Consider the following 72,089-nt stretch of genomic DNA (forward strand, 5'->3'; position numbering starts at 1 on the left):
ATCACTTGTTTTGTATATTCTTTTATCATTACTATTATCATCATTATTATTCTTTTTTTTTCCCCCGTCCTATTAAACTGTTTTTATCTCTACCCATGAGTTCTACCCTTTTCCTTTTCCAGTTCTCTCCCCCATCCTGCTCCAGCTGGGGTGGGGAGGTGAGTGAGCGACTGTGTGGTTGTTTTAGCTACCTGCCAGGTTAAACCAAAACAGAGCTCCACGTTGGAGCAGATCTCCACCTGCAGCCCATGGAGGACCACATACCGGAGCAGGTGGGTGCCCGAAGGAGGTTGTGACCCTGTGGAAAGCCCACACTGGAACAGGCTCCTGGCAGCAGCTGTGGCCCCATGAAGAGAGAAGTCCAGGCTGGAACAGGTTTGCTGGCAGGACTTGTGACCCCATGGGGGACCCACGCTGGAGCAGTCTGTTCCTGAAGGACTGAACCACATGGAATAGACCCAGGCTGGAGCAGTTCATGAAGAACTGCAGCCTGTGGGAAGGACTCATGTTGGAGAAGTTCACGGAGGACTGTCTCCCATGGGAGGGACCACATGCTGGAGCAGGAGAAGAGTGCGAGGAGTCCTCCCCCTGAGGAGGAAGGAGTGGCAGAGATAAGATGTGATGAACTGACCACAACCCCCATTCCCCATCCCCCTGCATCGCTGAGAAGGAGGAGGTAGAGAAAATCAGGAGCGAAGTTGAGCCCGGGAAGAAGGGAGGGGTGGGTGGAAGGTGTTTGAAGGTTAGTTTTTATTTTCTCATTATCCTACTCTGATTTGATTGGCAATAAATTAAATTAATTTCCCCAAGTTGAGTCTGTTTTGCCCATGACAGTACTTGGTGAATGGTCTCTCCCTGTCCTTATCTTGACCCATAAGCTTTTTAATATATTTTCTCTCCCCCGCCTGGCTGAGGAGGGGAGCGATAGAGAAGCTTTCGTGGGCACCTGGTGTCCAGCCAGGGTCAACCCACCACATGCAGAAAGCTTAAAAGTACACAGGATCAACAGGAGCCAAACCAGCAGTGTGACATTGTGGAGTAATCGCTGAGGGGCAATTTGGAAATTTACACTCTAAGAACAGCATTGAAATAGGGTGGAACGTAGCTAGTGTACAATGAGTCTGTACCATGGCAACTCCCTAGGCAACCCTAGATGTTGGCAATCTCAGGGGAACTTTGTGTGCTGACTCTGGAAGAAATTGCATGGAGGGTGGAGCGGAGTGGAGACATCGCGGCCACGCTCTGTGAACAAGGGAATTTGAAGGTGCACAGTGTGTACATTAATAAGCTGCACATGTGACGCCCTGCGTCAGTGACCTCAACTTTGATGAAATGCTGTACTTGGAGTGGACTTTGCTTATTATATCATTATAATACTAAAACACACACCCCTTTCAAAATTACCCACCTCCCAAGGTGCGACCACCCCTCAATGAGCATGTGCACTGCATTTTTCCTAGTCTGTACCTTTAAACGCGAAGCGAGACAATTTTGAACCAATCCTGATAAAGGTACGTATGACTAGAGTCACTCACTCCACCTGCAAAGTAAAACACTATAAAATAGTATGAAAAGAGCTGGATGTCAGGGAAGACACCATCACTCCTGACTTTTAGGATCCGCCGACGAGCTGACCCTCTCTTCCCCCACATTGGGACGCCTTTGGGTAAGATCCGAACACTCGGCTATCCCGAGTGGATCTGCGGAAATTTTAGGAATCTCTAGAGTTGTTTCATCACCCCACGTTTGTGTAACCCGACTGTAATCAATTTAGTGCACTTGCTTGCAGACAGTGAATTTATCACCGGCAATCCAAAGAACTTGTGCATCTGTTGCTTCAATAAATCGCACTATTGATTGACTCAGCCATGTGTGTGTTGTCCCTGAACACAACCGTACCTCTGAGTGCAGCCGTGTGAGTTCAGGAGTTGTCTGGCTGAGCAGGTCGTGTGATGTTAGTAGTGCATCCAGACCCGTGCGAGTCCAATGAAAAGGGTTGGGTGCGACCGGACTACTAAAACGCTGATTTTGGGCATCTGCCTCTTAACGCAACAGACATGTACCCAGTCTCTTTAAAAAGCTTCGTTCAAAGTTCACATTTTCACATCCTTCAGGATTCGCAGAATTTAGCTGGGACTTCAAGCTAGAATGCCTCAGTCAAATGCAACCCAGATAATGAGACCAAGAAGCAGCAATTAATGAATTCTCAAAGGAAAAAACATTTGCTTTCAATGTTACAAACGCAGTTTTTGTACAAAGACATTTTATTTAGGTTTACCAAAAATATTTTGAGAGTTTCCAACGTTATTCTATATCAATGTTTGCCATATCCTAAGGTTCTCATTGAACTTTATTCAGTTTGAACCCAGGAATGAGGAAAGAAAATAGAATCATAGAATCTTTTAGGTTGGAAGTGACCTTTAAGATCACAAAGTCCAACCACTAACCTAGCACTGCCAAGTCTACCACTAAACCATGTCCCTAAGCACCACATCTACACATCTTTTAAATAACTCCAGGGATGGTGACTCCACCACTTCCCTGGCCAGCCTGTTCCAATGCTTGACAACCCTTTTGATGAAGAAAGTTTTCCCAATATCCAATCTAAACCTCCCCTGGTGCAACTTGAGGCAGTTTCGTCTCATCCTATCGCTTGTTACTTGGGAGAAGAGACTGACACCCACCTTGCTACAACCTCCTTTCAGGTAGTTGTAGAGTGATAAGGTCTCCCCTCAGCCTCCTTTACTCCAGACTGAACAACCCCAGTTCCCTCAGCCGCTCCTCATAAGACTTGTGCTCCAGACCTCTCACCAGCTTCATTGCCCCCTTTGGACATGCTCCAGCAACTCAATGTCCTTCTTGTAGTGAGGGGCCCAAAACTGAACACTGCATTTGAGGTGTGGCCTCACCAGTGCCAAGGACAGGGGGACAGTCACTTCCCTAGTCCTGCTGGCCACACGATTTCTGATAAGAAGCCAGGATGCTATTGGCCTTCTTGGCCACCTGGGTACACTCCTGGCCAAAATGAAATCATGCTTAGTGGGAATTTGTGTCTCCCAAACCAGCAGTATCTACATGTTGTATGTAGGCCATTCCTTTGGGGTTGCATGCAGCTAGGCTCTCCTGGACAAGTCCTTTTTTCTGATTTGGGAATTTTCAGTGGAGGAAATCTGAGGGATATATCCGTTTGTCCAGAGTTTCTGGAATGTTGTATGCAAGGAGGCTCCTGAGGTTTTGTTGCCTATGCATAACCCAACGCAACAGCACCTGCTCAGCCAACTCTAGAACTAGATAGGGCTGCTGAAAAAGTAGCATATTTGCTGTAGAACAAATCTCTTATGTCCAAGCTACCTTGCTTTCCCTTACATAAGCAAATCAGCATTACCCCCATGAGCAGTGGATCCGACCTTTCTCAACAGCAGCACCCTTGCTGTGCATTAACCATACAATGTATAAACATACTTCTGTCTGACATTTCAAAGACTCAGATTTCACCTCTCCTGCTGTCCTGGTTTCAGCCAGGGTAGAGTTAATTTTCTTCATAGAAGCTAGTGTGAGGCTGTGTTTTGGATTTGGGATGAGAAAGTGTTGATAACGTGCTGATGTTTTGAGTTATTGCTAAGCAGTCAAGGACAGTCCAGCTTCTCGTGCTGGCCTGCCAGCAAGAAGGCTGGGGGTACACAGGAGGGAGGGGACACAGCCAGGACAGCTGACCCAGGCTGGCCAAAGAGATATTCCGTACCATATAACGTCATGCTCAGTATATAAAGCTGGGACGAAGAAGAAGGAAGAGGTGGAGGGACGTTCGGAGTTATGGCGTCTGTCTTCCCAAGAAATCATTACGCGCGATTGAGCCCTGCTTCCCTGGAGATGGCTGAACACTTGCCTGCCCATGGAGAGTGGTGAATGGATTCCTTGTTTTTCTTTGCTTGCGTGCGCGGCTTTTGCTTTACTTATTAAACTGTCTTTATCTCAAACCATCAATTTCCTCACTTTTACTCTTCTGATTCTCTCCCCCATCCCACCGTGGGGGAGTGAGCGAGCGGCTGCATGGTGCTGAGTTGCCAGCTGGGGCTAAACCACGACACTTGCCCAGAAGCAGAAATCAGCTTCCCACTGATCACCATGGGTGAGAGCTGAGAATACACTGAAGGTGAGGCTGACACAACGCACCTCCCTCAGCCCTCACACAAATTTTCTTGAGGAAAGTTGTTTCCCTTCTTATACCTCTATTCCTAGGGAGATGCCACTGTGGTGGGTCCCCGGGTACTCCTCTGCAAGAACAAACTACACTGAGAGCACTAGCAAATGTTTCTATGAGAACATCAACACAGGAGAGCATTCTTACTGAAATAATGGAGGTAATCATACAGAGAAACTGGGTGCAATTCATGATTAGACAAAATAAAACAAACTGTTGATGCTCAAAATATTTAAAATTTATTAATCTACCTAATATTTTTTCATGATTACTTATTTCTACTGCAACAAACATGCTATTTATTCCCCTAAATTTCAAGTCACTTTGCCTGTTTTTTTTCTCTACGTTGGCCAAAATATTTGTGTCTAGAGCATTGCAATATCTCTGGCAAAGCCAGCAGAATGGCTTGTCAAATAATGTCTGTGGACACATACAAAAGCTAGAATGAAAAACAAAATGTTGATGCTGGCCAATAATCAGGAGTCGGGCTTTCAAGGTCAGCAAGAGGTAAGTGGTTTGTTTGTTTTCCTGGGGGTAAATATTAAGCCTCTCAGGCTTAGAAGGGAATTAAACCCGGATGTCTCATTTTCTAAGGAAGTGATATACTCAGTTAGCTATTCTATAATCAGAGGGGGCACATTCATCGTGACTTTTCACTGCCACCTAAAAGAGAGGGGCATGTTTTGAGAGAACAGCTGCAGGTAAAGATATCTCAATACTATGGTCTCTCCACGTTCTTCTCACCTACCTTGAAAAATACATAGAAGAAGTACCTAAGCCTGTATCCAGGTTTTGTCTAAGGTCAATGGAGCCATGTGCAGAGAGCTTAGCTCAGATGCTAGGTAGGAACTCTGTCTCCTGGAGCTGCAGGTCTTCACTGACTACAAGTAAGTACATGCATTTCAGCTGGAAGATTAATGTTGGTAGAATAAACACAGGTACCAGTACAAAGGTTTTTCAGGTAACTGTGGGGCACCCAACTGCCTCCCTGGGTTGAACAGAAAACCTGAGACATGGCTTTCAGCTTTGGATCCCACCTTGCAGAATAGGAATCTAAAAGTCATGCACTTATGTCCTCTACTGCATCTGTTCTTTTTTCCCTCTTCTCCTTGTTGGTCAGCTCCTGAATCAGTTTCAAGTTCCACAGATCTAATTTGATTTGGAAGCTTTTCAGCCCAGACAGAACAAGCACAGGATTTACCAGGAGACCTGGTCCCCTCCTGCGCTGCTGTGGTCACAGCCGTTCAGCTACACAACTCTTCCCTAATCTGATCAAGGCACTGAGTCTCTCCTTGGGCAAAGGAATCAAAACCTGACCCACATCTTCTGTTGTCTTTACAGTCTTCATTCCTACTATGGCTGCTTCACACATTACCTGCTGACTTCATGCATTTAAAGCACTTCTGACATCATTAATGAGTTTTCTGAATTAAAAATAACTGATGAAGAATGTGAAAAAAATCCCAATTTTTCTGTACAAGAGCACAATGTCATCTGTATTTCCTAATTACAAACTTTAAAGGCTGTTGCTGTATAATAATGCCAAAATTAACAGAGATCTATAAAATAAATCCAATTACTAAAGACCAACAGAATAAATTCAAAGACAAAATGAAAATGTATCATTATGTTTTATTGTGTGTGTTTACTGCATAAAATTACCACATAAAATTCTAAATCATCATAAGATGTTATGCCAAATGTTCCAGTGTTAAGCCTCCAGAAATGGAAATTTAAGAAATAGCTGCATGCTGTCTTTTTTTGCCTTTCAGACTCTGGAAATCTGAATGGCACAAGGTCCCTTTGTTAGCTTTCATGAAAAAGGGAGACTTTGTGTCCTCTGAAAGAGAAGAGAAGACACTGTATTTTTGCAAGCCAGAGGTGCATGAGTCAGGGCTATTTTGACAGATGTTCTACTCCTCTGGAGCCACCAGCTGAGAGCCCCAGCACCCTGTTTCAGACAGCGGGTTGCGCATTGCCATTGACAATGCTGCTATCTGCTGGCTCAGGTGGGCTCCTGCCTTTTATAATTGGCATTGCCACATTCTCCTTTAGCCATTTTTTTGCACTTTTACAGTTTTTTCCTCGATGGGATTTATCTGGTTGAACATAAACACCTGCAACAAAAGCACCTGGTGATGATTGCCTCAAACTTCCCTGAAAGTCAGTGGAAGGAACAGCACTTCTGGGGCGTGATTCTTTCCACCCCAAAGCAGGCAAAGAACACACATCAGAACAGCACCCAAAAAGCAATAGTGTGCTTTGCCTGCGGCTATAATGGGATCTGAAGAGTGACTAGCTCAGGTGTAGGGATGACTGTCACACCGTAAGTAAGCATAGAAAGACAGCAAAAGGAGTACTACCCTCTTATCCATTAGGGAAAGTCTTCAGAGGTGCTGCTGATTTTTAATTCATTAACTTGCATCCACACACAGCGAGGCCATAGGTACTACAAGGAGAGAGATATTAACTACATCTGACTTTGGATAAGAGTGTTGACATTTGGCCCAGAAGTCCGGCTCCATTTCATATTTTCTTTGGCAGTAAAATTGCCTTTAAGATGTTTCTACCTCTCCCTTCACTCTGCCTCCAGTAGCCTGTCCATTTCCCTTCTCAGAAAGCTTGAGTTAAGTAAAAGAAGTCTCACATGTAGTTTCCTGCACACAAACACACACACCCCCAGAAAAGGGTATCACTCTTTTTCTATAAATTTTATGAACTATAGATTCAGATTATACAAGAGCTAGACCTAAGTAAGATTTGTTTTAATCCAAAAATAGAATTTGCATCATGCTTGAAGATCTGCTACAAATAATATCATGTTAAATATGATTCTGTCTTAACAAAGGACAAGTAGAGTCAATAATTCCAGTGCTTGGGTCAGTCAATAATTAGTCTACAGTTCTAAAGATGACTTATTTTTGATTATGCTTAACCCAGTACAGCAACACTACAATAACATAATCTTTGCAAAAGAATGGTCTACATGCAAATTTGCACAAGTTTAACAGAATCACATATTTGGGTGTGACAGATGTGTACAAAGTAAAAAGAGGTTACTGCTTAATTTCCAACTTCCTATCATCGTCTCCCTGTGCTGGAAACTACCACCCTTTCAGATCTGATGCCTAGAATGCTCTTTTCAGCTTATATAAGCAGTAAAGTGTGTTGCAGATTTAAACTTTCTACATTTTTTTTACAAATCTCCAGTCATTGCACACCTTGCTTCTTAAAGTATAAGTTAATTAAATTAATTGCCTAATTAATGAATCTGAGCAGCTGACAAATGGTCTCTAAGATGTCTAGACTTGACAACTGCAAATGCTGTTTCTTATGAGGAAATGCCCCTACTCTAATAGCTGTTCTAGTCTAACGTTTAATTCTCTAGCCAAGAAACATCATCCTTTTTTTCAGCCTGGTTCAAGACTAGTGTTCAACCATTGGAGCAACACTGAAAACCGCGAGGAACACAACCATGGGAGAAAGCAGTTCAACAGAGTCCTGCTGCATTATGGGACACCTTTGATAAAACCGGTCAATAAGATCAAACTTCCCCTGTGATGCTTTTGTGCCCAAACCTGGGAGGGAAGATCTCACATTGGAATCAATAGGAGCCACCATTTCCTCACCAGCGTTAGCTTTAGGAATGAAATTACAGGGGTTTTCACTTCATTCTAGACCCAGTTTACATTTTTCATGTTTCATGGGTGTAGAAGAAAAGGATTTACAGATCAAGAATTAGCGTGAGACCTTCACTACTGTTGGGCTGTGTGAGGGACCATCTAAGGGGGTTGCCTTTAAAAGCTAAACTTTCTGCCAAGCTAATCTTTCTCCTCTGATAAAAGCTAGACTTTAAATACGTGAAAGATCTACACGGGCTTCCAAGGAAAACACAGGTCTTACAGCAGGAGATATTTTGTGAAGTGAAAGATTCGTAAGTGATCCAGTGACAGAGATCAGGTGAAACAAGAAGAAAGAAACTGGCCTTCAGCAGGCAGAGGGTACTGATCTCATTGTTCACAAAACGCATATAATCAGAGTTTTATTTAATGTGATATTCATGTTGGTCCCATAAGATAGATAACTTTTATGTGCTTCCACACAGATAACTATGCAATCACATATATGCACAAATAAGGTGGGTATAGGGGAATAAGTAGGAAGCAGTGAATGAAGAGAATGTACATTTCATAACAAGTAATACTTCCCAAGTAAGTCATCTCTTAAACTGAAATATTACAAAACTAAGAACAGAACAATCACATTTTCATAATCTACATACCAGCATAAGTAATGTTACTTGAAGTCTTTGCTTGAGATTGATAACCTTAATAAAACTGCCGCACATGCCATATCTTTGTGCAGTTTGCCTTGATGCCTTTCTCCCATACAAAGTACAGCAGTTCAGCAGTAATGCCTGCCTTCATTTTAATATATATGTAACATAAGAATCACTTCATCAAGTCTGGCCAGAGGTCTATCCAGCCCAGTACACTGTCTCTGAGAGGGACCAAAGTCCTCAGGAAAGAACAGGGCAAGCATACAACACCTTTTTCTTAGCACACAGGGACTTCATAAGCTGGAACTGTACCTTGACGACTAATAGATACTTCTTGTATGATTTGCCTAATATCTGGTTTTAGCATAATGTCTCTCTGAGTTAACCTAGACATTCTGCTGCCTGCAACTTTCAGCCGTCAGTGTGCCATGTGCCAAAGCAAGCACCAACATGTGAGCATAAAGCAACCCAGATTTGCCTGTGGAAATATGCAGATCAGAAGGGGCAAGAAAAGCTGGAAGAGTCTTTGAGTGCATTGGATGTTCATGAGAAAAAGCAGGCTGGCAACTGCATAATAAACCTCTTCCACCATAGGCAGAGAAGCTATGAATTTCTTAGCCACACACAGGGAAATTGCAACACACTTGTGCTGAGGCTGAACACGACGATAATCTAAGTCCGCTATAGTATCTAGACCCCTCAGCTCTACACAGATGCCTAACTACCATAGGAAACCATACAGGGACAGAGTAACTAGAGGAAAAGCATACTTAGATATTGGAGAAGCTGCTAGAGTTTTAAGAGGGGTGATTTACTGCTCTTAACATGCAGAGAATGTTCATGCTGAGAATGTTCTTATAATTAAACTCTTGCATATTTTACTGCAGGGCCATCATTGCCAGACTACCTCCTCTAGCACTCCTACCGCATTTGTGCTAAAAGTGCTGCAGCAAAGAAGTGTATACTTCTTCAAATTTGAGGTTTTAAACTGATGATAGCAAATAAAGCAATGTCCAATTTTGTCAATAACTTAATTATCTAAAGAGACCAGATATAATGGCATTATCCAAATGCTGTTGATGAAAAAATGTACATCTCGGTGTGATGACCAGCAACTGTAGTGCCTTGTAGCTTGGTGGGAAGGTGAGTCAAATACAGTATGTACATATGATTTGTTTTAGATCTAGCCATGATTAGTATCATTGATTAGACAATTCAAAGTGATAGGTATGTGAACTGGTCCACTGTTGCTGTTGCAGGAGCCATAAACAGAATCAGAATGATCTTGGGAAGGAAAAATACACCAAGTTAAAAGATACAACAGCAGAGAAATGAGACTGGTTCTCATCTTCACTTATTGTGCCTCACTGCCTGTTCTGATTTAAACACTCAAAAGATTTGGCTATTAAGTAATGGTTGTTTTGGTTTTTTGTGGGTTTTTTTTATTTATTTATTTGTCTGTATTCATCGTACAGAAACTTGGAGAAGCTCCTATGCTAGTATGTTGAGAAGTGCATTAGAAGATCTTTCTCACCTGAAGTGTTTGCAGACCAGGTGACAAAACAAAGAAATTGAGCAGCAGCAGATCTGCAGGGCTGGTGAGTATTTCCCCAAGAGTTCTGAAAGGAATGCAAAATTGAATTAACCCTGAATTATCCTTCAAGTCAAGTACCAACAAGTTGCATCAGTGCAAATTCTTAGTACAAGGCCACAAGGTAGCTAACTTGATGACATTAGTAAAATGGGTTCCTAAAAACATCTGAAGATCTTATGAACTATTAAATCTGACGCCCACACCAGGCAAATTAGTATAAATTATTTCAAAGAATAATTTCAGTAGATATATGGTAGATAAATGTAGAAATTTGCTATATGAAGGAGACTCAGTATGTGTGGTTTTTAAAGTGAAATCATGTTTCACAGTGGAGAGTTTTTTTAATTCAAGTAACAAAGGGAAATTGTCTCAATATGGTCTGCTGGAATTTTCAGCAGGCAAGCAGCTAGGGCAGTAAGCTCACAAGGAAAACTGAAAAAAAAATGGGAATAAAATGCGGGTTTCTTGCACTGGAAGTATTTATTAAAAGCCATGAAAGTAGAGAAGTAACTGCTAGGTCTGACAGTGGGAAGGGAAAAAGTAAACCCGGCTCTGCCAGCCATGCCAGGCCCAGAACGGGCTGCTCACGCAGTCCCGCGAAAACACTAACTCAGTAGTGGTACTGAGCAGAAAGTTTAGAAATTAACTAGGGAAAAAAATATATGTAATAATCGGAGGACAAAGTATCACAGCACCAGCACTGCATACCCAGGTTTTGAGTAGCGATTCAGCTTGCTGAGCGCTTGTCTCTCTCGTACGCGCTGGGGGACTGAAGGAGGTACCGAGGCGTCAGACAGGCCGGCAGCACTTTGCACCACCGTCTACTATGAAGGGCAGGCGGCTACATGGGGCCGCGCCCTCCCCGAGGCAGACGGTTGCGATGTCGGGACGCATGGCCGCCCTCGGGAAGCCGGACCCCTTGCCGCTCCACAAGATGGCGCCGCGGGACCAGGGAAGGCTCCAGGCGGAAGCGGCGGGAGGAAGCTCCGCTCACCGCGCCGCGCTCGTCCTCGCCGGAAGGGAGGGAGGAAGCGGCGGTGGCGGCTTCGCTCGGCTCCCGTTGCCCACCGGAGCCCCAGGCTGCCCGGGTGGGTGCGGGGACGGCGGTGCCCCTGCGCAGGCTGCGGCCCAGACCTCCCGCCTCGCTGGGCCGCGGCGGGACGGCTGAGGGAAGGGCGGCCGGGGCGAGCGGTGGTGTGAGCGGGAAAGCGAAGGGCTCGGGAGGGAGTTTTGCTTTCGGAGCCCGGGCGCCTGGCGGGGGGCGGAGAGGCGGTGTTTGTGGTACAGGCTCGGCGCTTTTCGTTTCCTCGGCAAAATGTCGACCCCGAGGTGGGGGTGCGGGAGCTCAGGCTCAGGAGTCTTCCGTGTGCTGGGGCTCGGGGCGAGCCTGGGCCTATGGGCTTGTTTTCCTGCCAGTCGTTAGATTTAATTGTTTGCCCAATTTGGCAGAGGCTACTCGCCGGTTTTGTGATCCTTGAAGTCACTGACCAGAGTCTGGGCACAGCATCTGTGACACCAGGCAATGAATTTTGCCTTTAAAAGCAATAGTGTAGAAGTTTCATCCTCTTCCTCGTTTATGGCTAAACTGACAAGCCATACATGAAACATAAGCTAACTGGGGCTACTAATAGTTGTACAGCTTTTAGCACTTCACCTTTGACCTCTGATTTTTGGCCCAAATAGCTTTTTGGATGTCAGAGAAGAAAGACCCTCTTTTTGGGATCAGCAGAGGATTATGCTGTCTCAGGCTCTGCTCAGGTCACAAGAGGCATAATATATATGCTAAAGTTTGATCTGCATACTTTGTTTGCAGGTCTAGCGGTTAAATGTGGATTATCCCTGCAATGAACATCATTTTGTCTTAGGTGTAATTTGTTTCACTTCCATTTGCAGGAATTATTACTGTTGGTGTAAAGACATTGGTGTGAAGACTTCGTAGTGATAGGTAGGTCTTCATAGCTCAACTGACTCTCCTGTTGGTATGACAGCCAGCCATAACTGTATGCTAAGTGTCAGACAATTCTTGTATTTACAACTATTCACAAACAAGAATGCAGTATATGGGAATTTTTACCCTTTCTTCTTAAGGGGAACACTTGTGCTGCTTTGTTACTAAAGTTAACGTCATACACCAGCAATGCACAGTATTAAAACACTTTTCAGACATTTCCCTCTTCTGGTGGTAATTCTGCACCAAGAGTAAGCATTAGAAGTATAAAATTAAATAGGTGTTTGTGGGAAGTTGCACACTATTGATGTTGTTACATGGCATGCTTTTCTTACTGAACTTACAGATAGTTTTAAAGAGTGTGTAGTAGGGTGAGTTCAAAATATATGGTGCAAACTCATGTTTAACACCTTAAATTGTGAAACTTAACCGCCGTGGGATGTCATGGAAACACTTTGTATGCATGGGTTCAGAGAAATAACACATTCTGTCTTTAAATGTCAAATACTTTTTTCAGTTCCAAACTGTATCTGAACTGCCACCTGCTGAAATCAGGAGAAATGTGCCTGGAAAAGTAATTCCTGTGTGCGTGCTCTAGTGTTACATTTTACTGAGCATCTCTTACTACCCATTGCCAGAAACTGGATACCAAGTTAGGGACATTTGTGGCCTAACTGAAGAAGGCGCTTCTCACAGGCTAAAGGAACAGGGACAAAAGCAGCAGTGGGCAAAGGATGTGGTCAGCTGTCTCTTGGGCGTTTCTGATTTAAACATAGTTTGCTTTTTCAGGCAAGCTTCATACAAATGAATGTGTTTTGTTGAAATCTGCTGAATTTATTGAAATTTCACCTTCTTTTAACAGCGTCTTATATTTGTACCTTAATATCATGCAACAGGTTAATTAATCTTGTGCTAATCGGTGTTCTGAATCTCTGTTTAAACTCTCCTTGATCCCGCCTTGGGTGTTCTTTTCTGAGCTGTACCTGTTGCCTCTGGTATGGCAGCCATGTGGCAGCACTATATCCAAGACACCACTAGAGGGCTTTGCTCCCACAGTAAGAATTCTATAACCAAGTTATAAAAAAACCCCAGTATTTCGGGGCTGTGTCTCACAATATGACAGACATTGTCTCAGCTTCTCTTGGCTCCAGTGGAAGTAAATGCTGCCATTGCTTTGATCAGATTTATTTATTTTCACTAATGCTTATTTGCCTCAAGTTGGTAAGGAGACAGGCGTGTTGTGATTAAAGGGAGTACATCCATATTTAATTATCAGTGGGGAAATATTTTTAAACTATGAAAAGGAAGTAATAACATTTATCAAAAAATAACATTTCCATCATTAATGGTCAGCATAGGCAAACAAATATCTTCCTTATTTTAAATTCTACATTTGCTGGTGAGTTTCAGATGTTCAGTTGCTTCCATATTTTATTTTAAAAGTATAAATTATAGAAGTAGAGTTATTACATTTATTTTCTGCTTCTTTTCATGTTTCATATTTTATGTGGTTTATTTTGGAAGAGTATTTCAGCTGAAAATAAAACAAACTTATTCTTTAATTCAGTGTCCCTGCTTGCAACATTGTTATTCTCGGCTTTATATTTGTAGTCTAATGTTTCATAAATAATTTATGAAAATAATTTAAAGTTTCTGTGTTTGGCAAAACAGGTTTTTCATATCTGGTAAACTAATATAGTTGGATGGTTTTGCCAAGGTTTTTTCCCTCCTTCCCCTTCACAGAGCATATGTACATGTTGCATATTAATAATAAAGTGTTAGACTTCACAACTTACTGCTTTAAAAGTGTATTTACATTGAGCTCTGAACCTGATTTCTATTTATGCTGAAGCCAGTTCAAAGAATCTTTTGTCGTGTAGGAATTGGAGTGAACATGAAAATGAATACACATACTTTTTCTGAAGTGGAAAATGGAAGAATCGGCTACCATGGACTTAAGTTTTTAAGTATGAGAAAAAGACGTTAGAGCAACCTTGACAGATGTATATGGGAAGGGAACAAAAAATACACGTGTACATCGTGAGAGTGGAGATAAGATTTTTGAAGAGGGTTAGCGTGGGAACTGAGATATTTGAAATGAACAAAGAGGGATAGCCCATGACTCTTCTTATGTATATGTGGTTTTCAAGTGTTACAAGTCACCACAGTGTTTTACAGTGACTTCAGTGCTGGGTTTTCTTCTTCCTCCAAGCAGGCAGGAGAGAATACAATGAACTCACACACTTTCGTTGCCTAATGCCTGATCCTGCAATCCTTTGCTTGCATGAGTCGTCCCATTGATTGCAATGGGACTGCTCATGTATGTAAGGTTTCTTGCAGATAGGTTGGTGTGACCAAGGTTTTATGGCCTTGAGCTTGGTGTGGGCTTTGTAAAGGACACTAATTTGCCTTTTTGGTACTACTTTGAACAGGGCCCATCCCCATTCTCCTTTCATGCAATGCAGCTTGTCTTAGGAGGCAAAAAGTTCCTGTTTAATCAGTATTGTTAAATATGAGGCCGAACAGAACTGGTGTATTTACTGTGTTCGTATGCATTTTGAAAAATCCTAGTTTTATGCTGGTATAAATCTACAACGGTTGTAAGTGCTGTCTTGGCTATATTCCAGTGTTGCTGGGAATAGCATTTGACCATATCTGAGGGGTAGCAGTGGTAGTTTAGCGTACTGAGTTTCTGTTACCTTTCACTGGCACTCGCCAAATGTAAAGTTCGAGCTGAGGGTGAAAGCATCAGGAAAAATATGTACGTGAAGCAGATAACATCTGGTAAATCACACTGAAAATGATAGTAATTATAAATCCTGCCTGGTGGTTATAGATATCTTGTTCTCCCTCTGTTCTTCCCCTTTTTCTTTTTTTTTCTTTTTTTTTGCCACTTGCTCTTCTTCCTCTAGTCGTCTTCTCACATTTAAAAAAATGTGATTGCAACCTGAATTGGCTTGTGTTTTCTTTATGGGAGGCAGGATCAGATGTCTGGAGGAAAAAAAAAAAGAGAAATAAAGTGAAAGAAGGAATTGTATGCAGTTATAAGTGCACCATAGGTTTAAACAGAAACCTTACTACCTTAATGGGAGTCAAGATGGGTTTAATCATTTTATGGTAATTGCTTCTTTTATAGATGTCCCTGTGCAGACACCACTAAAAAGTGACAACAGTATGCTTCATTTAAGTTTATGATTTTTGTTTGGCATTAATTTGGAAAATAAAGGTTGTAGAAGCATAAAGTGTGGGAGAGAATAGAAAAGGGTAACAGGAAAAAAAAGTGTTCAGGCCCAGCATTTTAGGCTGCATTGTGTAGAAGGCTCCCTTCTAACCTTCTTATTGTAGTTGGGAATTTTAAGGAATGGGATTTTTACTGGTCATAAAAACTTTAAATAAGAGAATTCAGCTAGCCACAACATAGAAGAGATATTTAATAGCTGTAGGTCATAGTACTCAAGTTTAACAAAATATATTCAGTGCTTGTGACCATCTTAATACATACATTTTTATGAATTAAAAAAACTACTGTTTTCTTTTCTAGTTCACCGTGATCAGCAGAACAAACTTCACAAGAGATGGTAAGTGGTCTTTATGGGTTTCTATGTGATAACTTAGCCATGTTTTATACACAAAATGCATATAAACACTTTTATTCAACTGTCAGTGCAGACATGTAAAAATTAGATGGGAAAGTAGCTAAATTGCTTTGAAAATAGAATTCATGTTACAACAGTGAGTGATTTGTCTACTCCTGGGAAGACTCCAGAGACATAACAGGAAAATAACAGAGGACTCTGATCATTTGCCTTAGATTTATAGCTTTTGTTTCCTTGAGGAAATCTCTTATTTCCATTTATTCTGCAGCTGAAAAAGCACAGACATAGAACTAAGTTAGACTTTAAAGTGTTCCTTTCCCTTTTCCACCCCAAGGTAAAACATTTCTGTAATTTCTTTTTTAACAGATGTATTTTTAAAATTCAAATGTAAAAGGGGTTTTCAAGGGTCAGTTTCAATGAAGAAGCCACAAAAAGTAGTTGGACAGACACCAATCCCAGTTCTGTCTACATGAACTGGCTTTTTGTCTTCCTTTTCCCTAAATTAACAACTGGAGCTAGTCAGCTAGACAAATCAGCCATCTGGATTCCAGAGCTTTCAGTAAAGTTATCAAGGCCCTTTTTAGAAACATTTTAGAAGAACTGGAGATAATTTTTGAGCTTTAAAAGAATATGTTGTCTTCTTTAGAAATACATAGAATATAGGAGATACCTGCTTTTGTCAAGTTTCATGATGTTTCAAAACTGAATTTTTAAGTAGTGGAACAAATAGACAAAATGTTCTAAAAGTAACCTGTGAATGTACCAGATTTGACAACAGGACATTCTCATCTGACTGCTGAAGGATGGGGAGTCAGCGTGACATTCTTAAGCAAAGCAAGAACAGTAAATAAAACATTGTTCATGTTAGCTTTTAGGTGGTTGGATGATTAAGAATGAAGAAATTCCATATGGAAAGCAGATGCTTTTCTTGCACCCACTCATCTTACGAATAAATCTGAAATGTATGGTCTTGTAGCAGCGCTATGTTAGACCACGAGGAGAATGAGAATGAAGTTTCACTTCCACAAATTGTTACTTTTCAGGAAAGATAATTTAAATCACAGTAGCTGAGCCCCACAGCCCTTCACAAATAGGGTGCAATTTTTGATCAGAAATTCTTAAGGAATGACAGTTCGTTGTAGTGGGCTTTCTTTATGGACTCTACTAGCAAGAGGCATTTTGTTTCTGAGAGCACTTACCAATGACCTTAAAGAGAGATCACATTTATAAATTTCTTATAGGATAATGGGCTCAATTTTGCAGAAAGAAGGGAAACGTGAGAGTCACAGTTACTCCAAACTCTCTAGCATTTGCGTTATTGCCTGAGAATCAGAAAGTGAAAACAAATGTAAGTAAATGAAATTAACCTCAGTTTATATTGTTTTTTTCTGTTTTGTTTTGGAGGTTTTTTTTTCCAGAGGCTCATTCCCTTAAGGCTACGGAATGGTGCTAGTGCAGATCAAGAAAAGACTCTTAAGAAAACAATTTCGTCTTGTATGCCCTTTTTTTTTTAAAAAAAAAAAACCTAATAAAGGACTGTAAATGTCACATTCATCTCTGAAAACCTCAGCTAATCTTGCCATAGTTTTGAGTGTTTGCCAAAACATGGTTTAATTAAAATTCTTCCAATTTAAAGTACAGGCATCCTGTTTTGGCACAGCTAGAAGATTTTCTATGGAAATTAAGATGTGGGGGAAAGAAAAAAATTGCTATTAATTTTAGTTGTTCTAGGTTCTATTTTACTTTATGGCCTTCTTTTAAGATCCTCTATTATCCCCTCTTTTTTGAGGGTAGGATGAGGAGGGAGATGAAATGGCCTATAGGAAAGGGGCTGGAGGCTAGAGGGACTGTAGAGCTTTGTAGATGCTGGTGAAATCTGAACAACATGAAACTACTTTTTCAGGAAAACTAAGATGAGGTGGAAGACAGGAGAAGGTGTGTTACAGTGTTTTGTTCTATAGCACTATTTTTCCATCTGTTTTATCAGTGGTATTTTTTTGCCCCTTTTCATACGTTGGTTGCTGATGAGTACAAAAGGGAGATTTACTGGCAGCTTGCACTTGGCTAAATACAGTCTTGTTTTTGATTGAGGCCATGATGGATATATGAACTTGGCTGAATTGCCATTTGACCTTTTTTGAGAAACTTATTTTGGCAGGCAGATGGAGGAAATACGTTACTGGATAAAATGAATGCCTTTGTTTAATATGAAGGAATTTTAATCTCTTGTGTTTTCTGTCTGCGGATTTGGAAATCAGGTGTAGGTTGTAATACATACACCTTGGAATGATTCTGTTCTTACAACTCACGTGAGCAGATAAAGAAATATGGAACCTATCCACACAGCATATCTCCTAAAAAGAACTGACTCCCACTGTAGTACCATGAAAACTTTGAAAATTCCTTCAGGACACTACAACTTCTCTATTGCTAATTCTTATTCTTCGCTGGTAGTTGTGTTGATGCAAAAACAATCTCTTGTCAGAGTAATGAAGTGTAATGCACTTGCAGTGTGTTAATACTTGTCCTCTCTTAGATCTATATGGTTTATCATAGGAAAAGGATGATTAATGATTAAAAAGCAGACTTTGCACTTGTGTTTATGCATGAAATAAGTGCACACGTTAAGTGTTCAAACCCTCAATTACCGTTTGTTCTCTTTTTTTTTTCTTTTTTATTTTTCTTTGGTGTTCTTTCCCCCTCTCTTTTTCTGGCCCCAGGAAGATGCAGCAGAGCCATGGTATTCTCGTCAAGTGTATGCAAGATACTGGAAACACTATGACTTAGCCATGCGCTGGATGCGTAGACACCAGAAAGCCTACAGGAAAGCCATGGAGTCATTGTATCACCTATCATGGCATCCCTCTGGAGTGTCTCCAAGTAGACGCTACTCAGATTGGGATGGGAATGATCTTCCACATACCCACAACTATTCTTGCAGCTATAGCCCACATGGCAGAGCTCAGTACCATGCAGGAGCTCAGCAGTACACAGATGCCCACCAAGAGAGGGAGGATACTGACAGGGACTCTGAAATGGAGGAGGACTCTGAGTCTGAAGGGGAAATAGAATATGACTTGAGTAACATGGAGATCACAGAGGAGCTTCGTCAGTTTTTTGCACAGACAGAGAGGCACCGGGAAGAACTGCGTAAGTCCATGCTTGTTCTGTGTTTTCTGGTATTTGGTGACCATAACATTGAGTGATGGGGATGGCTTCAATGTTTACAGGTTTTGTAACAATTCACAGAAATGGGCACTGCAAGTGAGCCAGCCAAAAAGAATGAAGCAGGCAAAACTGGTGGGTGCACTTCAGTACTGTTCGTAAGAAATAAGTGTCAGAAAATGTTTGAAGGTTTTTCATTGAGAGAGAAAATTATGACTGCAAAGATGAGAATAACACAGTTGTCCAGAAGACAATATTCCTCTTCAGTGGTGAAGGAAAAACTCCAGGATTTTTATGGTTAAATCTAGTTAGCATGCTATATGTCTGAGAGGGGAACCCAGAGGAAGTGCTTTACTACATCACTAAACCCTAGAGTAAGCCTCAATGTATTTTATAACATGGAGCAGCCATTTTGTTTGTTATTCTTTGGCTAACCCAACAGTAAAATTCCATGACCTTTTTCTTCTCCCCATGCATCCCTAGGGTACTCTTCATTCTGTACTATACCACAAGTTTCTCTTTGTTTTGCATCTTGATCTGAGCCCAAGTCCTTAAGCAGGGAATATAAGCCAAAGACTTAAGATTTTTCTCAGGTCTTGGTCCTCAGAGGTATTGGTCATCTTTGTTTCTGTGAAATCCTTAAAAGAAATAAAAGATTATTTTGTACTTTATTGACACTTTACTGCATATACAAATGTTGCAGGCAAATTTATTGTATGTTTTAAGAAAGCAGCATGATGAAAATCACTTTTCCCACATGACTCCCAATAGGAAATACCCAGAATGAATGTTTAATAGAGCTTTCTCTGCTTTCTCTGAAAGAGGGAAATGTTGTAAAAATGCATAATAAAGGCAATGATTGGGAGGGAGAGAGAAAAATTGTGTTATTTTAAGTTCTTTGATCAGAGGCTATCTGGTGAGCTGAAACACCTCAGCTTAATTTCACACTTCCCATCAGTATGATGCACAGTTGATCTAGTTAGCAGAGGGAAGTGAGTTAAGTAGCTCAGTGGTAGTGCCTGACATGCATCCCTTTCTCATTGTGCTTTTGCAGAAGGAGCTTGGTGTTCTCTGTTGAAACATTCCTTTGATGGGTGGTACAGAATGCTTTCAGATACTCGGCTACTTCTACAAATGCAATACATTTTCTTTGGATTTATTTTGTCTTTATGGTTAGTGGTGTTTAAAGGTGTGCAAGTGATTAAAATGCTATCCTGGAAGTTAGGAAATCTGGGCTCAGAGACATTCTCTGTCACAAATATCCTATGTGACCTTGGTATAGCTATTTAATCGCTTCCTGATCCCTCACTGGCTGCTCTTGCTAAAAATATTTCATTCTTTATGGTGAGCAGGTGAATTGGGAAGAGGTCTGTGAGTCAGAATACAGATCTTTTATTTCTTTCACCACAACGGTACATGGAGCCTTTTGGAATAATTAGGTCTCTGCTGTGTGCCATGTACTAGCCTAGTTCTGGGTAAGCGTAACTCCATTCACTTCAGCGGCACTATTCCAGATCTTCATGCAAATCTAAGCAGAATCTGGTCTTCAGCTACTGCATGCCTCAATTTCTTTAATAGTTTCCTTGATAAAGTGAGGATAGTAGTAATAGTTGTCTGTAACTCCTCAAAGCATCAAAAAGTAAACAAGTACTTGATTTAATTGAAATTTAAAACTGCCACAAAACTCTTGGGTGAATGGTGCTATCTAAATGCTAATTTTGTCACTAATTAAAAATACAGTATAATCTTTTTCAGAAATAAGTTTTTCTTGTGTGGTGGTAGGAAAGGAAAATAGATTATTTTTTTAATTCTTTTGAAGTTTCTCAAAAGAAAAAAACATAAGCAGCAGGAGGAGGGGAAAATCATGTTTCCCTGATGGTGTGGAAATGAGCTAATATGGAGGCTGTATTGAAGGCAGTACCACTCTCCTTTAGGAGGTAGTGTTATTAATTTTCCTGCATGCTGTTTCTGAACAAAATTAAATTTAGGGGTTCATTAAGCTGCGATTCATAATGATGCTATCATGTTATATCTTTTGTACTGTGCTGAAGACTGATTGTCATTCTGTATCGATGCTCAAGAAGGTGGAGACAATACATCCACAAAAGAAACCCACTGTGACCCAAAGTCACAGTCACCCAAGTATTTCCTCTCTGATGCCTTTTCCTTTTAATCCCAAACTGTATGTCCTGGACTGCCTCTCACACCTTAGGAGCATATTTGTAGAGAAACTTGGGCACTATAAAGCTCAGTAATGCCTGAAATTTAGGCATCCATTTCTGGAAGAGATGTTTGTAATGTTGAGGTATGAGTTTTAAGTTTTCTCTAAACTGAATGAGAATATTTGGGAATGTCAAAGGAGAATACCAATAGTGACCTTGATGATCAGTTGAAGCCAGCTGATCTGGAAAGTTGAGGGCAAGGCTGTGTCTCATGTTTTCTCTCTTTGGCATAAATAAGGAGTTTCAGGTGGAGTTCACAGCCTTTGACCCCTGCACCTTGATGTGCACCTGGGAGCAGGCACCTGGCTTGCTCTTTTAAAATGAATGCTGTGCAACACTTTGATATATGTGTATTGACAGCTTACTGAAGTGTGAGGCATGTGGGAAAAGAAGGGACAGTGGGACAAATAGAAAGGGCATTTTGGCCCATAAGGAAGGGGATACCAGTACAGAGGTGGAGGTCTGATCTGTCTTTGTGAAGGATTACTTCCATTAGTCTGGTGTTTTTCTAACCCTGCAAAATTAGGAAATACTACGTGGCCTTAATGCAACTATTTTAGACATGCATAATAAGAGTCTTGATTTACCAAGTAGCTGGTTCCCAGGCACGAGCCATGTCTCATCAACATGTAGAAGGATAATCAAATGGACTAAAATGAATCCTAGCTGATGTTAGACTCTTCACTTCTAATGCCTCATCTAGAGTCTGCTGGAGGTAAATGTGATCACAGACATCAGAGGAGAAGATCTTGCAAACTGTGGAAGACTTAAATAGGCGTGAGATGTAGGTGGGAAAGGCATTTTTGTCTGGATGGTGAAATACAAGTATTCATGCTAATTGGAAAGAGAAAAGTTTCAAAGGTAAGAAAGCCATCATGTCAGACTAGCCAGAGAAGAAAACTTCAGGTTTATTTCATTTTTCAGTAACTATCACAAACTTGACGAACAAACAGATTCCTAACTGAGATTTTTTGGTTTTGTTTTCACAGTGATCATTTGCAATGATTGGCTGACTTGCACAGTAAAGCCTTTGAAACTGGCAAACTCTGAGCCTTGCTGCATGATTTAACACTTCAGCAGTGATGCAGTTGTTCACGTACAACCTCTTTTAAACCAAACTCTTTTTTTTTTTGTCTTTGAATTCATGTCAAATTCTTACTAGTTTTTATATTCATGTCATAGAATCATAGAATAGTTTGGGTTGGAAGGGACCTTTAAAGGCCATCTGGTCCTAACCCCCCTGCAATAAGCAGGGACATCTTCAACTAGATCAGGTTGCTCAGAGCCCTGTCCAACTTGACCTGGAATGTTTCCAGGGATGGGGCATCTACCACCTCTCTGTGTTGCAGTCAAGTGATGTGTTCCTGGAATGCCCCAAAGTAATTGTGAGCAGAGTCTTGCTGAGTCCGTATGGAGTCAGACATTAATGCACTACAAACTTATCTTGTATTCTAGATACACCGTGCATTTGGTTAAAATCTTTACGGACAGTTTTAGTTTCGTTCTTCTTCAGTTGTTTCTTTATATGGAATCATAATTATCTAGTGATTGTATTTTTTAGGGGGTTTTCTTGTCAGGCTACTCTGTTGTTCTGGTTCTTCGTGTAACTGGTGATCCTAATATACTGTGCTTCTTGGGGATATTTTTAGTTGCATTTAAAAGTCTTCCCTCTGGCTGTTGAAAATCATGAAGTTACTTTACTGGGTTACCATATCTGTCAGACCTAGGTAGTGTACTGAATTCTATAAGCATCCTAGATGTAAAGGACAGAATATAGTAAGTTGCCTTTTTATATTTGCAAGAATTAAAAGGACAAAAACTAAGAAAAGAAGATTCACAAGCCTAACAATTCAGTAAATAGGCTAATTGCACATATTTATTACACTTTTAAACTTAGCCTTTGAAACATGTAGTTTGTCCTGATGCCGTTTTTCTTTGTTCCCTTTCTACATAAAAGAGAAAATTGCTACTGTAATTGAGTGAATACAGCATTGCGAGTACACTGAGAACTATTCTGTAGTAATCAACAGGCAATGAGACAGTGTCCTTTATTTAAAAACAAAGAAAAGCAAAGCAAAGTACCATCATGTCAGTTCATTACTGAAGGATGGTAGTCTGTCAGTTGTTAATGCTGTGACTAGTTTTTTCCATTAAAGCCTCTTGTTTGTATTGCACACATATACCCTCCAGCTTTTCCCAAAATAATGTTGTCTCAACTTAATATTTTCATGCCAGATGGAAAACCTTTTAAAAAATTGAAAGGAAATGGTGAATGAAGATGTTTGTTTCAGATCTGCAATTTGTAGGTTTTTTTCCCTTGGGTTTCTTTTTCTCTGAAAGATGATGGTTGCCACTGCATCTTCTGTGAAGAGGGAGTAATGGAATTTTCCATGTTTTGAATAGTACCAGATCCATGAAGCTTTTGGTTTTAAGGCCTATGTGCTTCACTGGAAAATAGACTTTGATGCAGGGTTTTTGCCACCATGTTTTCCTTCTTTCCTTTGCTTTTGGTAAATGCATCTCCCTGATCTTTGTCTTGTCTTTTTCTCCATCAGACTGTAGTTCAAATTCTTATTCTTGGTCACCAGCATCTTTTTTGTTTCTTCTTCCCTACCCTAAACTGTCAAAGCAGTGTGGATGGTCACCTTACAAATCTCTGCTTAACCTCCTTGGCTTTGTCAGTCTTCTTGTTACATGAACTTTTACCACTATCTTTGGAAGTTGAACTGCTGACGCTTCTGAGAAATGCCTGTGAAATAAGAGTGCTCTCTGCAATATCTGTGGGTGCTTCAGAGAAGCTTTTGAAGCATGTTCTTTTGTGAACTGAAGGAGAAATGTGAAAGGCTCTCCTTTTGTACCGCATCTCTGGTCTTGATGATTGAACCTTTTATTGTGTAGCAGCAGAATCTTCTCAAGTGCACACACTGTGTCCAATGTAGAGGCTGTGTTACTTGGTACTGGAAGCCAACAGCTGAGAAAATGCCTCCCTGCTAGAGAAATAAGGAAAAGTGCCACAATTTTCACTGCTTTAATATTGAAAATAATCTGTACTTGCAAAAATAGAGGGACTGAATTGCATTTGGAGAGCAACAGTTGGGCACAGTTTTATACCCGTTTCATAAGAGACGAGGTTATCTTTGTACTAAGAGTATCAATTTAGGAACACAGCCGTTCCTAGAATATGTGATAGTCAAGAAAATGTCCTTGGATCTCATACTAGAGACAGAATTTGAGCTTAGAAGAATGTACAGCTTTGCTGTGTGGACCTATGTCTTTCCTATCAATCCAACACATTTTGCCACAAATGGACATTGTGCTGTACAGGTGTCCTTCCTGCTACAGGAATTAATGGAAGAGAGACACTAGAAAGCTTGAGGTGCTGCTGAGCAAACTGCGCTTTCTGTATCTCTGGACCAGAAACAGTCAGAAATGGGTATCCTCTGCTGCATGCTCAGGACAGTTGTGTGAAGGTTAATATATAGAACTGGAAGTTATATGTGAAGTCGTTCTTATTTGTTATGTGCCTCAGGCTGAGACTTTGACAGTGTTGGCAACTCCCAAAAGTATGCAAGTGCGGGGCCAGGCTTGTTGTTTTGCTGCTGAGGGTTGCCCCAGGTTTCAGCTCTTAGGTAGTATCTGAGGCTGCTGTGGGCCACTCTGCCATGCGTGCAGCCTGGACAGTCGGGTGGAGCTGGGGCCTGGAATGCTGCTGCCCTGTCTGCCAGTGGCTGTACTGGGCTCAGTTCTTCTAAGCATGCTGTGGAGTACTGGTATTTGAGTTACAGCAGGTTTATAGCTAGGAGCATGGGAGGAGAAGCTCATGTAGTTCAGTGTAATTGGAGTGTAGACATTGCTTTAAGAGGAATGCCAAGATGTCAAACACCTCTATTTCCTCTTACATTTGATGGAAATGAAGAATGCCTCAATAGCTGTCTTAATGTGAAAATATGTCTTAAACTTTGGAAACCTGTGTTTGAAATTGTCACCTTTTATTTGTCTCTCTAATGTGTTCCTGTTATTATGGTGGAGATAGTACATACCTCAGGTGGCTTATTGAGAGGCTCAATTTGTACATATTTATAAGACATTTTGAGTAGCTCAGCAGGAAGTAAACAAAAGCCTCAAGTGGTAGAATAATGAACAATATGGTCTGAGAAGAGTTGTTCATTCCAGACCTTTTGCATAACAGTTAAGTTAGATGTCATCCCTATGACCAAAAGGCATCCTGTCGACATCATCTTCACTGAACAAATACAGGATATGAGCTACCCTTTCTCCCAGAGCGCTATTATCCCTAAGTTATTCATGAGTCAGTAAGAGAAGTCTAGTAATCTTGCATTGTTACAGGTTTTAGTAAATCAGTGCTGTGGTGAAATTCCTTCTGACTGGATTTGTCTTGAGGATATGAGAATAAGATGTGCAGGACACAGATCATTGCTCCTCTCAGCTGCCTTTGTCCCTCACCATCCATGTGCTAGATCTGCTTTTGATAGCTGTTTCTTAATAGTTGCTTACCTCAGAAGGATCATATACATGATCACTTTCATAGCTGTGATGGATTAGCTATTGAAACTTTCGCTGTACAAAGAAAATACGTGTGGTAATTCAGTTTTAGGTCAGACAAGCAGAGTGTCAACGCCTGTTCTGTGTCTGTGCGGTTTCCAAAGCTTGAGGGTATTGCTGTGACATAGCTGGGCTCTGCAAAGCTTTGGCAAAGAATCACCAGGTGGACCCCAGGGCTCAGAGGCCATGTGTGGAACAAGGAATTCCTCCCCAGTCTTGTTGTTAGAGCAAAAATAGCTTTCAGAAGGCTCTTATGGAAGATTACTTCATATGGGAACAGTTTGGTGTGGGAAGACACAGACCCTACTTACTCAGAATCGGTGCTGGTAATTTTTTGAAGGCAGGTCTGCCTGCTTGCTTATGCCATTAGCATCGGCAGCTGCTCTGAGTGGCTCCCCTAGTCTTCTCTTCATTCTTTGTCCCTGCAGGGGAGCCTGTGAAAGCAGCTGCAGCTACTGTGGAAAAGAGCAGGTGAGACCATGCTGACAGACACAGCTCTAGGGAAAAGTGGCATAAAAGCTGCTCTGTACTAATCACTCGTCTCGGGCAGTCTGTCTTCACAGTTTATGCACTTTTCCATTTCCCCTAAAATTCCTTGATTACTAGTTCCATCTAGGTGCCACGTGCAGCATTTTTGGATCTTTAAATGACTTGGGAGAGAACTCTGTCTCAGTTCTGTGCTGATAAATCTGAATTCATCTGCCTTCAGTGTGATACTCGCAACCTTGTAAGTGGACAGTGACAGTGTGGGCTATGAATGAAGCATTTTATAACACAACATTTCTTTTTGTATCTACCTGGGGGAACTGTTGTTGTAGCAAGAATGTTTAAAAGTTTCAGGGTGTACAGCACTGGAGTAATTGTGAAAAGCATATGTCAAAGACCAAGGTGGAAATGGATGGATGCAGTGATGTTGTGTGCTTTCTGTGCTCTTTATCTGTAAAATCTGCTGAGAATCTACAACAGAGTATGGCAGCGAAATATCTCTAGCATTACACATTTTAGGTGTCTCAGTTATAAAGCAGACCTCTTGTACAGATTTGCGTGGAGACATATAACTTACCCCTGCTAATTTTAATGGCATGCTGTTAATGCCAAGACTTCAAAGGCACTGTTTGCTTTTCAACATCTCTCACTGTGCCTCAGTTTTGTCAGAAGCATCCAGATGGAATTCACGTCCATCATCATTAAGGAAATGTGGGTGATGTGGAGGCAGAAGCTAAGAGTTTGGAGACTTCCATCTGCCTGGGTCTTTTTGAAACTCATTTCCTCACACGCTCAGAATCAAGTGAGAGAGACAGAGACTGTTAGGCTACCCATGTCAGACTTGGATGGCTGTTACAGACTTCCATCATGACCTCGAATATGCCATTGGGGACTAGACCCACAAAAGCTTTCAACATAGGTGGAATTTAGAAACAAATATCTGAAACAGTAATATTTCTCTTCCAACCATGCCTTCCAGGAAGATGGGAGCTAGTCATTTATACCCAAAGGAGGATGCATCTTAAACCCCAAGGCGCAAGGGAACATTGTCATTCTTACCTTTTCCAGTGGCTGGGTTAAGCACCTGTCCCACCTTGTGATATGCTCTGCTGCGAAGCCCATTCCAAAGAATCTAAAGCACCTCCTGCTTTAGGAATTTGTGTCCATTTTCTTTTTATTGGAACCTGTAATACAGGGATTATAGCACTTCCCTATCTCTCGGGAAAATAGAGAAAGTTGATGTGACAACACACCAAGAAACAGTTGTGCTACAGGCATATGAAATACTCAGTACAGATTGATCCAGCTGTTCATCAGTGTTACAATTGTTATTGACCTCCAAAGTACCCAAACATATTTATCTGGATGTCAGAGCTTCCCCCTGATATTTTCAAGGACATATGTCTAAGTTGTCAGAACTCTGCTCTGCAGTACACTGAGAAATCACGGAGGCAATGTAGAATTGAGAGTAAATCTTAAATGGATATTTGTACTCAAATTAGATTTGTGCTGAAATAAATGACATGGGTATTTACTGTTGTTTGTTATCATTCACATTGAGCTGAGTAAGAATCTCCAGGGTTTAATTTCATTTGTAGTTGCTGAAGTGGTGGTTGTTGCTCTAAAAGTCAGCTCTGTATTCACAGAAATTGGAGAAACTTTTCCAAGGAATATAGGTCTCCAAACAGCATGCAGGTCCTCAGTTTTAATATGGTTGTTCAAATACTAACAAACCAATACTGCTGCTCTCTAGCTCTGCACAAGTCTTGCAGAACACCTTCATTTCTCTGAGGTCTGCAATTTCTCCTGTGGTTGCTGAGCAGGATTGGAAGACTCGCTTTAAAATTCATCAGTTGTCATTGCTTTGGGATTTTTGGCCACTGGTATTGTGGGGAGGAGGCTGAAAAATGGTAGAAGAGTCCAGACTATGGAGACAGTACCATGTGTGACATGTTGGTGGAGGAGGTGTTGAGGTGGTAGATAGCAGAGCATCTGGATGGCTTTGGAGGAGTGCAGGAAGGATTATCTGCCTTTTTCTGATCTCTCCATTTCTCAGTAGGTAAACTGGTGATGTGTAGTTATTTGCATTCCCTGCTTTTGCATTCTTCCCTTGGCGTTAGTTACTGACCTGTGTCCAAACAGGTTGACAGGCTAGATGGGCTTTTAGTCTGATGGCTCTCCTCATGTATAGTCTTCTCTTCATCAAGCCACTTCAACACTTCCTTCACATGTGAATTGTGCCATTGAAGTGACAGAGGGGAGACATGGAACTCCCACTTGCTAAGAAGTACAACTTAACTTTCTGAAGGGCAGGATGCCAGCTGTCCTTTTGAAAGGAGGCCACACTCAGACTTCTACTCTAGCAACCAACTCTGGGATTATTTCTGGTGTCAAACATTTCCCTTTTGTGCAAGTTTCCGATAGATGCACGTCTGCAGATTTTTTCTGGCATGTTTTCCCAATGTTTTTTCTTGTGTTTTTAATATTGGGCATAGCAGTTATCCTTATGTATTTAAGTCTGTTTCATTTGATTTACTAGAATGCTGAAACGGGCAATGAGAGACTCAGAAGGTCAGAGGTAAACTGAGTTTCCAAAGCTACCCCTCGGCCCTTTCTTTCACAAGTTCTGCTATGTTTTGCTGATTCCTTTAGTTTGACCCTCTTTCCAGATGGCTCTTTCAAAATGATTGGTCAGGCAGCACACTGTAGTTCAGTAACAGCATGCAAAAAAAGCATATTTACTTGCTGAAATAAATATTATCTAGATCAGAGATTGTTATTTAATTCTGCATAACTGCAGTAATACTAACTCATGGACCTGCCAGTTAACTGAAAGGTCAGTTCGCAGCCTGAGTATGCTTCTTTTCAGAAAATCAAAGACATGGTTACAGGTTGCTCTCAAAAACTTTTTTCAAATCTTTTTTATGAAGTTTCGGATTTCCCTGCATATAGTACTGAGTTGCTTTCTCATATCATACAATAAAACAAAATTGAATTCAGCAATGTAGTCTATGGCTGGAGTCAAGAAAGACATTTCAATGTAAAGGTCAGATGTGTGAATTTGATTAGAAGACTAGTACAGGCGGCTACTTTTTTTTTTTTTTTCCTTGCCTGAAAGCACCAAGCTTTCAGTATTATTTAGCTGTCTAGTGCCCTGTACATCATGGAACACTTTCTTCCAAGTGCCTGTGTTTAATTTCTGTTCAGGGCACATGTGAAAAATGATTGTGAAACTCATGTTTCTTCAATGTGCTGGTTTGCTTTTAAAGAAGCATTTTTAAATTTGAATACTTCCTTGTTCATTCTCCTCTGAGTGTGCCATATATGCATGTATGTGTTTATATGGATACAGTTATATATAGATTTAAGTAATCCTTCTGTTTACTCTAGCACTGCTGTCTTTGTCTGGCGTCAGCATTGTTGCCATCAGCGACAGATTGGAGTTGTTTTGGGGGATGGGAGTGCAGAGTCAGCTGGTCTGTATTTAATCTTATTGATATAGACTTGATCCTTACTAGAGGCAGCTGCCAGTGCCTGATCCTGTACTAATGTCTCAGCAGTGGTCGGTCAGCAGCCTCCTGGCTGTTTAATTCTGTCAGATGGCACAAACGTACAGTCTGGACACCTTGGTGTCTCTGATGTGGTACAGACCCCTGGTTACACGGGGCTTGCCTGTGTGTTTTCTATCCTAGATGTACATACACCTGATTATGAATTGCATGTAGAGCATTCAGATTTCTAGAGCAAGCTTTCACCTGAAGTTCCACTGGGATAACTGGTTGCTTCATGTTTATGGGGTTTGATTGTTTCAGTTCATTTTCTGGTTGGGATAAGAATATCCCTTCTTAAGGGTTTCATTGTGGTAAGTAATAGAAAAAAATAAAAGAAAGGTGATTTGTTATTTAGCCAGGCAGTAACCAGTGTAGCCTACTGCGAGTGTAAACACGGACATGAAGGCTTGTATTGTTTCCATCTAGGATCTTTGGCAGTTTGTTTTGGAGACCACAAGACAACCCTTTTTGGTTTTTAATCGTATTTCTAAAACAGAAATCGGCTTCTTTATTCTCCAGTTAACTATTTAACTTTCTGCCAGTTGCTTAACCCACAGATTTCAAAATAATGTGAGATAATTAATTCTTTAAAACTCTCTGTCCAGTAGGAAAATATTAGATTAATTTTACAGATTCATTACAGTAAGGCATGTGGTTAATTAACTAATTTAGTGGTACATACCACCTAGTAGCAAAGGTGGAAGTGGAACACCTTGGTTCTAACCTTTCTTTACCTTGGTTCTAACCTTACTTTTCATATAGCTTTTTATATCAAATAGCTTTCTATTCATTTTGATTGCAAAGGTAGTTTCTCTCCATTTACTGTCTTGGTAAGTAATTTTGCCCTGTTTCTACAGAGCTGTCCTCTTTAAAATGTGTAGAAGATCTGTATTATAGTGAAAGAGAAGGTATCAGACCAAGTACTTCAGATTTGCAAAATCTGTTTGCTGTCTGCTTAGACAGCCTGTTGCAACTGCATCTTTCTCAGGGAGCATGCTCTCTTACCTTGGGCTATTCCCTGCTTTTACCTATAGGTTTTCAGTCAGGCTGTGCTTCAATGAACAAGTCTTGGTGCCAAAGCTGGGTTAAGCAATATTTCTTCCCAGCCATTCACTCCTGCTACAGTGCTGCCCCTTTAGTTCAGCATGTGTGGTGCCAAGACACTGAACTGTACCAGGATTAAATATAACTTGGGTTTGGGTTGGTTGGGGCTTTTTTTGTAGGATTCACTGTGCGGCCCCTTAGACAATTGTAGCAGCATCCCTGCGGGGCCTGGGAGCTGGAGCATATAGCTAAGGGAGAATGAGGGAAGCAGAAACTGCATAAGCTGGTTTTGTAGCTGAGGGAAGAAAAATGTCCATGGAACCATGGTTTCAGACTGCCACAAGCCTGCCAAAGAATCACATCTGCTCTTACTTCAAAGCCTGTAACAGAACATTTTCTTTTTTCTTGAGAATATTGCATTGCTTGTAGATATATGTGGTGAAATATTCAATTTCTTTTAACTCATTCCCTTCTCAACTAGCAGATGGAAAACTTGTCAGTGTAGATACTTGTAGTAGTACCTTCAGCATTTTTGGTAGTTCTCTTTCATGGTGGTTGTGACTCTGGTGACTGAGAGCTTATCATTGCAGGCAATTGTTCCCCCAAAAAGGCACTTTTATTCCAAATTAGTGTTTTCAAGCCAGCTACAGCATTTGTTTTTTCTGCATAGGTTAGGCTGCGGGCATAGTAAGACACGGTCTAGCTGTCTACACTTCTTTGAAGATCAGGCTTCTCCTGTTAAAAATGGGAAGGGGGAAGTTGACGTTGTGCCATCTGTAATCCTTTTGTTACATTTTTTGCAAGCACAAGGTTTTAAATTTAAGGAGAAGTTTAAACAGAAGTCTATTTTCCCCAAGCCAAAGTTAGAGCTAGAATGAGGCTGTTCATTCCACTATGAAATCGTTACTCTCTTCTTTCAGTATGTTTCCACAATTTCTGTAAGTTTCTTAGTGTTCCAAAATAACCCTCCAACAAGTGAGACTGTGCTGTTTCCGGCAACCCAGAATATTTTATCTTGACAGATGTGGAGGTAGGTCACAGTTATTTGTATCTCACAGGCTCCCACTGATGGAAACTCTTGTCCTGCAAAGCTTTGCACTTGATAAAGAATAATGCTTGAGATGTCAGCCCTCTGGAAATTCAGAGCTCTGTAGAAATTAAACTCCTTGAATATCCTGTTTACAAATCCTCAGATTTAAATCCTTATTCTGTTGGAATTCCTTTAGGCAAAGATTTTGGTTTTCTTCATGATGTGCCTGGTTCATGCAAGTACGGGCATAATAAAAAGGTCTGATGCTATCACTTCAGAAAAACTTGTGTAGGTTTATGGTAAAGGTACTTAGCTGTTCTAGGGAGATGAAGAAGCTGGCATTTTGCATTGAGAAGCCTGTGTGGGCAGAATATTTAACACAGCAGATAGGCTTGTGGGAAGTGGCATTCAAAGAGAGAACTAGGAGTTTTTAGTAGTAGAAATGGGTAGTGTTTTTAACTCTGTTAGTGCGGGCTGCTCAAGATCAGCTCAGGTAGCATTCAAGACAAGATGAGAAAGCTCAGAAAATGCACATGCAGCAGTAACAGAAAATCATTCATAATTTGAAATAAGCAGGCAAATATGTGAACAGGGGTATGGGTCAGTCTGAAATCACGGAAAAGGAAAAACAGATGAAGACTGGGGAAAGTTCAGTATCACTGAAAGTCGGTAAAGGCTATTTGACACTTACGGGGAGCAAGCCCTTGGTCTCTTGCCAGAAGTACCATCATGTGGGCCAGAGCTCGGGAACGTGGCAGACTGCAGAGTGTGTTCACCTAGAGGCTGTGGAGAAGGCTGCCTGTATAAGAAACGTCGTCAGATTGCATGTGATCACTGGCTAGAGTGGGCCAAGGGTTGGATGTATAAATACTAAGAGCTAAAAATGGTATAAGAAAACATACAGTGCTGGGGATGAATCTTTCAGTGCCTTCGTTAAAAATCCAACATAGATAATTACCCTCCTAACTTCTATCTCCTTTTAATGTTGAAAAGTCTTTCCATGGAGACTTCTCTCCAAATAAGACAATTTATTTGGGTTTTGGTTTTGAGGTTGGTTTTTTCCTTTTATTTTTTGTTTGTTTGTTTTTTGTTTTTTTTAATAAAAGGATGAATTCCAGACAGGAATTTTTTTTTTATTACTACTTAAGCTTCTCAAAGGATATTACAAAGAAAGAAGAGCAAAGTGGATCAAATTTACCAAAAGTATATGATGTTTTCCTTTTTACAAAATAAGAGAAACAAGACATCTGAGTTTCTAAGGGCCTGTGGGGAAAATAGCTTATGGCTTGAAGGGCTTAGGTCATAGTTTTTCTGAAAGTATGTAAGAGGACATTTGTGTGCATATGAAGTGCCAAATGCGGTGAATAGCTAAGATACTAGTTGCTGTTTATCCTGCTTTTGGCACTCTCTGAGGATGGAGGTAGTTGTCTATATTTGCTCATCTTTCAGGTCGTATACCCCAGATTAAAAATCATCCATAACACGTGGGAAAAGTGTGTGTGTGTGTGGGTGAAACAACAACCCAAAACCTTCTTTCAAAAGACCTGGAATCACTGGTGATGTCCCATGATGCAGTATGAGTTAGGTAGAGATCTCAGTATTCCTTAAATATGAAGAAAAAAGGCAATTTACTGTGTTCGGAGAAAGATGTCTCAGCTTTTTTTGGCCAGGTCATGATGACTTCCCAGCAGAACTGGACTTGGTAGGAATACATTAATTTTGAAAAGAGCTTCAAGAGAGGAAGACCATCTTTGGGAAGCAATGGGAATGACCAGTTAGGAAGATGTCAGCAATGTGTTTCCTTTGTGCCGTAACCAACCACCACTGCAGCTGCCTGCCTGCCTTGTGAACATTTGCAAAATACTGTTCCATGACTTGGGGGAGGTTGCTAATAGTTGAAGCTGAATGCTGTAAAAGAAAGCACATTTATTTTAGTCTGTGTGAAGTGAAAGGAGGAACTACTTAGAATTGTGAAAAAAAAAAAAAAAAAATTATTTGTTTCACATTTGTAACTTGGCAGAACAATGACTTACAAATTTGGAGTATGAAACTCTGATTTGAGAATGAGCTGGGGATTTCATTGCTGTAGGCTGAGAATTAGTGTTTTGATAAACCTTGCTACCTAATTCATGGACGAATACTTGGTGCTTGCTTCAGAGAAGTTCTGGTTGCCTCCATAGGTTTTGGGCTATAGACACTTTATAATTTTGTTTGTTTGTTTTTTCCATTGTCAGATGCTTGTTGTCATCTTTTTGATGAAGAGGTTGTTGCACATTTAGCTCAAGTTGCATTGCTTTGTATTGTTTTTAAAGTAAATTTTGAGGTAATAGAACACAGACTGCTGGAAATAAGAGCAGTTCTACTTCCCAGCCCCTGCCCCAGCAAAGAAAGTTTAGTGTGTATCTCAATGGGACAAAACTTTCTCTCCTGTCATCTATTTCTTATGTCTATGTTTGGCTGGAAATACTGCTTGTGGGAAAGCAGTAGTTTACATACCCCTTTAGTTCCATGGCTTCTCTTTCTTTGATTGTCTGTGACAGCAAATAGTGCCGTCACTGACGGTGGAGTTTGTCATGGTAGTATCTCTCCACAAATAACTGATTTGAAACTGCAACATATTACACATAGCTACAGTGGTATTACCAGCAACAGCTGCCATGTTCTATGCTCAAATTTAGCCTTTGGTACAAAAAGCTGTGGGTCCCTGTAGCAGATTTCTCTCCCAGCTGCCTGGACTCTGTAGACCTGACTTACGTGTCTGAGACTCTATTTTTAGTCTCTGGGGAATTTTTTAACCAGTAGCTATGGAATAGTAAAAGGTTAGAAAGTTAAGGGCAGTACATCTGATTAGTGTGAAGTAAAACATATACTGCAGACATTCATTAGGTAATTTTGAGAATGGAATTTAAATTAGTATTATTTTGATTGTTACCATTAGGATCTGTGGGTTTATGAACTACTTTGTGCTACAAAATGGAGATTGATGCACGCTAAACTGTAATCCAGTCATCCAACATAAAGCTTCTGCTAGAGACCCATTTAATTTCCAAACAGGAGAATTCATTATCTGTCTCCAGAGAAATTAGTTTTTCTTAAGTGTTATTGAGTGCAATGAACTATCAGAGAGCATTCTACAGCAGGCAAGGAAGCAGCTGGCTCTAGCATGCAGCTATGGTACTAACGAATAAAAATTTTCCCTGGGCCATACAGAAGTACAAGGCGTTATCTTTGTGGCACAAGAGCGTCAACAAATACAGGTTCAATTTCCTGCCCTGCCAGAGTTTTGGTGTGTAACCTACAGTGGGAGACAGTGGTTTTCTGGCGTAGATTTTTGTTTTCTGTCTAACACTATTCAGTGTAATTTACCTCAAGTTCGTATTTAAAAGCACGTTACCTAGTTGTGGGCGGTCTGGTGTCCCAGTGAGTTTGTTTCAATGGGATGCAAGTAACCTGTGTAGTCATAGCCCTAGTGCTGCGGCTTGTTCTCATAGTGCTGAGCCCTCTGTAGGCAGCGTTAGTTCTTTTAATTCGGACCTTCTGGTTAAAATGGCCTGACACCAAATAAATCAGACTCTTCCAAAAACACATATGGACTCTAATGTATGTTTCCTCATGAATTCTGGCAGTGCAGCAGACTTCGAGGGTGTGACCTTAAAGCAAAATCACAGAAAGTGAAATCTATTCCAGAAAGACGTTTCTAATAACCCCTCAAGCACTCCTGCCCTTCAACTATCAACACAAAACTGTGGATGGTGTTTGAAATGACAGGACAAAAGCTTTCTGTGTCCCTGTCATAAAAACAGATGCCAGAATTGAAGTTTCTGATTAGACAGTTTAAAATGTCTATTTTCTGTGAATGAGGTAGAGGGAATAATTCATTTAGTAAGGCTGACAGACAGTCAGTTGGCTGCTCTGTGCAGTACTTTCCAGTGTGAAAATAAACTGCAGATGTTTGACACAGATATGTCAGGATACTTGACTTTTGGTTAGGGTTTGCAGATGTCATGTGTTTTGTGAAAGCTAAATCTGTTTTAGGGGAAGGAGAGAAGAGGTAACGGCACCAAACACTGAGAAGCATGTCCTGTATGTGACTAATGTATCCTGACCTGTGGACACTCTGTTGCTTTTGATGTTTTGTTTTTGGTTTTTGTTTTTTGGGGGTTTTTTTAAGTGTTCGTATTAGTGAACTGTTTCTGTGATGCAGTTTTGAGAACCATCATTTGTTATTGATGGGTGAAGGAGTTCAACAACTGCCAGATGATTTTCTTCATCTTGTAGAAAAGTCCCCCTAAGAGGCAAGTCTTGTATAGCACTTTACTGGTTTAACTGCATAGAGCATTATTGTCCGTCAGAGCAGGACTCAGGAAATGGAGGTATGTTTGGGCATGCAAAATCAAGTTTTTGCTTCCCGACTGGGCTTAGCAAGGAGGATTTTTGATGACAAATTGGTCCAAATGTTTCATGTCTTTGAACTGTTTAAATTCTCTTTAAAAGATGTGGTGCAGGGATGTATGTTGAGTGCTGTTTTGTTTTGTCTTTAAAGCAACAGCAGTAAGGCTGTCAGTTTTGAACTTTGCAAGTCTTGAGAAATGGATGAGGTTGGCTAGTTTATCTAAACACAATGCTTACAGCTATATTTCATTGGATGCACTTGATGGCAGACACTTACATGACAGATGGATTTGTTAATTTTCATAGAGTAGTAACTGATTACATTTTCTCTTGACTATGGTTCAGCTGAAGTTGCATTGTTTCCTTACCTCAGCTGCGAAGTCATTACTTTGGAAAACAACTCTCTTGGGTTGGGTTTGGTTTTTTGGTTTTGTTTTGGTTTTTTTGTGGGGTTTGGTTCAGTTTGGTTTTTTGTGTGGTGGTGTTTTTTTTTTCAGGGCGTGTGTATGTTGGGGACAAATGAAGCAATGATGATTTTTACTTGTTATTAGTAATACAGAGGTCTTCTGCAGTCTTAGGATTCAATTTCAGGACCTTCTTCCCTTCTCCCCACTTTCTCCAGCGTGGCTTTATCATGCGGCTTAGTAGGAATTTGTCACTATGCCTAATGAGCACAGCAGGATAAGTAATATGCGATTTGTTTTCTATGTTGCAGAAGTTGGCTATACCTTAGAATGTGTGGTTCCCGGCCCTCTAGACCCAGCACAAATGTGAATATGTAATATTTAAAAAGTTAAAATAAAATGTGACTGGTTGATAGCTCAGTAATTCACATCTCTTGTGGTTGTTTTGTCTAGGGAGACAGCAGCAGCTGGAGGCTGAGCAGCAGTACGTGGAGGCTGATCAAGACCTTCACAGAAGGACGGGGCGTTCTGTGCAGCCACCTGCAGAAAGACCTGGGGAAAGGCGAATGGCAGAAATGAAGAAGCTGTATGGTGCTGAAGCTGCCAAAATCCAGGCAATGGAGGCTGCCATGCAGCTTATATTTGATAGAAACTGTGACAAAAAGCAGCCCAAATACTGGCCCATTATTCCCCTTAAGCTGTGAGTACCTGGGCTGTGCTCTGACGTGGCACAGCGCTGTAGGAACGGATGCCTCAGATTGTGCTGCTGAAAGAACACACTGCAAATGTTGGTTTTGCTTGGGCTTTGGGGCAAAGGCCGGCAAGGGCAGCATGTTTCTTTGCCCTGTGTTTCATTTACACTGTCTGTCAGCAATAGTCCCAGTCCATTCTACTTACATACAGTTGTCAAGTAGTAATAAGATACCCACCTGCCTTGACCATGCTTGCCAGGAACATAGCAATATCTATACTCAGTGAACTGGGAAAACTTAAAGCAGTGCCAAAAAGAAAAAGACTATATGAATTGTCTGCTCTTCCCATTTAGGAAATTGAGTAGTCCCATTCTTCAGTCTTATTTAACATAGTAGCATTTGGATCCTGTTTAACAGAGCACAGCTTGAAGTGTTATGTCTACTAATCTTGGATTTTTTTGAGAACTGGGAGCCCACTGGCCAAGATACAACATATCAAATTACTGTAGCCCAGCCATTTGAATTATTTTTCAAAGGTTTATAATAAAGGAAGAAGTTTTTCTTCCAGACTGATACTTGTTTGGCAGGAATTAGACTCCAAAGTGAAAATTATATAAAAAAATGTTTTAATGAAGGGGGTGAGGGGAGTGAGGGAGAAGCCTGGTGTGGCCCTGTCTGTTAGAGATCTGTTTCGTAGAAGAGAAGAGGACAAAGCAGTCTTGGGGCCAGTGCCTACAGTGATTTTTGCCATTCTAATAAAAAGCATCTAATTGCTTTGAAACCTTAAAGAAGACCTATTAGTTTGATAGACTAAGGGTACATCTGTGTGCTGTATATGGAGGTGCGGAAGCCATGTAGCTCTGAGGGCTATGTTTATTTTAGGTGCAGCTTTCCAACGCTCACCTGCATATTACATGCAGAAAGCTTAAACATAGGCAAGTTAGATGTCCCTCTGTGTGTACTCATCCATCGGTACAGGCTGTTTGGCTCCACTGATGTCACTTTACTTTTGGTGAGTTGTGTTTGCCCCACAAATAGCTGACCAGGTGGAGTGAGGCACACAGGTGGTCTATGTAAGAGAGGCAGAATTGGCCCCTCAGTACTGGTGACTCCTTAGAAAATGGTACCCTGGACGTTTCCAAGGACTTTCTTCTGAGCACTGCCGCTGTGTATCATCGTGTGCTGAAGGGCTGTAGTTTTTATTAAGCAGCATTTCCATGTCAGGGCAAAGGAATCTTATGCTGATTTAATTGTGAGAAATATTCATGTGACCTTCCTCTATTGCCAAAAAGGCACAACTAAAATGCTAACTTCAGTTCATGCCTATTGTCTAGTATATCTCTGTAGCATGTGTAGATTTGTAACACACACCAGCAGTTGCTATGCCTTCTGCAGCAGAAGCAAGTCTGCAGTGCAGTTTGGAATATCTTTGGTTTTATTAATAGTTACTATGTTTTTTCAAAGCAGCATTTTCATTTCAGTTCCACCTCCTTCACTTTAGGTGTGATAAGATGGAGTTAAACTGAATGCTGAAATTGAAAGCCTCCAGTCTCCAAGAGTTGTGTAAGGCAGGAGAGCGAAAAGGGTTATGAACAGTCCTGCTCTTGTTTTTGGCAGATTTTGTCAGAAACTCAATGTTTTATTTGGGTTTCCTTTTGTTGACCAAATAAATTCTCTTCATAACACCTTGTAATTTATTTTTATTTTTTCATAAACAAGCTTCCATACTTCAGCATTCCAGTTCTCAGACGCTAAAGCTTTCTTTTAGCTGTTGCATTGTTTAAGGAAGGCTGAAGTTAGAGCAAGGACAGTTTTAACATATTGAGAAGCACAAAGAGTGTTGACAGGACTTTCACAGGAATGCCAGTCAATACCACACACGCATGGTATGGTACAAAATGAATGAGAGGGCTGTTGCATCCACTGGGGGAAAACCCTGTCCCAGATTAATGTGCATAGAACTCTCTGTTCCTATTTAAAATAGGTGTGGTGATGGTGTCTTCCCTATGTGATTCAGTCAGAAGAAAGAAAGGATGGGTAGGACTGGGCTGTTCTTACTTTTCAACACAGTTCTCAGTTCTTGCTGTGGTTGTTTCTGCATCCAGCTCATTCTGCTTGTAGAAGAAGAAATTCTGGTCTCCAAAAGTATTTGTAGAGACCTCATACAAGACAAACATTGAATTCCTTTTCTACTTCAGATAAAACATAAAAGAAATTTCCTTGCCCTTGGATATTTTAACTAATTCTAGGAGGGTTTAATATGCTTCATGAGGTTGGAAGTAGAGAGAACTGGATGAAATGTTCCCTAGGAACTATGTACTAAGGCCTGAAAGGGAGGAATACATTATTGTGGACTTAAGAGTTGCTGCCAGATAATCTCTTTACTGCTCCTGAATTTCACGGGACAGACTGTTGCTGGTAGTTGGCCAGATGTCCCATTTTTCTGGTAGTTCAGTGGAACTTTGAGATTTTGTGTTGTAGTTCTTTTACTCAATCTCCCTTGTAATTTTACATTTCTAAGAAATATCTCGCATAAAAACATGTGATCATGGAAGCAATGCAACTGCAACTGAAAAATGCCTGTTCAGTCAGAATGCCTGTAACATTCACCTTTCTTGCACATAGGAATTATAGAATCATTTAGATTGGAAAAGACCTTTAAGATTATGCTGCAGTCCTCAATCATGGGACCATGTACACTTTCTTTTTCCCCAAATACAATGTTATGCCAGCCTCTTGACTAGAACACACCTGTGATGTTGCAGACTTGATTCTTCCTTGTCCAGAATGTTGCACCTTTGCTTTCAGTTATGCCAACTGCTTGTACAGTCCTGCCCAAAGGGAATTCTTTGCTTGCTGGTGGTGCTGTTTATCATGAGCTTTTCCCAGCTCCAGTAGAAGGAATTACACTCTGAAGTCGCAAGTACAAGTTGTCATACATTTATTCTTAATTTCAGAAACTGGTTTCCTCATTTACTACATGCAAATATGCAAATCAGCCTCATTTTCCGAAAAGGAGTTCCTGATAGGTTGAAGACACTTTGAAGATTGTAGAAAAATGGTAATGTGTCTTTTTTATTGAAAGCATTCTTAAATTTAAAAAACCTTTCAGAACTGGCGCAGTATAAATTTAACATATAAATGAAGCTATGACCTCTGTGTTTCCTACCAAAAGAAAAACTGCTTACTCTTATGCATTGGTGACATTGTCAAGAACACTTGTCCTTTTAGAGTTATTTCCCAGCTGACAATTTAGTATGCATGTGTATACAGGCAAACTGAAGAGAGATTACACAATTTTGATGGGCATAACTTTTCTTTTAATTAACGTTATTGGTAAGTATTCATCATTTTTGATGGTAGTCTTGTATAATGTCTAGCTACAAACATCTCAGAAGAAACTTTAATAAAAAGCAGCCTAAATTTCTGTAGCAGCCTTTGTGAAGGATAAACATGTATATAATCCATACAGATTTGTTCACTCATGTCTTTTTCTCTTTGCAAAAGCTTCTCACTCATTCATTGTATTAAATATTTTTCAAATATTGGCATCTTCATCTCTTGTTGCATGAATAGGAGTCCAGCTCTTTGAATAGAAGTTGAGAAAAGCAAGACACTTTGATTCAGCTGCTTAAATTTGGATTTCTAAGTATGATTTTTGGCATGCTGGTCTGAATGTTTTGGATGAAAGAATTACGGAGAGGCCAAGATTATTGCCCAAAATGTGAAATACAGTCTGTCAAAAGTAAACATCCAGAACCATGTTTTCCTTCTGGTTTCTTAAAAGCGTAAGTTACTGGGGAGTATACTGTTCGATAAATAATACATTCATGGTGTGACAAAATTCTGTCTTCATGTTTGTGTGCTAGTTCATCAACTGTCTACTCTGTCTAACCCATTCTCTTGTCTCTTGTGGTCCTGCCTGGGTAGTCCAAAGGAAAGAAGTTCTCATAGGCTTTCTCCTAGGTAGAGTAGCAGCCTGTGAGGGAGTCTCAGCTGCTCCTGAAGGGTGCTTATAGCTAGAGAATGAAGTTCTAGGCCTCACATCCTGTCGTATATTCTTACATAGCTGGAGTTGCTGAGCTGCTGTGCAGAGGTGTGTGCAGTAGAGCTGTGGGTAGGTGATAGACCGTGATGTTGCTATTCGGATATTCTCTTGGGGACCTGGCTATTGTAGCGGAAGAATTGCCTGGACTCAGAGGCAATTTTGAAATTGCCGTTCTTTGAAATAGGCGAGCACACATGCATCAACCTCAACTATTAATTTTGGCAGAGCTGGAGCAGCACAGGAGTCTTGCTTGACCAAAAGTGGAGAAAGCGTTGCTTGTCTTAAGCTTTTAATATGTAATTGAGATTGTCTGTGGATGGATTCTATTAATTACACAGTCACAGAAGGATGTTCTCCCCTGTAATCATTAATCCTTGTAATCATTAATCCTTGTTCTTCTAAGAAAGCGAGCAAACAGAGCAAGTGAGAACATACATAGTTTTTGAAAAAAAATACTTTTCAGCCTAATGATGCCAATACCACTGCTGGTTTCCTAAACTACACGGAGATCTTTTTCCTACAAAGCCTTTTGAAAAGCCAGAATACACAAAACTGCTATTCCCCTGACTGTTGTTTACAGCTATCCCAAAGAAATGCCTTTGTGGGGTGGAAGGCATGAGAAAAGTGGAAAGGATTGGTAGGGATTTTTTTCAAATAGAGTTCAGAGTGGTCCTCAATTTTTAGACTTCCTTTTAAATAAAAGCAACAGTTTACCAAAATCTGGGTTTAATAAAGATGTTAGGCCAAATTCTATCAAAGGCTGTTAAAAATTTAGTTACACCACTGTTTTGGGATGTCCCTAAGCTGCACCTTACTGGAAGCTGAGAACGGGTAACAAAATATTACTTTACTCATGGAATTTTCTTATATTGTCCTCTAGACAGCTGCCATTGAGTGATGGCATAGGAAGATAGTTAGACCTCCGATCTGTTTATAGTGACTTCCAGAATATTTCCACATGCTTACACTGAAGATCAAGATTGAAATATCAGTCCTGTGATTCAGCTTTCAGCCATCCCATGCATCCTTTTTCATAGGTACAGAAACCGCCCGTGTGGCTCAACTCCACCAAAATGTATTGCCATTGAGGTCTGTCAGCAGCTCTTAATTGCATGATCACTCCCTCGCTGTAAGTCAAAAGGAGCCAAGTTGGTAGAGCCCTACTGCTAAGCTGTATAATGTAACCCGGTTTATTTGTCATGAAAAGGATTAGGGGAACCACTCGCACAACTGAACGAGCAGATCTATGGAGGTGACAAACTCCACAGGCATGAGCATTCATAAGGCAATGTTGCCACAGCTAGAAGAGAATGTATCAGCACATTTTTGTAGTACTGGGAACCTTCAAGGATTTTTTTTTTCCTCCTCTGGTATAAAAACAATCCCTTTGCATTTCTTTCATCAGGCATGTTAGCCAGCTTTCTCTTATCACAAAACATCTAGAAAAGTATGCGTTTATTTTCCTTGCTGAACGCAGAAGGTGACGCTCATTTTGGGAAAACCCACAGAAGGGTTTATCCCAAGATTGCTAATGTTTTTTTTTCATTTCTACTTTCTGTGTAAAAGTTAGTGTCTTGAGTTTGCAAATTGGCAGACACTGTGCCAAGGAGCATACCTGCATGATTCAGGTTCATACCCTTTGCTTTGGTGTGAACTGTAGCAGGAATCAGAAGCCCAAAATTCAGTCAGCTCTTTAGGTCTAGACATGTACAAGCATCCAGCAAGAAAAAGTCTGTGCCTTGTGTTTCATTAATTTTGTTTCTCGCATAGCTAAGTCTTATTCCCATCCTTTGCACGGGACAGGAAAAGATCTCCTGGGTCATCATGTCTAGTTTTTGCTACCTCCGGCAACCACATCGTCTAATCCATTTCAGAAACTCATTAGGCTCCACTTTAAAACAACTTCCATTTCCTGTCACCCCCACTTCTGCTAGTTAACTAGACCGCATGTCCTGCTTCTTACTTGCAAAGCATAAAAAAGACCAAGACTGCCACAAGTTTAAGTTGTCCTTTGTCAGAAAGCTCCAAAAGTCTAAATTCAGGTACAGATCATCTCTCTAGGGGGGAGGTATTATTTATGGTACTGTAATATCTGTCCCCTGGACAGAACAAAAGGAGTTACAGTTGTGACAGAAGTAAATGCCTGAAGTATGTTTTTACTTAAGAAATAATTTATCAAAGGCCACACTTCTGGTCTGTAGCATATTCCATGAAGTGGTTGAGTAATAGTGGAAGGCTCCCATCCCATTGTCTTACTTTCATGCAAAGTAGTGAGGCTGAGCTAAAACTTTAGCCAGTTATGCTGCAATGCACTCAAAACACTAAAGTTTGATGAGTTGCTCCAAACAGAATAATCCTTACATGACTGTAGGATATAAATCAGAACTGGACTGTACGCCAAAAGCAATCAAAAAAAATAATAGGCATTGCATAATTATTATATACGGGAAGACAGTAATATTTGTGACTTTAACAATTTTCTATATATCTGTTGATGAATTTAGGATTTCCAGTAATGCCAGATCACCCTACGCTAGACACAAGAAAGTATATGTTATACTGAGTCTTCCTGAGAATAACACGACGTTTTTGTTGGCACTGCTCTGCCACAGAGCTGTGAATCAGCAGTGCCATGGCTGGTTTGTGGTCCTGTTTTGGTGTCACCGCCCTGGGTGTTCCAGGGGCACACATGAAGTCCTTCCTTGGCACCTGCTCTGAGAAGCCCTGCAGCTGAGCAGCACTCACCAGCAGTGGCTGGTTTTATCCTTGTATATTGGTCCTGTGGTCTTCGTTAACGTTATCTTTTTTTGCTGACTGTTGAACTCAGAACACGCAAACCGTGCTGCCCGTTTCGAGGCCTGCTCTTTGCTCTGAAAGCCACGATGCTGACTGCGTGGTATGTGTGACATGACTGGGTGCCATGGCAACAGGCCATGATATCATAAATGCCAGATGATGAATTCATTTCAGGGACACACCAGAAAGACCAGGTGCATTGCACTACAGAAAGTCCTTACTCCAGAACTGCCCTCTTCTACCACCAAAGAAAATAGAGAAAATGACCAACAAAATAAGTGCTCAGTGCTCCCTCCTTTCCTTTGTCTGTTGAGCAGATCCCTCTTCAGGTCATCCACAGCTCCAGTGTGAGAGCATAAACATGTATCTCCGGAATGCAAAAGTGCTTCTATAGAGGACTTTTTAAAGAGATTAGTTATTTGCCCTTTGCAAGTGTGTTTTACTATGCAGACCTGCTGCAGAAAGACGTCCTACGCTTTCCCTGTCAACAGCAGTTAAATCTGGTTTGGAAGGAGAAAAAGAGCTGCCTTACTGTAGTCTCTCCTTCAATAGCTTTTCTAGTCTAGCAGTGTTACTTGCATCATGCAGGTCTAGTAAAATGAATCTGTTTCTACAGCATGGCTATGGCTAAAGTTTTTTTGTGGTAAATACATTGACAATAATTAACTGCACTAGTGGCTTGTGTTACATTGTGGAAACTGTCATTCCAGGCATAGCCTGCAGTGCAATAGTCCCCTTCAGCAGAACAGAATTGTTCACTTCAGTCCGAGAAGATACCAGATCCTGCTGGAATAAAACATAACAGAAGCTTATATTTGCTGAAACTTTAAAATACCATATCAAAAACCAGTAATTGAACAATTTTGTTTTGCTAGTTCAACTTCCTTCATGCCAGGATTTTGAAGCATGAAATGATGTGAAACCACTATAATGCTACAAAACATACAGCAGAATCTAAAGTACAATGCAGATTTTTTTTTTCTAGTAGGGTGCCCAAAATTATAATAGTGAAGAAAAAGTGTCCAAAAAATTCTGTTTGATTTGTTGATTTTCCAATATTATTTTAGTTTCCTGGTTTCCAGAAATAAAATTTGAGGGGTATTTTTATACTTCTTAGCTGAGCAACCTTTAAAATGTTGAACAGCTTAGCAGCCTCACTTTGCAGGGCTTGAAATAACATCTGAATGTATGCTGAATGTAGGAAAAACACCTACGCTGCTTCTCCTATGGCTGCTATCACCATGAAGCTACCTGGAATGAAATGGGTATGGCCTGTGATGCATTTTTCTGGCAGTGTCCATCATACTTCAGATCTCCAAGGATCCAGCTGAGCAGTTTACAGGGTTTCTCCTACCTCGGTCGTTTTCAGTCCACCTATGGTCTCTTCTTGCTCCCTCATCTTCTTTTTCACAAAGGCTCCTGCCTAGCTTGTATCCCTCCCCTCCAAGGCATGCTCTTCTGCAGCCTGATTCTACGCTCTCACCTCTCGGCTCCTGTACACTCCTGCCTGCCTGCCACACATAGGGCACAAAATGTTGCCCGGACACTCAATAGCCAGCAGAGCAAATGAGGAAGACTAATCTAGATGACCAGAAAAAAGTCAGTGCCTCTGGCAACATAGATGCTGAAAACAGAAAGTACCAGGACCCTTCACACAGCGTTGTCCCTGAGCTGTCAGTGGCTGAGGGAAGATCACTCTCTCCTCTTTTCCTAATTAAACCACAAAACTTCCTCACTGCTGTGCAAGCAGTGGGAAGGGTATCACTGCCAGTTCATCTCTGCCCACTCTGGGTAGACTCCAGTCAATCACCCACAGTAAATATCCCCAGTTGTCCTAACTACTGACCAAAACCTTTCTAAAGTTGCAGTGCAATGAAACCACCACGATCCTGCTGAGCACCACAGGAAGCTTTTGTAAGACTTTCCCCTAGTGGGAGGAACAATTACTGGATACAGAGCCTGGACTTCACAATCCACCTGTTTAATTTATAGTGTGTCTCAACAGTACATCTCTGTCAACTCCATCTCCCCCAACAGCAAGGCATAACCGTAATTTAGGAGCTGAGACATTTGAAAGACCAACCAGGCAACCATGATCTATTCCCACCCAGCAGACGAGGACATTGCTAAGGCAGTTTCTCAGTTTAAGAATGATTTTATCTCTTTCTCTCACTTTTCAGCCCTCTTTGCCAGCTGGCATCCCGTTTTCTACTTTTCCAGTGGGCATTGCTTCAGCTCAGCGTGATCCTTCGGAGGGGGAGCAGTAGCCTATTTAGAGCTTAAAACACATAGAGATTTACTGGCTGGAGCCCCAGAGAACAACCTAGCAAGAGGCTGATGAGGGCATTTAGCCAGACCATCTCCAAAACACTACTGTTAAAAGAACCTGATATGCATGTTAAGTAAACATCAAATATGCAAAACCCAGCACATGTAACATGCAGATAATGGCATAAGGTAATGGGCCCTATCTCTGAATAAATAATAGCACTCTCATAACCACAGGCAGTTCCAGTATTTTCTGTTCATTTCCAATGTGCTCTGAATGGGTCATGTCTATAATATAATAGAACTCCCACAGACTCCAGGAGGACTAGGATTTAGTGTTAAACCTTGGCTAAAATGAGGGGAAGAAATTCCTCTTGCACACCAACAGGCAAAAACTCTAGAATAAATGTGATCCAGGAAGCAATTATATAAAAGTGTTGATAATTTCATTTGCATATAAAATAATAACAGGAACGGAAGCTAAATTACCCCATCTATACCGAAACCCTGGGTGTTCAGGATCGGCTACTGCTTATTCTCTTGTCATATAAAGCAATTCAGTCTGCAGCTGCATTTCTCTCTTACAAATCCAATTCAATCAAGAGAACCGAAACATCATTAGCAAACCCACTGATTTATCCACCAGTAAAGTGCTGATACAGGCTTCTGTTCCTGCTGCTAATAAATTCTCTACATACCAGTGTTTGCTCTCTCTAGGGATTTCCCATTATTCTAATGGCTACAGGTTTCTAACTTTACCGCTGGAATTTTTAAGCCTGAAAATCTGTAATAGTAGAGTCCAAAACCTGTGGGACTCATAGGAAAGAAAGGACACAAGCCCAAAACATGTACCCAGTTGCTACAGAGATGTGGCTACGTGTAACTTCAGGTGAAGCAGTACCTGGTGCCTTCAAAATTGCTGTAATAAGACCTTCTTTTTTATTACGCCTTTCTGAAATATAACCATTGTCTCCTTTTTTGCTCATCACTTCCTCTCCCTGTTTCCCTCAGCAGGCTTGCCTCCAGAGCCTTGTCTCCTTCTCTGTACCTTTCCCTGGCTCCTGCTTGGTTTCTTGCCTTAATTGCCAGCCTGCCAGGCTCATTTACCTCTGCTCCAGCCTCTCTTCTGCAGAAATGCAGCAGCTTGGAAAACCCCTGCTTGGTGTTGTCTCCTCTTCCTCCTGCACATCACCTACCACCAGGGTTCTGGGCGGTCACCTCTGAGCTCATCCCAGCATCATCCCATTGCTGCTTTCATATGCGTGAGCCCTTACACGCTATTTCAAGGCCTGGGCACACACTGCTGCGTCCTTTTCAAGGTGGGCTTCAAAGAGGGAAGGCCCATGGGGTGTTAGAAGTGCGGTTGTCTTTTGGGAATAATTTCCCAAGCTGCAGTTTCTGTAACTTCTTTAATGGTCCTGGGTCATTTTGTCTGCCAGGTTCATGTGATGTTTGGTTTGCCTGTGGCCCTTTCATCTTCCACACAAAGAAGTTATTTCCCTAGAATATTGGAAGCCAGAATTAATGTTCTAGGTTATCTGGCAGCTAAGATACACTTGAGTTTGGCCTGAACTTTATTAAAAAAAAAAAAAAGTACAGAAAGTAAGAATCCAAATCCACATATGACAGTAGCCCATGTTTAATATAGCTTCAATGAAAAGATTTACTACATTCCTCTCTTGGAATGGTATTATTTTTCTACTTGCTGAACATGATATCCAAGATAACAAGAAAAATAGGAGGAAAATGCTTATGTTTAAAATAGCTGTTTGGGTTTTTTTTAAGAAAAAATCCACCATGTTTATTAATCTAGGGAATGAGATGTTAAACTGATCTTCCAAAACCAAGACTGAAAATCAAATGTCATCTCATTGTTATTTTTTAAGTTCCTCGGTTGCATTCATCCTGGTTGGGCTTTCCTGGAGGGCTCTCACTCATCCAACCTGATGAGCACAAGAGTGGCTTGTGCTTTTTTATTCCTGAATGTCACATTTCTGACAGGTCTAATGTGTTTGGCGTTCTGTGAAGTCAGAAGGAGGTGAAGCGTTTCCATGATGCCAGCAGACCTGAAACCACACCTTCCTTCCAAAAAGCACACCTCACAGAGCTGTTGGAGGATGTTGTGTCTCAGTCCCATTGCCATTATCTACCTGTGAAGGACCTGCAGGGTTGCACCAGCCGCCGTAGCTCCCTCAGCCCAGGACACCCATCCTCTGCAGCCCATTTGCGCTACGCCGCTGCACCGCTGCGGAGTGACCGAGTCATTCCCGTCTTTTCTCCAACACGTTACATTTTTTGCCACAAACCACAACTCTTGAGTATGGCCATTTGCGAGAACTGGACTGTGTAAAGCCTGAAGAGCGGTACAGAAGCAATAAAACAGTGTGTGTGTGCAGAGGGGGGAAACCCCAACACAAAACCCAAACCAGCATTTTGACATGTATATTGGTAGAAAACTAAAGCTGGGTAGCCCATTATGAGAGAATTTAACTTGGGTTTATGATACAGTTTTAAGTCTTAGGCAGCATTCATGTTTACAAAGCAGAATTAAAACCCCCGTCATACGTTACGAGCTTGTGCCTATTGACAGAAGAAAAAAAATGAGAACTAAAATGAAATCAGCTGGCTGTTACTCAGCCTCCCCTGCCCAACTGGATCAGGAAAAGTGTTAAAATGAGTCCTGCAATTTTCCTTCCCAGCTCTTTGAGCTTGATTTTCAGTTTGCAAAAAAAGGCACCTGAGAATGTTCTCAAGCGCTCTCTGTGCCTGCCATCAAAGGAGTTTTCTACTTTGGAAAAAGAGAGTGAGCCTTGTCTCAGAATGTACTTTTGCCAGGAATTCTGTCCTGATTAGGCTGCCTTGGAGCACTTTTCTTGGGTGGGTGCCATACCGAAGTTATTGGATGCCAGCCATGTGTTCAACACTCTTAAAATAAAGTCTTTTCCCTTAATTTGCAACTCAACATAAAACTTAGGGTAAGTCTATTGATACCACTGGAGGGTGGGGCTAACATACATATGTATGCAATTATTTTCAGGATATTGCAATGAGTATATGCAAACATATATGCTCCCGCAGAAATTGCTCTTAAGTTGAATACTAATGATCCTGGGGTATGCATTTTGCCCCTGTCTGGTTTCTTCATTTGCAAATCATTCCAAATTCAAATCTCCCCACTGGTACTAATGAAAATGTTGGATAATCCATACATTTGACTCAGCTCCTCCTAAAGACAGGCTGGCCTCTCCAGCGCACGCGATCCTAGCCCACAACATAACAGGAACTTAGCAAAGCACTTCAGTAAATGTTTATAGCCAAGCCTGCTAGACTGAACCCATCACCTCTGACCAAACTCAAGTGCATTTTTGAGCGTAATTCTTTTAGAATGAGGCATGTGGAAGATTGCCTTCACCAAGATCATTTTGTCGTGACTCGCATAGCAGGAGGTAAGACTTCTCTCTCCCTCCCTTGGAGAAAGGGTTGTCAGCATTTCTCATCTACATTTCACAGATCCGTTGGGGAGGATGAAACGAGGTGGGCTGCACATGGAAGGAAAGGTCATACCGACTTGTATTTTTTCTGTATAACAGGCATCCGTTTTTACCCTTTCGCTCACAAGCTTTCCCCTCTGTATAATGCTTTACTGAGACCATCCATCTTCTTTCAGACCTCATTTTCTCTCCTACACAGTTCCCTACCAGGTGTGGGTTACGTATGTGGCATGCAGAGAGAGAAAGACACAGAAGCAAGTGCATGTATCCAGAATAAAACCAGCTAATATTACCATTGCCTTCCCTCTGCTCTCCCCCCAGACCCGTATCTCTCATGGACACTCACAGAATATCCACACACCTAAGTGCAAAATACTGTGCTTAGGGTAGGGTCCCTCATGTAGAGCTAAGCGAAAGGTGATTCCTTAGTTGCCAGAGGTCCTAATCTATCCTTCATTTTCAATGATCCCTTCTAATTAGGTTTTTTGTATCTTTAAAATCACAAATTGACATCAGTTATTCCACAAGTGACTTGGGGTATATGAAACAGAGCTGAGTCTGTCTTTGACACTGAAGATGTACTTAGTACTCTGTAATTGACACCAAAATGGTAATCACTAATTTTCAGATAAAATTAACTATGGTTCATTGGGAAGAAGTATGCATTCTGTTGAATATATAATTATATCTATTCTAAAGCAATCACTGCTCATATTTACATATTGAGAAACGATTGCTGGAAATATGATTTACTTGGTAATAAGAAACAGTTTTGATTTTGAAGAATATTTGTCCTTACACTATCGTACCTGAAGGTTGACTTCCAGGAGGAGTATCTACATGCTGGCTAAACTATCAAATTACTTCTCTTTTTTTATCTTTTCCTTTCTCTCTTTTCCCTCAGAGTATGCAGGACCAATGATCTGAACAATTTTGTTCAGCATTTTGCTGGATGAACTTTGCAAACAGCTCTCTGCAGTGAGCGTTAAGAAGGGGTTTTGGTAGCAGCAGCTGGAGTCTAAAGCGGATCAGCTTCATATAAAAGGTACAAACAACATAGGAGAGCATGAGTCATTCCCCTTAATCTACACCGAGATGCTGAGTTCAAAACACGAAAAGGTCACCTCTTTGCATGCAGATGACAGTACAAAGTGATCCAATTGTCATCTTATTTCTCTTCAACACCCGTGGCCTCTGTAACACCGCTTTGAACAGAAGATCACATGGGAGAGAAAAACCCCAGCAGGCCTCGAATGTACGTGGAATCACAGAAGCTTGAGACAGAGAGGGCGGATGAACCCCCTTGAGAAAGGCCACAGAGAACACTCGCTACAACTAAAACCAGTTTTTATCACTTCTGATTCACCTAAATCTGAAATACACTCGTGTTAACATTCAAAGTGAGGCTCTTTTATGAGCCCTGATTTTATAAGGTTTTGGAGATTTGCAGGATTTTTGCAAAATCAAGCATAGGAGTGGCACCCTATGCACTCGCTCTAATCCTCTGGACAAACTGGCAGTGACTGCTACCCACTGGCACTGCCTGTGTTGTAGTCAGAAGTAATATTCGCGATTAACCCTTAGCTTCACTATTAGCCGAGGGAGCCACGGGAGGGGGGGTCACTGTGCTGGTTTTGGCTGGCATAGAGTTAATTTTCTTCATAGTAGTTGGCATGGGGCTGTGTTTTGGATTTGTGCTGGAAACAGTGTTGATAATATAGAGATGCTTTCATTACTGCTGAGCAGCGCTCACACAGAGCCCAGGCCTTTGCAGCTCCCCACCCCACCCCACCAGCGAGCAGGCTGGGGGTGCCCGGGGAGCTGGGAGGGGGCACAGCTGGGACAGCTGACCCCAACTGGCCAAAGGGACATTCCATACCATACACCGTCATGCTCAGTATATATAAAGCTGGGGAAAAAAGAGGAAAGGGGGGGGACATTCGGAGTGATGGCGTCTGTCTTCCCAAGTCACCATCACGCGTGACGGAGCCCTGCTGTCCTGGAGGTGGCTGAACACCTGCCTGCCCGTGGGGAGCGGTGAATGGATTCCTTGTTTTGCTTTGCTGTGTGCGCGGCTTTTGCTTTACCTGTTAAACTGTCTTTATCTCAACCCACGAGTTTTCTCCCTTTCACCCTTCAGATTCTCTCCCCCGTCCCCCCATCGGGGGAGTGAGCGAGCGGCTGCGTGGGGCTGAGCTGCCGGCTGGGGCTAAACCATGACACTCACATACAGCCAACGGTAGGACATGGTGTGAGCTGAGAACCCACTGAAAGAGGCGTCCCACTAGAACACCTTTTTATTAAACCATTGTCTTTAATGCAACTAGGTGTTTAGTCAAAGCTAAAACATTAAGTGAAAACACACTGCCTTTGATTCTGCCTTTAGTTGGAAAGGTTTCCATATCCAGGGCAATCTGTCTAGTTAGACAGCCCGAGGAAAGATGGTAGGAGTGGAAAACAGAGATGAGCAAACATGTAGCGGCAGCTACCACACCGTTCCGTCCACAAAGAAAAACAGGGATTTGTTTTAGAGCTAGGATGGTCTCCAGTGAAGAAGTGGGGAGCCTGGTAAATTAAAACAAAAAAATGAAGAATTATATGCAACCAGCCTTCATTTTCTCTCTGAATCTGTTTCACCACTGATTGCTGGAAATGACGAAATGCATGGTGAAATATGGAGATTCAGGCTGATAACATGCCCTCACAACTGATGGAACCCTCACTTTCCATCTTACCTCTCCTTGACTGATCTTGATATTGAAGCTTAGCTTCAATTTTCTCCTGAAAATCAGATGGCCTCTTTAAAACATCTCCAGAGAAGAACATACTGCTTGAGGCTAGCTTAGGAGATACACCAAGCACGCTGCTACTATTGAAACACACTAGTATTAGGGTAACACTACAAATGGAGAAATGTTTGCAGGTTGTTACCCAAGCTATGGAAAATGTTGAGCATCCAGCTCAACATTAATCAATGCAGAAGTCTAACCTTCACCTTCTCTTTTATAAATCAAATCTGCAATGGCACCAGGTCCTTTTATAAATCCCTTGATGCCAAGATCGTCTGGATCAATCCGGCTTCCAGCGTAATTTACAGCAGGCCTCTAGCCCTGCCTTACAGCTACCGGCTATAGCACCCAAAGAGCCATTCAGCTACGGAGACTCGCTGAAATGCTCCACCCTTTCTCCTTTCCGTTATGTACTAGGTAAAAGAGTAAGAGCATGGACCAGAATCCAGTCATAAGCCTTTCCCAACTAGGGAAGTACCTTTTTCTACAGACATCTTAGTTCTGAAATGAAATCCATTATTTTCTATTCCTAGTAGAAATTCCTGCCTTCTTGACCTCATTTGAGTATTGTAATGTAGTTTTGCGTAAGGAACTTCAGCACCTAAGGAACTTCTGACATCAGCATTGTTAACTTCCCTCTTCACTTGTCAGAGACTTGGTATCTCTGTGAGTGGAAATCCCCATTGACTGCTGAGCCATAACCAATATGTGGATAGCTGTTTTTTGCTTTACTCTTTGGAGAGGAAAATGACCAACATTTCTGAGGATGACAGAAAGCTAATAAAGGACAGCGAGTCCCTCCTCTCACTGCATACGTGTTAATATGGACAACTCCTCCTGCACTACTTTAGGAATGTCTGCCCCATACTTTGGTGCAAGTATGTATTCCCAAGCCGAACAGCACTGACCGTGTTGACCGACTTCCCTTGAGCAATTAGTCTCTTAGATTTCAACGATGCGAAGTTACCCTTAAGGGCAAGCGCAGTCAGAACCAGGGACATCTTTTTCAGCTGATCCTAATATTAATCAAGCACTGTGCTGCAAGAGCTTCACAGAACATAAATTTAACTAAAGAATTTATTTTTAAAAATAATTAATTAATAATAAAAAATAATTAATTCATACCCTCACCAGCACATAGTGCTGCATGCAGCAGGGTGCTCTTACCATTTGCCTTCAGTTCCCGCCATATTTCAGTGCTATTTAGTGGCACTGTAGTTAAGGGTTATGTGCTATTTCCATAATTAATCTCATTTTTCAAAGGGGCATAGCTCATCTACTTTAATTCCCAGTGGGGACTGGAAGCAGCTTGCTAGTGATCATCTTTGGTACGAATTTTTTTTCCTATCTTTACAAAATGGCTTGATCAAATCAATCCACTTATTACTTCTTAGAGAAGAGGCATTTACTCCCTGATCCCGCAGGGCTTGCATGGTGTCGGGCCCATAGTCCTTCCTGGAAAAACATATATGCTCCTTAATCAATGAGAAAGCCTCAGATGATTTTGGCCCGAGAGTCTGGGATTATTCTTTTAATGGAAAACAAACCACAGCTTTAACATTGCAACTTTATTTGTGAATGCGATAGACGCTACTTCGGGAGCAGGGGCTTGAAATTGCAAAGTATGAACCAATATCTCTGAAATTTAGTGTTCATACTTTTGTCACTCCTTTGCCTTTGTGTTTTATGAATATGTTCTTAAGCAATTGATCTCATTTAGAGGGAAATAATATGGTTACATAATTTAATAGATCAATTCGTTAATAATCACGGGAGAAGATGAAGTATGTCCTTATACTTTGTGTAAATAACAGAAAATGATACTATTATCGTGACAGAGGCAAAGGAAATGCATGCCAGGTACCCAATTAATGTAAATCAGCACAACCTGATTGATATTATTCACTGTGGATGCATTGATTCTGACTAAAGAGCTGGCCTTCGCATCGGAAGCAATCAAATCACTCTGATGGTGAAAGTCCAACTGAGAAAACCCACTAAACTGAAAAAGCCGACTTTGCCACTCTCTTCCATACCCACCATGTCGTCTGTGTCTGTGCAGGCTTAATCTTATGTCACACAGTTGTGTTTGTCTCCACCATGGCTAGGTATGCAGTGGTTTTACGGGTAAGCTCCTAGTGGGGAAGCCACCCATGCCCCCCTAAGGGTCTGTTACTTAGGGGTCCCCTTCGCTGGCCTTCCCAAAAGCCAAGATACATTTCTCACAGCGTGAACGTGGCGCAGAGCCACGCAAGGTGGTGCGGCTGGAACGTCGTTCAAGTGGCAGCTGCCGCACTATCAGCGCTGTGGAGCGGCATTCGCGTGTTCAGAAGAGGCGGTGAAGGTAAGAATCCCATTGTCGAGCACGAACAGTGATGCTAATGACACCACATTATGTTTGGGCACACAGTGCCCTTGCCGCTGCCAGGGGAGAAACATCCAGACGCAGACGCCTCCGAAGTCCTTAGCCCCGTTTCCTAGGCACGTGAAGCGGAGCGGGGCAGGGGTCCTGCCTGGCCCCGCGTGCTCGCTCCCGGAAGCCTGCTGAGGGCGAAGGGCAGAGCTCGGGAGGCAAGAGGGGCCAAAAAGCAGCAAGCAAGCGTTAGCGCCGGGGTCGCTCCCCCGGCGGCGCGGCTGCCCGCCGCCGGGGTGCCCCCGCCAGGCCGCTGGGCGGCGCTCCGCTGCCCCTGCCCCGCGCCGGGACGGACCGGGCCGGGCGCCCCTCGGGCGGCGCAGGCGGGCGGGGCCGTCCCGCCCCTTTGGCCGCGCCGCAGCCGCCGGAGGCGAGCGGAGCCCGCCAGTGTGCGAGCTGCCGCCGCCGCGCCTGCCCAGCCCGCCACAGCCCGACGAGGCACGGCAGAACGAGTCCCTGCCCGGCTCCCCCCGCCCCGCCCTGCCCGGGCGACGACAGCCAGCCATGGGTAAGCCAGCCGGGTTGTGGGGAAGCCCCCGCTCCGGGACCGCAAGGGGAGCCGCGGCTGCGGTCAGGGTGGGAGCGGGGGCAGGTGCGGGGCAGCCCCGGGGGGCGGGGGGCAGCAGCCTGTTGCGGAGCGCCCCGGGGGCGGCCGCCCCTCCGCCCCGCTCGGGCCGGGCCGCTGCTACAGAAACTCGGCGGGAGCGGGGCGGGCGCGGGGGGCTCCTGGCCGGCGAGGGGAGCCGGCGGGGCAGCGGGACCTGGCCGGCTGCAGGGCGCTCCCTCCTGCAGAAATAAAGTGCGGTCGGTAACGGTGCTGCGGGATCCTGGAGCCGGAGTTACTGGGAGGCGGCCGCGTGCCGGAGTGCGGCTTCTCGCCCGGCGCGGCTGAAGCTGAGGAAGCGGAGCGGGCGGGGGGCGGCGGCCGCGGGCCGGTCTCCCCATGGGGGTCGGTGCAGCCGCCCGGCCCGGGGGAGCGACTCGGTCTCGCTCCGGCTTCCCCCCGGGATCGGGCGGGGCGTCCCGCTCAGCCGCGCCGAGCGCGGGTCGGCTGGGGTGCGATTCAGCTCCGGCCGGGGGGCGAACCGCGGCCGGGGAGGGGAGAAATACACTCGGGGCAGGGGGAAGCGTGGACCGGCCTCTTCCAGGCGGGAGGCGTTGACACGCCTGCGGGCCGGGCGTAGCGCCCTCCGGGGTGAGCTTTCGGGGATCCCGCGGGCCGTGGGGGTACCGTGGCGGGGTACCGAGGCTTCCCCCTCCTCTGGCTTGGGGTCTGCGCGGAGCGGGGGGGGTTGGGTGCCGATGGAGAGCGGCGGCTTCTCTCCCCAGGCTTCTGGGGAGGGCAGCGCTTGCGTGAGCCGAAGCCGGGCCCTGGCTGAGGGAAGGGTTTGCCGTGCACATGGGACTCTCGGCAGTCCCCGCAGCCGCCCAGCGTTCGCGTCCTTCCAGCATGGGCCTTTCAGCACGGGCTGCTTCCTGCCAGCTTTCCTTTCAACCGGCAATAGATCCACATGAATTAAGCAGTGATGAAAGTTATGAGGTTTGGAAAAAAAGGGGGGGGGGGGGAAGAAAGATAGATAAAACCAGCTGTATCTTTGGTCCAGTTTGCCAGAGGCGTATTACTGGTTAGGGGTTGCAGCTGCTAAAGCACAGCTATCTGTGCGTGCCCGGGTGTAAGCACACATACTGATGCTGGCACTGTCTCTGGTTTTAATTAAGAAGGAAAAAAAAAAAAAAGAGAATTAATTACTCAGCCAAAGCCAAAGGAAGCTGACAGAATTCCTATGGTTGCTACTTTGTTAAATTAATTCGCATCACCTAATTCTTTAATTTCTAAATGCTTATTAACTGGTTTGTTCCCTAGCTTAGTGCAGATCAGACTCCTGTAGTATTACAGTCTTTTTACTAAGCTTTTTTGAAGTTTCCAACACCCCTTTCAATTCATCTTAAAGTACTGATTCCTGCTGCCTCTGCAGCTCTGAAGGCTGAAACAAACCAACCAGCTGTATTATCGGCACAAAAAAGCTTATTTTTTTTGCATGCATATTCTCATACTCAATTTTTGGGCTATGCTTTCCCTATGTGAACTTTTGATATTAAATAAAACTGTAAAGTAGACAGCCTCTCCCATGTCTATATCCCTTCTCTTAACATACACTTTACTGCCATGGATTGATGTCAAATAAATCTTGGAATGGGGATGGAAGAGGAAAAGAGCAAAAGGAATGTTTTCAAGTGTCTTATTAAAAGGAGTGTATTCATTATTGGGGGGTGAGTGGATAAAATTTGTTAGGTAACACATGTAAAATTGTGTCTGCTGCTAAGTCTATGAAATTAAAATCTTCAGTAAATTAAGCTGCTATGAGTTTGAAATCAAAAAGTTTGTTTTACATCTGTGGGTGATTCATCTTGGGGAGAAGCAAGTCTTTATAGTAGTCCTAAAATCTTAGAAAAACACTAAAGTTAGTCTTGCAGGTTGTGGGTCAGCAACAGTGTGTGAAATGGATGTTTTATGTCCCTATAGAATGATTTGTCCTGAATGTAACAGTTGGGAAAAGGGGAGTGGAGAGAAGAAAACATTTTCTGAACGTTTTGCTCATCATTATGATAATAGCACAAAACTCCAAGGTCTGTCGACTTCTTTGCTTAGAAGTGTTGGATGATCAAGCCGTGCCTGAAGGGGTAGTGGTGATGTGGTCAGTCAGGAGAGGGGACTTCTAGCACAAATTTCAGATTAAATACTTCAAAAAGAAGTTACAAAAAGAAGTCTTTGCCAGTTGGGGACCCAGTCCCTCATGAATACGACATTTTATTTATGCCATTGCATAACTGCCACCTTGGCGTTAGGTAGGCTGAGGCTGATGTGACCATCTAACCAGGACTTGTTTGGAGCTCCGGCACTGTGTCAAGCTTCCTGATCCAACGTCAAGGATGTAGTTGACTGGTTCTCACTGGGACCATTTGAATTGTCCTTGCTCACACAAAACTTTTGTGTAGGACTGGCCTGCTGAGGCTGCTTGTGTTTTTTTTTTTCTTTTCCCCCCAGAGGTGCTGAGAGCCCACTGTGGCCATTGATGTTCATTGGGCTTTTGGCTCCCTCAGAGCTTCTGAAAGTCAGGCACATGGTGTTACACACCAGTGAGGGTTTGCATCGGCTGGAGGGTCATTAGTAATTATGAGCACAGTGCGCTGTGCATCTCCTGCAAGAAGACCCACCCGCTGGCGTCTTACATCGCAGCACAGGCTCTCCTAGATGCAGTGTCTTGTTTAGGAGATGGGGAGGGGGCCGTTATTTTACAAAATGAACAAAAAATGCAAAATGTTTTCATTCCTAAAAATTTGAAAAGAATGATACACTGTCATTTCTTGGGAACTATGTGTTTTCATAATTCTACACCTTTTTTTCTTTATACTTCCCAAACTGTTGTTTTCAGATAAGAAAAGTGGTTGGAGCAGAGTGGGTACCTGTATTATGTTTTGGTTGGTTGGCTTTTTAAAAAAGAGATACTGAGGAGAACAGTGTGTGCAAACAGGGGATGAAATGATGCTCATCTTTCCTCTGGGTTTGCATCCTGACTCTCTGCAGTCCAGAGACTGCTGCCTCAGGGAGCCTGCAAACCCAGGACACCCCCGGGGCATCACGCTGTCCTTCACACCTTCTGCAGCGTGTCCAGCTCCCCCAGCAGTACTTGCTCCTGCATCCCCGCAGCTCTTGCCTGTGTCCCAGAGTGAACCATCTTTTCCCCATAGGCTGTAACCTCAGGAGTTCCACCTTAGGGGCTCCTACCACCCATAGAAATGGTCCTGGGGTTTATGTGAAACGTGTCCAAAGTAGGTTCAAATATTCCCTAAACCAGGCTTTCTTCTTATGAACAGCTGGGGGCAAATCCTGAAAGAGAATCAGTCCTCTTTCTTTCTATTCAGCTATACACTTTGTCCAGGCAGGAGCCAGAATCTTTTGTGTGTCACAGTAATAGTAAAATCTGATTAGTATCGGTCATTAAGGGTGGCTGCATTTCAATTGCCAAGTGCTGTAGTCCATATTCTGTTAAATCTTGCACCTCTTAAGTATATTTAACCTTGTTCCTATAAAAAAAAGAAACTAATATTAAGTTTATCTTCTCTTAAAACCTATGAAATACAAAATTTTATACTGCTGCCCTTCTTCTATCTGCACAACACCTGCTTAGGCTATTGAAAAGTACTTAATTTTTGCCTTCTTACTGTAATCTTTCTTCTGTGAGAAGGAGGCGGAGGAGAAAATGTTGTGCATTTCAGATATTTCCCAGTATCCTAAACAACTTGTGTTTTCACCATATTTACAGTTTCATGCTCTTGCACTCTTTCTAAATGTGTGGTTCAGTAATATAGGAAATCTGCTGTCCCATGTATGAATTATGATATGTCTGATAGATCTTGAAATGTTACGTTTCAGAAAAACATACTGGATTATAGATGACATCCCCAGGAGGTCTGAACTGTGGCAGTGCCTGATTATCTGTCTTTTTCAGAGTGTTTCTAGAATTTCTTAAACCTGTTGAAATCTGCAGATCACTTTCAATGTTTAAAGGACTTTTAAGTATTCAATTTTTTTTTTTCAAGCCAGGTGTGTTTTTTTCAAGTTTGCTTCCATGTGTTGTTATTCCAGCAGTCATCATGTTGCAAGCATTGTTTTTTCACACAGTATTTTTTCTGTAGCCTTTGATTTTCAAGATCAGTGCTATGTAATCATAGAATGGTTTGGGTTGGGAGGGACCTTCAAAGATCATCTAGCCCAACCTCCTGTCACGGGCAGGGACATCTTTTCACTTGCTCAAAGCCACATCCAGCCTGACCTTGAACACTTCCAAGGATGGGGCATCTGCAATTTCTCTGGGCAGTGTGTAGATTCCTAAAGTCATTACTCTAAAAATTAAGTCCAAAGTCCATTTCAGGATGGGGTTAAAATAAATTGAAAATAAACGCAGTGAAGCCCACTCCTTGCTATCTTTTTTATTCCTCGTGCAGTGGCATCATGTCATCCCTGAGTGGGTGCCTGTTCTCATAGCGAGGATTTTGTTTTCCCGGAGATATACAGCTGGCACACTCAGATGCAGAATCACTGCCTGTATTGTACTTCCACTGATGGTATTTGGGTGCAAATGCCTTGTTATCTTTCTAGAAGTGAAAGCAAGAGCATTATATCCAGTGAAATTTCACTGGGGTAAAGTGCAGAGGGAGCTGCTGTGGGTTGTTACATTACCGTGCTCCCAGTGATGGCTGTTCTTCCCACTGAAACTCCAGGATTTCTCTTCTTTTTGACCTCCCAGCATCTCAGCTTTGCCCCTCCTCAGACACGCATGCACCTGGTCCCCATGAACGCGTCCACAGCTCCTGCCCGGGCTGCACGCTGCTGCTCCACCACGCAGCTCCTCGGGCCATCCCCGCTGGGGTACCAAGGGCTTGCACGGAGCCGCAGGAGCTGCCTTCCTGTGAGCAGCTCAGGTCCGACTGCAAAAGATTTGAACCCTTCGTGGCACCGTAGTGTTAGCACTGCGGAGGATGTATGTGTTTGCTTATAGCGCGCTTTTAACATAGGTGCTGTTTACCCTGGAGTGTGGGGTTGAGGTTTGCTCCCGATGGAGCGTACAGCATCTTTCTGGGGTGCCGGTCTGGTGGGGCATGCAGTGGCATGTTTTGGGGGTCATTCTCCAGGGTTTGCCTCAGTGTGCTTGTGGTCAGGTCAGTTTGAGCCAGATGGGGAAATGAAAATCCTTTCTGTTCTCCTGGCTGGTTCCTTAAAATCCATTTGGGTACAGGGGCAGGAGAGATGAGAAATGCAGGGGAAGATAGTTTAGTCTCGATGTGGGACATCAAAGATGGTTGTTAAAGTAATGGGTCTCAGCTGAGCTTGCAAGGGTCTCTACAGGCGGAGGAGCCTGCGCTGGCTTACTGGGTCAATACCTGTAATGGGCAAAGGATGAAACAGAGCCATGGGTGGGTCTTGTCCATCACGTCCGTTTTGTTAAGGTGGCTTCTTTCAGGTCGTATGCAGTGTAGCCTGTGGCCCGGAGGAAGCAATCTCAGTATGACGGTATTGGCGGAGGAATCCATGTCTTCTGATCCTCCCCAACTTTTCTTCTGCAGGCCGGTATGAACCTGTGACAGCTGGGGTGCCGGGGTGGCTGTGCCCGTCAAAATTCCCTGTCACCCCTCCGCTGTGAACACAGTGAACAGCAGCAGAGGAGATTTCGGCATTCAGTGTCACAAATAGATAGCATCGTATGTACCACTTAGTCCCCAGCTGTTTGTTACTTTCAATTGCTGCTCTGTCTTGGTGCTTTGGCAGTCTCCCTTGCCGTAATTATTTGTCTCTTGGGTTTTGCGCTCAAAAGCTTGCATGTGGAGTTGTGGCTTGGGAAACATTTACAAGCAACGCAAAGAACTATGAGAATTCAGAATCTTTTGTTCTCCGTCTTTTTGGAGCTGTTTGACTAGCAGCAATTTCAAAATGTGAATGGAGCTTATGTTTCATTAATAGAAAGATGTGCCTGATGCAGAGCTATTGCGTGGTACAAACCTCGGTGCTGTGCTGCGCATCAGTTTTGTGTATGTTTTATGCTTTGATAGTTCAGTGCATGCGACACTTCAAAATTTTAGCCTACGGTTATATGTACTGAAAACTAGTTTCAGGAATGTGTTTGTGGGTAATTTTTTTTTTTTTTTTTTTGCCTGAGGGGAAGAATATTGAGAAGGAGCGTGGTTCAAAGATAGCTGGGTGCTGGGTCATGAAGAAGACTGGACTTCTTGAAGTTCTGAACTGATTTGGAGTATCCAACGCAAGATCCAGCCTTCATAGTTTTGTGGGATTTTTTTAATGTTTTATTAAGAGCATAGAGCAATCATTGTATATTGCAGCCTGGAACTCTGTCTTTGTATACGCTCCTTCAATGCCAATGAAAATAGAAGAATTGCCCCAGTCTAAACCATACAGAAACTGTAGAGTGGGAGTGCACTGAAGGTGAACGGGGCAAAACTTGCTCTGTTAGGGGCTCAGGGGGAAGGAAGCAGCTGACTTTCCTTCCAGGTGCTGGTCCGTGGGCTGGCAGGCAGAAAGGACACCTTGTGTTAACAACACAACTGCTCTGGAGATCCAAAAACCAGAGTAAATGATGAGAGTCCAGCCAGGAGAGGATTACGTTTTTAGTGCGCCGGTTTTCTTAATATTGGAAACACTCACTTGGGCTTACGGGCGGTTTTGCTGATCTGGAGCTGTGGAGCCTGCCGCTGATGGCTAACCGAGGGGGAATCCGACTCCCTCGTGCGCAGCTAACTAGGACTCTCCGATGTCTGGTTTTCATTTCGCCTTTTAGTCTATGTTTTTGTCAGCTCGCATGCTAGAAAATTCATTGAGGCTTTTCAGTGGTAATGCTGAGTGCGCATCAGTGAAGCTGCTGGGTGAAGGTGAGCGTTGGCTGCCGGCAGGCTCCTGCCTGCGCCTGTCGTGAGCCTGCCCGGGAGAGCGGCTGTTGGTGCATCTTAGTATCTCTTCAAGAGAGACTTTCCTACCGATTTTTTTTTTTTTTTTTTTTAAAACTCTTTGGTTTTATACAAGTCTTGCTTTCTGATGGGACAGATGGTTTTTTTTGCAGCATGAGAGAGTGCTTTCATCACCTTAAGACATCTTTTTAAAGCTGCTTGAATTCTAGATTCTGGGAACTTCTGTCAGGATTTGCTGGAATGGAGTCCTGGGTATGCACCGTGCCCACAAGCACTATGCAAGCCTGAATTAGTGCAGAGCTCTGTCTGGATCTTCAGTACTTCTTAACTTCTCTATTAAAGTAGTTTTCATTTTCTTGTTGGTTGTGTTCTGTGTACGTTGGTGGGTTTTGTATGTGTGGTTTTTGTTTAAGGAATAACTTGGAAGGTTTTAAATGATTGCTGTTTGTGTGTAAACTTACCCTCTTGTTACTAGAACTGTATTGACATAAATGTCATGCGCTTTCCCAAACAAAAATGCAAATTGAGTTCTTGTCTTTGCTAGGCACACAGCTGAAAAGTTGTTTGCCGCATGTAACTTCCCTTGTGGGAAATTAAATGCCTTTCTTGAGCTGCTTAAGCATGTATTAAAAAAAATAGTCAGGAGGAAAGATGACTAGTTGGGAGTATTTGGAGCTGAGAACTTTTGGTGCAAGCACAGGGAGCTGTTCCAGCACATCTGTCAAGAGCCCACAACTTGCAAGGTGTGATGAACAATGACACTTCATGCAACGTCTGCTTAGGCTCTGTGATGGGTGCTGGTGTAAAACCCTTGAAATCTCTTGAAATCTCTGAGATATTTGTCATACCATGTCAGGAGAATGTAACAGAATCTAGCGCATCATCTCTTATTGCCTGCTCCCCAGCCAGTGAAGTTATTGGGTACTAAAGCTGGTAACTGTTTCACTGAGCCAGAATTTTACGTAAGCAAATACACGGAATGCAATGCAGAGGGGGCTTTGCTGTGCGTGACTGATGTAGCCCATGTTCGTAATTACTTCCCTCATGCAGTGTATACTTCACTCTGTAGACGTTTTTCCCATCCTGTGCTGAAATTAAAGTGGCAATTTCTCATGCTTGGTAATTGTCTGATGAAAATCCACCATTTCAGATAACGTCTGGAAACATAAAGAAATAATAATATGGGATGAAAAATAGCCAGTTAAGTAATTTTGTTTTTTATAGCCTGTCATTTTTAGTCCCTCCCTTTTAAATTATTTTTCAACAGTTTGAAGATACCTGTTTTTCTCCTCAAACTTGAGCTACGAGAAGCATATAATGGATACTTAATCTTTAAGCTCCTCCTGAAATTCTTTGAGGTTTTTTGTCTTATCTGCCTCTAATATACTTGCAATGTATTTGCACTTCACATTTGAGAAGTTGTTGTAATCTCCCACATATTGAATTCCTCTGATTTCTCAGTGGAAGCCTCAGGGAGGCAGAAAAGAACCAAGTAGGAGTAAAAAGGCTCTTGAAAATGCTAATTTAAAGTAGCCATGGAGAACTGAAGGTAAGTATTTGGGGAGGGGGTGGCACTGAAACAAAACACAAATGAGGTAGCAACATGAGTCAAGACTTGAATGATTTTAGCTTTAAGCAGTCTGCAGATTTCATTAATATGATTTTATTTTCCTGTAAAACTTCATTTCTGGGTTTTCATAGGTTTCCCATGGCTGTAGTCAGAAAAGCTCCTGAATGGTTTCCCCATTATGGTCAGTTCCACAGCATGATTTAGACTCTTTCCATCATCCTTACAGAGGGGAAGTGCTGGACCTCATGGTTGAACCTTGTCCTTCCCTCCCTCTAAGCTGTTTCCTGCCAGGTTTTGTGGGCAGAAGTATGTGTGTGGATAGATGGTTCCCTGCCTCCCTTATTCCTCCTGATCCTTCATTGAAGGCTTTCGCCCTGAGATGGTGGCCAAGAGCGCTTACCAGTTTTGCACGCGTGCTGAGCAGGGCTGTGACACCATCCGATGGTGCGCTGGGCACATGCAGGTGTGTTTTCCATAGGCAGTGTGTCTCTGTGATAGCTGCTAGCTTTTTCCTGTTTCAAAGTGGTGTACCCTTGCTAGAGATAGAAAACAGTGGGAACATTGGGAGAAACAGCTTTAAAAAACCCCAGAAAGCCAGGAGACAGTCTCTTAAAGTAAAGTTAAGCGCTTTACTAGAGGGAAGTTGGAGGCTCGCTTGTCTGTTTCCAGAGTGACAGAAGGGCATAGCACATATGGAATATTAAATGTTGCCAAGGCTAATGGGAATGTCCCAGCTGCTGCTAAAACCTGATGTATGAATGTGTTAATTACTGCACACTGAATCTTTTTTCTGTTCTTACAAGAACATACAAAGGAAAAAAAAAATCAGGAAAATACCAGCACAGTTACAGTCAGTGCTATCTAGTTCCTCCCCTTACAAAGTGTGTTTAGTTGATGAAACTATTTTGTTTCATGCTTGGTTAGTTGATCTTAGGTAATATTGCTATTTTTTTTGTATGTGGAGGTACTTGCCAAATTGGTCAGTATGGTGGCTGTAGGATGGCAATCTACTTTCTGAAGTTCACCTACCATCTTAGAAAGAATTCTGTTCAAATGGGTTAGAGAATTAGGAATACTCCTTGTTTGCAACACGGTTGTTAGAGTTTAACTGAAGGATGAGAATGGAAACAATGCCTGAGTTTCTGTTAGAAAAACCCACAAAGAAACAAACCCTACTAGTTACTTGGAAAGGTGGTATCTCAGTTCATTAGTTCTTCCTCTGCCATGCTAAATGGGTCCCGGTATAGGACTCCTGAGGAAGGTCTTACATGGACTTCATAAGAAGACACAGAATAAGAGAAGCAGTTAGCCAGCCAAAATGTGAGTTCCCGAAGCATTCCTTCTTCTTTCCTGTGGAGTAAGGCAGGTTTATGGATTCAAAAAATGCCATCATGTCTGCTTAAGTTCTCATCTACTGTAATCCTTCTTAAAATACTTGATCCTTAGCCCTTTGGGGTTTTTTTAGGGAAGAGGCTGATAAGATTAGTAGGAGGGAAACATGCCTTTTTCCCTCCATACGCGTTTGTAAGCGTGACTGCTGTGCCCACTTCCCACATGGTCAGTAGTCTGTCTTCTTCTGCATGTGTGAAATGTCCCTTATGGTAGGTCATGTACCTTGTAAATAAAGTAAGTGTTTTGTATTGCCTTGCTCAGAAAATATGTCAAGCTTTTCGTTGCATATGCTTCATTACTCCAAAAATTTGTGCTTTGCATTTGCATCTGGTTAGATCTCTATGGAGGGACATATCTTCTCACTCAAGTTTAAACATGGGAGAGAAACTATTGCATTTATTTGCCATGTTAATAGGAGTTTTTTTGGTGTGTCAGGTTAAATGACCGACATCAGAGCGGTATCCCAAACCTGAATTGATCCTGAACTGCTACATGTAATCCTAGAGACATTCGGGATTTGGCTTTGGGGCCCTCAGATGACTTCCACAGTCACAAGTGGACTTGCAGCGGGAGCCTTCGCTCTTCGGTGGCAGACATGGCTAGAGATGTGACACTTAAAGCCTTCAGGCTTGGCAGCTGCTGTGTCCCCCACTTTGTCCTGCGTGGGACAGCTGGGAAGAGCATCCCGGTGACAGACTGAATCCCATGCCTCCCGCAGCACTCAGGATGTACCGTGCCAGTGCTTCCTGCTAGGAGATACTAGCAATGAATTTAAAATCCTTCCCCTAGGTCATCATGGCCTTTAAGAAGCTTTTGCAATTATTATCTCAGAAACCGCCTTTCTTCCTTGAGCATGGTCTGCCAAGACAGCTGTGTTTCTCTTAAGCACTGAAGCTAATGATACAAAACATGAAGCTTGAGAGGAGGACAGCAGGATTACAGCCCTTCTTAGCTGCGTGCCCTCCGCCAGCGTCCCTTGTGTGGGAGGCCAGCTTGATCAGGGGCTTTTGTGGCTGCAGGGCAAAGTGTAAGGCATGGCTTGGGCATCTGCAATCCTTTCCATAAAGGGTTTTGAGGGTGGTGCTTGTATGGCCTTTCTGGGCTTAGTGTGAAACAAGGCAAGCTTTCTTTTTTTTCCCCTGGTGTCTGGTGGGTTTTGGGGGTTTTTTGTTTGTTTGTTTATGGAATGCAATGGGAAAGACTTTTTTTCAGCCATAACAGTAACGTTGGATAAAAGGGTCCTCCTTGTGTTTCTGTATATTGCTGACATACACTTAATTTATAATAAGCCCAGTGGATTCGCATCTGAGGGTAATCACAATGCCCCTGTATTCCCTAGGGCAAAAGTTGCTCTGTGTGGATGTCTGGTAGTGTTCTGGCTGGGCTGTTCAGTCTCTTCCCTATCAGAGTTCATACACTAACCTAAACTTGCCTCTGTTCGCATGACCTTAAATTGGCTATTAACTTGATCTCTCACACACTAGCATGCAGACTTTTTCATTTCCAGCTTTGCTTGGGAGCTCCGTCTCCTGCTGTCTCTTTTTAATGAAGCTGTGTGTGGGATTACCTGTAGCATGCACGGTAGGAATTTGCACGAGGAAATACCTTCCCAAATGTTATCCCTGGCAGCTGTGCCCCTGTAGAGGCATGTGGAAGAGACAGGGAAGCAGTGCCAGCAAGCTTCACCACCATCTTTTGTTTCCCTCATAGCTATGGTGACCCTGGATGTGAGACCAGGAATGTACGCGCTGGAGATAATTTAAGGAAATGTGCAGCACTACATACTAATTAATTCAGGTCATGATACTCATAGGATAAAGCACAGCAGCTTCCTGCCTCCCAAGTGGTTGCTGCAGTTCTGATGTGAACCCCTTTGGCTTGTGCCAAGAAAAAACCTGCAGAGTAATTAAAATGAACCTGAACTGCTTTAGAGGAGCCTGGTTTGAATTAGGGCATGATTATTAACTCTAGCAGTATTTGGCTTTGCTAAATCTTTCACTTCCCTTCCATGATGTTCATTCCCTTGCCACTCCATCATCTCAGTAACATCTGCCGGGGTAGTATCTGTTTAGATGAGACCACTCATCTCTGTAGAGAAATCAAGGGCTTGGCCAACATGTACCTCAGGCCTTGGGGGGACTCTGTCAGGGGTGCAGTGCCCACTGCAGAGCTTGGTGATGACTGCCAGGGTCTTGCGCTAGCCAATCTCCAGAAAGCCAGGACTATGAGAGCAGAAAATGGGGGGTGAGAAGGTAACTTTACTGCATGCATAGCTGTACTGAATGCTGTTTTTCTCATGGGCATCTGAAATAGTTAACAAAATCAGACTGCTTGGGGTTACTGCATTAAATCCAAGTCCTTTGGGCTTTTAAGGGCATTGCTTTTTGTATGTGTGTGTGTGAAATTCAGGAGAAAGCAAGACTACAAGAGAGTTCTAATCTCAAGCCATGGAACCTTTGTCAGTTTGAGGGCTCAAAAACCTTGATTATGGTTTTCTTTCACATGAGCTAGATGATGTGCCAATTTTTTCTTTATATGTAGATGACACCATTTAAAAGAGTATCTTCAAGCCCTCTTTGTGGGGATGGTTAACTGTGAATGTCGCTTTTCATAAAAAAAAAAAAACAACACAATAGAGCTTTTTTGAAAGAAGCATTTTGCATCAGGTTGTCTTGTCATCAGGTCACAACTATGGAGCCCTAGTTGCAAAGTCTCTCATGCTACAGCTGTGCTACTTGTTTTCCAAGGCATTTTTCAGATGGGATCCACTGGGAGCTGCTGAAATGGTTTCCCAGATTCTTCTCTGGTATAGTGCCTGGATGCTCTGATGCCCCTGCCTTGTTCTGCTGTGCCGTACAGTAGTGTGGTAAGGCCCTCCATGCCTGTGACCTCTAGTGATGGAGCAAATATTATTCTTTTTTCACTGTTTGTTTTTACAGCGTTTAAAAGGTTGATGTTGGCAGAAGAACAAAAAACAGTAGGAATTTTTTTTTAATCTAGACAAACAGGATACTTATACTAGAAGGGTCTTTATCTCATAAGCTGAAATGTCTTTTGTGGAAAAATGTTTCAAATGTACATTGTGGAATGCTGCTTTCCCCCTCCCGCCCCGCCCCAAAGAATTGTCTCTGGTATAAAATGAAACTGATTCTTAGTTTGAAGGCTTGTATTGGACATCCCCTCAACTTGGGAGCAATTGGAAAGGAAAGCAAATGTATGAGTTGTACAGAGAGGCTGTGTTTTGGGCTGTGCTGTTTTTCCCTGTTTTTTCCTCCGAAGTTTTAATTTATCTTTGGAAAGCCCAAGAAATTAGAGGTCACTAAACATAATTTTCTTTGGTCCTGTAAAATGATTAAGCGTTGATAACCTCTAAACGTGGCAGTGCCTTCTCCCTTTTTAAGAATCACGTTTTTGCAAGACATCATTAACCTCCACTACCCATAAGATGTCCCATGCTCTTTAGAGAGGATCTCTGCTGTTTTTGTCCTTTCTGTGCAGGAGGTGGATTGGCGTCCTTCGGAGAGCTGCAGGCGTCTAGTTCTTAAGTACCACAAAATTTCGCTCCTATCCAGCCATTGTCTGTTGTGTTGTTGAATGCTGAAAAAATCACGAGACCTGCTATTATTTTGGATGCTTTTGTTTACTGTGTGGTTTGTGAGCACTTAGTGGCTGGTGCTTATTTCAAATTTTCCCTCTTCTGTGTTGATGAATAGAAATCTACTTCCCACCCCCAATAAAAGATGCAGGTTTTCATGCATGCTTTAGAACCGGGACTTAAGTTTGGCACCAGCCCGTGATAAACTTTGTGATGGTATTGCAAGGGGCAGTTCCACTGTAGCTAGTATGCCTCTCTCTTTCCTGCATGACACTAGTACCCTTGCTCTTGCTTTGGGAAGAAACGCTAAGTATGTTCCATGCTGCCTGCCTCTGCTTTTTAAGCTATTTTCTTTTGTATAGAGTTTACTGTTGTAGGTCTATAGGAAAGCACAAACCTCCGGCAAACGCTAAGCCTACAACACATATGAAAGACCTGTGTTTTAAGGAAGCCTATCTGAAAGAAAACTGCGGAAACAAAACAAGTGATCGTTTTTTTGGTAGGTGATACCCAGTTGGATAAACGTACAGTGCCTGGAGGAAAAGTGCTGTCCTGTAACATAGGGTTGGTATATTTTAAATTCTGAAAATACTCTGCTTATTCCCCCATCTTTTCCCTGTAGTGAAACAAGATCTTGCTATAAATTTATTGTCTGCATTTGAGCGATGTAATATGTCTGTCTGATACTTCCGTGCATTCCCTGTGCAGTCACTAAAGAGGCTCCTCCATCAGTTGTTATGTCTTTGTTACAAATATTTAATTTTAAAAACAATAAATTTGAGGCGGGGGAGAATGGGGATTTTCACAGTAATGTCATTAAGGAAATGTTGCAAAACTGATGTAGGTGTCTTTTTTTTTTTTGCTCTGCAAGCTTTGCATTTTTCAGGCAAACTTTGTCATAACAGAGCAGTTAAGAAGCAGTGGTTAGTGGGTCAGACAGGCCCAGGGGGCTAAATTGGGTTTTGTTCAGCCAAATGTTAGTGCTTTTTAATGAACGCTGAATTCTGCGTGCAACACTCTCTTCTTTCCCCAAAGCCATAACAAAATAAAAATGGGTATTCAATTGGGTCGTACACAACATCTGCCCTTTACTGAAAAAGTTAGGGAGTTACCGCAATGAGGGAAGAGAAGCTGTCTATAGCTACTGTTAGAGCATCGTTTCGCCACGGTGGCTTTGGTAGTCTGGTAGAAGCAGCTGTCAATGAAGATCTGCGTACAGTCCTCAAACTCCCTTTAGAAAGAAGAGGGGAATTCCTTTCATGGTTTGTGCAGCACTTTTACAACAAGGAGCAAAATTCCGGTAAAACTGTGTCCCGAAAATTGGAAGTGCAATTAATTTACAGTGCTGTGAAATAATTGCATAGATTTCTTTTCACCATGTAAAGCCTCCATAGGTGTTAGGCTACTTCACATTAGGAATTGTGTTTTCAAATCTCGCTGCTGCTACCTGTTCACTCTCTAGTAAATGTAATTAATGTGACGGTAGAAATGGTGGAAGCTTTGGACTTTCTTGTCTATAAATGGCTTATATATTCTCTACTGTAGATTGTGTTTTAGTTGGGCTATCCTGAGAAGTTTCAATTTGATTTGATATAGGTCGTCTTTTTACAAAAGGCTTCATGTGGGCCAATTTCATTTTTAGGAAGTCCATTGTGGTAAAAGAGTGGACATGTAATCAGGCATCTTTGATTTGAAGATTTTACATTCAGATGAACAACTTCTACTTAATAGGAGTTTACTAAACTGTTCTCCCAAAGCAAGCTGAGTCAGTGCTGTATTTAAATTTAAAAATTAACCACGATTTACTGGATACGTATTGGTGGTTGCTGTAAAGAAACCTAAGAGCAAAAAATGATAATTTTCTTTTTTAAAGTTCTGAAGCAATTCACTCCACTACCTTCCATGATAAGAAGTAGGAGGATCTAGAGCCAGGTGATGTTGCCTTAATGTTGCAAAGAACAGGAGAGTTAACTTGGTTTTACCTTCTTTTGGGTGAAGAGCTTAAAAAGTAGTTATTAATTATCTTTAGAGAGCTGTTTTCTACGAAGTATTACATCAGTGGGTGACTTTCTCTTGAAACCTCCACGTCCAAATAGTTTTAAAAGTAACAAAGATTGCTCTGAAGTGGATAGCTCATCTCTGGAAACCTAGGACTAGTTGTCTTCTCATAATGCTCAGTGTTGGCCCCGGCTTCCCCCATTATATAGCAAGCTGCAGAGAGGCAGTGGGTGCCAATGGAAGGATGAAGTGCATATTTAAAAAAATTGGCTAAAATGTGAAACCAAATGCATGCTTATTTAAATAGCTAATTCTGAGGGGAACTGTGTCTCAGGGTGCAATCTGTTACTGGCACATACTTGTTAATATGGAACTTTGTCCCGGTTCAGAAACGCTAATATGTGTGCTTGTCCCTAGACACGCCGACAAGCAGCCTTGTGAGCTTGAGAGTCAATGCTTAGTGTACTTGGCTGTAGAATATGTAAGTAGCCTGCTAGATTAGCATCTGTATGTGCACATTTGTGTTAAAAAGATGTAAGAAAATACACACGCACAGCAGGTAGAATTTAGCCAATTTGACACTTTGCAGCAGTGTGTTATCACTGTTAGAAATGCTTGCTTTAACAGACAGGAAAAGTCATATTTTGCATTTGACTTAGGGGGGAAAAAAAAATGGTTGGGAGTGGTTCACAAAGCATGACTTGGAATAATTTTGGTTTGGCTGCCACATTGCATTAAAGACCAAATGAAATACTTCCTTAGCTTCATCTTTCAGGTGAGCAATTACAGAAATATGCATTACTATTTGATAATCCAGAAAAAGCTTTTGATTATACTAAGATCTACAAAACACGTTTCATGCTATGAGCACGATCTTGGAAATTGTGGTTGAAGATCACTGCCATGGTAAGAGATAGCTCTCACAGAAATGAAATACGCTGCAACTTGGATACAAATGATTACGCTTGTGTAGAGAAGTGTCACATGAAAGCTTGATAACTGGCTTCTGACAGATGACTCAGGCTAGCAGTGGGGTAACATGCATAGAAGCTTTGACTTGGAACTTTTTTCCCAGAGCCACAC

At 42.3% G+C, this 72,089-nt stretch overlaps 1 protein-coding gene across 1 annotated transcript; it reads left to right on the top strand.

Annotated features, from left to right (window-relative positions):
• Window positions 1-17,781: 17,781 nt before the first annotated feature.
• GEMIN8 (gem nuclear organelle associated protein 8) lies at window positions 17,782-37,179 on the top strand (the record flags this gene model as incomplete). The annotated part of the gene is made up of 2 exons (XM_082010932.1): window positions 17,782-18,768; window positions 36,929-37,179. Exons 1-2 carry the CDS (start codon window positions 18,408-18,410, stop codon window positions 37,177-37,179), a joined length of 612 nt encoding a protein of 203 aa, XP_081867058.1. The 5' UTR covers window positions 17,782-18,407.
• Between the last annotated feature and the right edge of the window lie 34,910 nt (window positions 37,180-72,089).

This window comes from Phaethon aethereus (assembly GCF_964289735.1).
Source record: "Phaethon aethereus genome assembly, chromosome: 1".
Taxonomy (NCBI): domain Eukaryota; kingdom Metazoa; phylum Chordata; class Aves; order Phaethontiformes; family Phaethontidae; genus Phaethon; species Phaethon aethereus.